At 43.3% G+C, this 72,089-nt stretch overlaps 1 protein-coding gene across 1 annotated transcript; it reads left to right on the plus strand.

The window, feature by feature from the left end:
* Window positions 1-1,836: 1,836 nt before the first annotated feature.
* LOC147611789 (nucleotide/nucleic acid binding protein) lies at window positions 1,837-55,425 on the plus strand. The gene is made up of 15 exons (XM_086783621.1): window positions 1,837-1,967; window positions 2,051-2,158; window positions 2,234-2,348; window positions 26,640-27,505; window positions 27,925-28,056; window positions 28,182-28,274; window positions 46,922-47,045; window positions 47,185-47,508; window positions 52,939-53,003; window positions 53,157-53,340; window positions 53,430-53,534; window positions 53,627-53,731; window positions 53,846-54,040; window positions 54,558-54,692; window positions 54,786-55,425. Coding segments are annotated over exons 1-15 (2,724 nt in total). The 5' UTR covers window positions 1,837-1,965; the 3' UTR covers window positions 54,957-55,425.
* Window positions 55,426-72,089: the final 16,664 nt, after the last annotated feature.

A 72,089-nucleotide genomic window follows, 5' to 3' on the forward strand; every position in this document is an offset into this window, starting at 1 on the left:
TTCTTCACGTGTTGTGGGTTCTTACTAGTAAGACCCCCCAACTCTCCCCCCCTCCCCCACACACACATACACAACTCGGGATAAAAACCTGACCGACCTCTCCCTTAAGAGGCCTACCTTTGGCTCCTTGGTCATTTAAGACCTACTAGCGACAGAGATTTCACTATACCTCCTCGGAATCTCATAGAGAGAGAGAGAGAGAGAGAGAGAGAGAGAGAGAGAGAGAGAGAGAGAGAGAGAGAGAGAGAGAGAGAGAGAGAGAGAGAGAGAGAGGCTGCCTTGCTTTTCTATCCATAGTTTAGCTTGGCCATACAATTGCCTCTCACAAATTGGATTTGCAGTCATTGTTTTTCTCTATAAATTTCTAGAAAATGATATAAAATTGTTTTGTTAGTGTTTTGAACTTTCTGTTATGTGAGTTTATGTTGGACTTTAGCTATAATGTTTATATTTAATACAAAATATTAATGGTTTTAAAGTTTACGATGTTGTAAATTTAATTTCAGCATCTTTTTAATTTGTATATATTTTTGTGGTTACATTGTTCATTAGTGTCGTATGTTTTATGGTTAAATTTCTCAATATAACTTGGGCATTCACTCAATGTTAATTTGCTCTTTAGCATTTTGATAAATGTGTGTCATACTTTACAAATTTTGATGTTGCTAAGGTTGCAGTACCTTAGTATACTACTACAAGGTTATGGCATAAATTAATTAATGCCTGTGACTTTCCTTTGCACTAAGTAATACAAGATCATTAAAGACTCCCTCGATGTGGGATCTATGATCTTCCACAATCTAGCATAGTGGGCTGCCTTCTTCTTCTTCTTTTTTCTTTTTTTTTTGGCACTGTCGGATGCAAAGAAGCTTAGTAGCATGGGTATGTTGGTCTAATGGTTAGAGCCTAGCTCTCGAAAATGGAGGTTAGGGGTTTTGAATCCCATTTTCACATGTGAAAGACCCTTTACTAGTTTTTATAGTTTACTTCCATCTCTCAAAACTTTGACTTTTTCTTCTTGTGCAAGCAAAAAGGGGAGGCATTTTACATAAGAAGGTGGGATTTGAACACATGACCTCAAACTCCAGGGACCATACCACACAAGTAGTACGCCCTGATTTTTAAATTTACAAATCCCAAAGCCCTCCCTATTCTTAGTTTACAAAATCTCTCACCCATGGTTTACCCCCCCTAGTTTAGCATCTCAGTACTAGACTACTCTAGTTTACCCTAGCTGGAAAGCATGGTGTGTCCAACCCCCCTATCCCTACTTTACCAATCTCCCTGGTTTACTTTTGCATTTGACGATGCAAAAAAAGACATCTTGTTGCACTAGATTGTAGAGTGTTGATCCCATTTGCCACCCGCATTTAAGACCTAGTGGGATTTAGTCCTATAGCGTGGGCACTAGACATTAATTAATTACTGCCCAAAATAAAAGTTGTGAATAAACACCTAAGATAAAAGAATATGCTCCCTTCTTATACTAAATTTAGGTTCATAAGAAAGGCTTGACTCCATTTGCATAGGCTTTCTTGCTTCTCTCAGTTCATTGCTTGAGGTATCACCTATGTATCAGTGTTTGGGAAACATTTTTGAGTGAACCGTATACAAATCCTTCTCACAATATGGGTTGAAAAGGAAAATGTAATTTTAAATAACAATTAAAATTACCAATAAATGGTAGATTCTCTTAGGTTATTAACTATTGAATTAATCAATGCAACCTTTGTGCACCTTAGTAAAACTCAACATTCTTTAGCACCAATTAATTAATAAATAAAAAGGGAGCATTTTGGGTACTTATTAGGTAATTTTAAATAACGATTTCTTCCGATTACTACTAATTTTTGAAAAGCTAGAAGCATAATCTTCCTGCTCCGAACTCCACTGTGTATTTTCTCACAAAAAAATTTCAGGCCCCGTTCCTCACAGCAATCTCGCTTCACCGGGCAGCTGAGCAACATGTGAGTTACTCGTAGTCACTACTTATTTTCTCGAGAGGTATGTCTTTTATTGATATGGGCGGTGTGCGTGTTTGTGTGGGCAGGTCAAGGGTCTGCGTTAAGAATCTCCCAAGCTACCTCACAGAAGAACGGCTCAGGGAGCACTTTGGTGCAAGGGGCGAAGTCACTGACGTCAAAATAATGAGAACCGGGTGAGCTGCTGCGCCCTGCTTAAAAACTACCCCCCCCCTCCCCCCCTTCTCTCTCTCAGGCTGCCTTCTTTACAGTGATGGGCGATCTCGGCGATTTGGATTTGTCGGATACCGCACAGAGGAGGAGGCCACATCTGCAATGAGCTTCTTCGATCGCTCCTTCATAGATACTTCTCGACTTACATGCGAGGTCATTCTCATATACTGTTAACTTGTGCTAATTTGTTTCATTCAGACATACATATACATTTATTACAGACACTTGTCTGTGTGTGTTTTATATATATGTAGTAATACATGCGGTATATGGCATATATCTTCCCACACAAAAAGAAAAAACGCAGCAGGCTGTAGTACATCTACAACCCAATAATTAGCCTTTTTTTTTTGGAAGAAGATCCTTCACTCAGTCGAGAAACAAATGTGTGCATGGAGCACACCACAACCCTCAAAGAGGGGGAAAAGAAAACCCACCACCTTGTGAGGAGGTCAAGATACAAAGCAAATAGGTGGGGAGGCTCCCTCCTTGGCTGGCGGCTTTTGGAGGGATGCAACATCAGGAAGGAGAGGGAGGAATGCCTCTTGTAACAGCAGGAGGTGTGTACAACAGAATTCACTTAACAGCACAGGAATTAACAATCAAATAGCAACACAAAGAGCAAGACACAACACTAGTGCGGCTGGAATAATGCTCTAGGCCTACCCTTCCCTCAAGGATTTATTAATATCAAATACAATCCAGGAGGAGTTATTCCTTCTGAGTACAGGATTCCAATTTCCCCGAGAGCATTCCAATGGTCGTTGACGCCAACGGTCTCGTGGCCGGTAGGATCCAAAAGCCGTGGCTCAACACAAGGGTCTCTTGCCTTCTCTGTGACTCACCCGAAGGCCTGTCATCAGGGATTTCGTCTATTCAATCGATCACCAGCAACTCTGTATCCTTAGACGTCTTGTTAGCAATGAGATTTCCGTGAGCGCCACTCGACATAAGTAAACCAGTGAATCAACACTCGTGTGTTAAAGTAGGCGGCGAAGGGAACATCCTTGCATGATGAACTAAGGTGGGTGTGGCCAGTATTGGTCTGGCTAGGGGGATCAGCATCATAAGATCTCTGTTCTATTGACAAAAATCCTTCATGTAGTTGGATTATAAAGACGGTATCCTTTGCTCTCATTGCTGTAGCCCACAAAAATGCATTTCATTGCTTTGTCATCTAGCTTTGTTCGGAGTTGTTCTGGCGCATGTGCATATGCCAAACACCCAAATGTACGCATATAATCCACTGTTGGCTTTCGGCTATACCAAGCCTCAAATGGTGTTATGGTTTTCAAAGCTTTTGTTGGACACCTGTTCAACACATGAGTTGCACACATTATAGCTTCCATCCAAAAATTGTGAGGCAACTTTTGTGCTTTCACCATGCATCTTGCCATCTCCATGAGAGATCTATTTTTCCTTTCAGCTACACCATTCTGCTGCGGTGTATAAGGGACAGTACATTGGTGTTTGATGCCCTTTTGAAGCATATAATCCTTGAATGCATTTGACATGTATTCTCCACCTCTATCTGAGCGGAGTGTTTGGACTTTACATCCACACATATTTTCAGCCATTGCTACAAAGTGTTGAAAGCATGTAAACACCTCTGCTTTCGCTTTCAAAGGGTAAACCCAAGCAAACGTGGAGTAGTCATCAATGAATGTGACGAAGTAAAGATGCCCCCCTATGGATGGTGTCTGCATTGGACCACATACATCACTATGTATGAGCTGTAATTTACTTTTAGCTCTAACAGCTTCATCTTTGGGGAATGGTTTTCGTTGCATCTTTCCCAAAATACACCCCTCACATACATGTCTTGTTGGAGACTCAAGAGGCGGCATATTATCAACCATATGATGCTTCTGCATAAGCATCAAACTCCAAAAATTTACGTGCCCAAAACGAGCATGCAATAGCTCTGCTATGCATGTGGGTAGCCACTGTATTTGCATCATAAGTACGCTTGTCATAGCTGTCCAGCTTATACAAGCCTTTGTATCGTGTTCCAGAAGTGACTATTTCATAACCCTTTGATGGGTCTTTTACCAAACACTTCCCATCTTCAAATTCAACCTTTAAACCTTAGTCGTTTATGGTTGAGACGGAGAGCAGATTTTTCTTTATCCGTGGAACATACAATACATTTTTCATACATATATTGGCACCATTGGTTGCAATAAGTATGACATTGCCAATTCCCTTTACTGGATATGTGGTATGATCTGCACATGATACAGTGCGGCCATTTGAAGCATAAACCAAGTGCTGAAATACATCTTTGCATGAAGTGATGTGGCTCGAAGCACCACTATCAAAATACCATGATACATCCTGTCTGTCAGATGCAATGCAAGATATATCATTGTCTGAAGCACTTGGTGTGCCACTAGTTCATGTGACCAAAAAAGTGTACTCTTCCTGGATTACATTAGCTGATTGCTGTGCTTTGTCATCAGAAGAGTCCGCTGCTGCATTGCCTGCTTCTTTCCTTTTCTCTTTTGCAATCCGCTTCCTACATTCACTGATGTAGTGTCCAGGCTTACGGCAGTAGTGACATTTGCCCTTCTTTTTGGGCTTGTTTGCATCCCCTTTGTCAGACTTTTCACCACCAGAAGAGGGCTGTCCATGACCAGCCTTGCTAGACTGTTGTCCCCCATGCTTAAAGCTCTTTGCTTTACCCTTATCCTTGGCTGTAAATGCCTTGTCTCCACCACGGTTGCTCGATAAGTTTGCTCTTGTTTGCTCTTCCTGCAAGAGTAAACCCACCAGCTCTTCAAAAGTGACGGGATCACCACCTCCTCTCATTGAGAGGTTGAGAGAGGTGTGAAAGCCCACGTAGGAAGGTGGTAAAGAATGAAGAGTGTTGGTGACCATCTGTCTGTCTGGGATAACCTCATCAATGTTGAGCAATTGTTCTTGCAAATCTTTCACTTTGGTGAGATGATCTGCCATGGAGTCACCCTCATCCATAGAAAGAAGATCCAATTGCCTCTTCAAGTAGGCAACTCTTGCCTCGTTGCGTACCTGATACATTACTTCCAATGTGTCCCATGCAAGCTTCGATGTCTTGCAAAGAACGAATGTGCGGAATAATAGTCCTTTTCACTGAAAGGGCTATCAATGACATGGCCTTGCATCCCTAGAGTCCCATCTCTTTTGCTCTTGTGTGGGAGTAGGTTCTACATCAGGAGCTCTTTGAGCACCTCCTCTTTGAGCACCTCCTCTTTGAGGCGTGGTTGGCTGTATGGTAAGTGGGCGTGTGTCATCACCACACACGATGCCCCAAAGCCCTTTGGCTACCAGCAAATTACGGATCATGAAACTCTAGAGAGAGTAGTTAGATCCATCCAACTTGTCCTCCTGGGTGATCACACCAAATACATCTGTAGCATTTTGAGCCATGTCAACAAAATATACCTGCAAGCAAACCAAACACCGATGTGCACTGCCAGGCAACCAAATGTCCTATGCAAATGTTTGCTTGCAAACTGAAGCAAGTGTAAACCTGCACCAAATTGTCCAATTACACACAATGTGTATACATATGCGACAAATCACAGCTATAATGCCCAATTACATGCTTCAATCTGAAAAGCACGAATTTTTATGCACTCCAATTGCTTCAGTGTGCAGTTAATTGGCCAATTTTCACAAAAGCCCTAAATTTTTGCAACTAAAAGAGGCTCAATTTGCTGATTTTGACCTCAATTTGGAAAACCCCCAAATTCCAAACCAAACAATATGAATGGCACCACCTGCAATTTTTCTGGCAAAGGGTAACTTTTGGCAAACCCCTAGAATTTTGTTTGAATCTGACCTGCCCTGAAATGGCTGCAAAATTTGTATTTGCATGTGAATAAAAATCTGTATAAAGAGTACATGTAGGTGAGGATAGTACGGATGGTACAGACGTGTATTGCAGGCGTCAGTCGGGGAGCACACAGACGTGGAGAAGAGTGACATAGGCGTGTAGAGGCCGGCGTTTGAGTACCAGCAGCCAGGTGCAGGTGAAGATGTCGTGACAGGCTAGTGTAGGTCGACGTGCACTGCCAATGGTGGCACGGTGGTCTGAGCGGCAGGGCAGCCGCCGGAGCTGTAGCACAGAGTCGACGGGCGGGGAGGCGGCGGCGCACAGAGTGAGGCTGGATAATAGCTAGACCTGGTTTCACCAAAGTTATAGTGTGTAGAGACTAGGGTCATAATCCAAGACATGCTCTTTACTGTATTTGTGAGAAAACCCCAATCCAAAACCCTAATCAGCTTACAAGGAATTTTGTATCAAGAATTTTGAAGTTAATAAAACTTGGACATGTTGTCTGACCTAGCATGGCAGACTTCATGATTGGACATGTGTTCTTTTCCAAGGAACCATGATTGAACATGCTTCTATTATGAAATAGGAGAGCATAATATTGCATGCATGAATGACATGCTTCCATCCCGAAGTGGGGAAGTATAATTGGACATGCTTCATAAGCATGATGGACTATGCACTCTTACCATTATGAGAGAGCGTATAGATGGATACAAGTGTATGGAACGGATGGTACTCACCTTAGACACATGCACAATAAGCTGTTTGAAGATCTTGCATTGGATGCTGATTTTGAGAATGCTTGAACATTTAGGCATTCATCTTAAAGCATCGAACTTGTGCATAATACTGGTTGCTGATCTAGCGACTTGTATTTTGCAGGAGATTAAGTATGTTTCTTACTTAAATTACTTTCAATTTTGATAGTTTTACAAGATATGTACCTTTTAAGTTGGAGGTCGATTTTGAGGCCTTTTCCTTCATCTTTTGGGAAAACAGAGGCTGGAATCAGAATCAGAGCGGTTGAAAACCTCTCCGGGTAATTTTTTTAAATTTTTTTTAACTTTTTAATTTTTGGAGGTGACGTGGCAACTCGCCCAAGCCATCTCAGCAACTGTCTCTTCAGTTGCACATGCAAATTCGTTTTAGAACTTGAGTTATAAGCATCTCTTTCTATTTTCCAAAGAGGGAAAGAGAACTAACTCTTTCTATTTGTTGACAAAGGAAAGTTTTCCATGCAAAACTAAACATGTGTAAAAGTTTCCCATGCAAACTAAAACATGTGTAAAAGTTTCCCTTGCAACCTAACATGTGTAATCTTTTTCTATTTTGAACTAAGAAAGCTTTTTAGAAAGCAATTCATCTATAAAAGGAGGTGATTCCCTTCATTTTGGAAGAGGAGAGTTCATGTAAACTTGTGCATTTTTGAGAGCAGGAAGACAAGAAGACTAGCTTCTTCTCTACCAAGTGTAGAGAACCATTTTTCAAGAGAGAAGGCTATCATGTGAAGACGGAGGTGCTACTCAAGAAGAGGCTTTGAATAGTTGAAGAAGAGCTTGCTGATTTTCTTCATCAAAGGACTTCACTCTTGTGAGCATCCTTGCCACCAGAGAAGATAACCGGTTGTGTGACCCATTGGTAGGCCATTGGGGTGGCACACAGACGGGTGAGTTTCTCCAACACTTGTTTGTGTGTGGTAGGCCACCACATACAAACTAGGAGATTCCAAAGGCTTTGTTTTCTATCTTGTTTGATGGCGGTACCATGCTGATTCAAATCAGCCCATACACTTGTAAAATTTTGGAGGAATAATTTATATTCTTGTGAAGGGGCCCGGCCGTTCCGGGTCTATGCTGTGTCGTCTCTCTCTCTCTCTCTCTCTCTCTCTCATTTATTCTTCCATCTATTTGGCTCAAGTATTGTTGGCTGAAAGTTCACAAGTTTTACTTCAATTTTCAGCCATGGTTAAAAGTGGATTAATGTGATTTAGCAGTGATAAGCTTGTTACGCAACCTCAGCGAGTTTCAGTGGTATCAAAGCGGTGTTATCTTCCCTACCTTGTTGGTGATTGAAGACAATCCTTGGGAACAAGCCTTTTGCTGCTAAAGAAGAAGATGTCAACCCACAGAGAGAGATCAAGATCGCTGGCTCATCCTAGTGAGTCAATGGAAGTCTCTTCTTCAAGAAGAAGAGGTGGTGGTGCTGACAGGGAAACAAGGCAAAGTGGTGATTCTCCACGAACTTCAAGATCCTTTGGCCAAAATGAAGAAATACGGCGTAATTCTCATGCCTATGGTGAGGAGGCGCTCCTTCGCCGAATCAAAGAAATGGAGGACCTGCTGACCGATCCAGATGTGCAAGCGGTGGTGTCAAAGAAGGCCATCAACCATTCCAAGGTATCTCATTTTGAAGATTATGATTATGTGAAGAAATGAGATTTAGGTGATCCTATGCTGCTTGCAAAGGAATATCTCTATGAGAAGGGAATCATTGGTCTCGATCCATCGGGGCAAGCTGTTTTCTTGGAGCCCTACATCATAGCTTCCTCTAATGAAGAGTAGATCCGATAGGAGGACAGCCAAGCTCCTCTAATAATCTCCGTAACCAAATCGCCTCACATGTAGCATAACAAACCGCACGGTACTCTGCCTCTGTAGAGGAAAGCGCCACAGTAGGCTGCTTTTTACTGCTCCATGAAATGGCTCCAGACCCGAGTGTAAAAACACAACCAGTGGTCGAATGCCGAGTATCTGGATCTCCAGCCCAATCTGAATCAGACCATCCAACAAGAGTGCATCCTTGACCATAGAAGATGCCAAAGTCCAGAGTGCCACACAAGTACCGAAGAACTCTGAGAGCACACTGCCAATGTTGCTGACGGGGTTTGGATGAGAAAGAGCTCAATAAACTGACGGTGAAATATATGTCCAATCGGGAGTAGGTCAACCAAACCAAACAACCGACGAGAACCCGATACTGTCCCTAATCAATCCCTGGAGAAGCATCAAGTAGAGAGAGCTTCTCACCAGTATCCATAGGAGAAGATACTGGTCTGCATCCAGTCATCTGAAATCTGTCAAGAATCTCCCGTGTGTACTTCTACTGCAAGAAGAAAATGCCCTTCGAGGTCTGCCAAATCTCAAAGCCAAGAAAATAATGCAGAAGGCCAAGATCCGTCATCTCAAACTCTGTCTCCAAAGCATCCATGATTGAACGGATCCTCACAGAATAAGAACTTGTAAAGATGAGGTCATCACCATAGACCACAATGATAACAATCAATCCCCTCTCAAGGAGGATATAAAGGTTCGACTCTGCATGAGAATGGCGTAGGCCGAGTGTCACATGCACTCTGCACTAAGTGCATGGTGACAAGATGGCTCATCATCAGAAGTGCAACATTTGTACAGTTTTAGAACCCAATAGGATGATATTTGTCGTACGCCGTGACCCCATTGTACATCCTCAGTCCAGGATAAGTCAGGCACGAGCTACGTAGGTCATTCCTCAGCCTTAGTGGGTCAGTCAGTCAATCAAGTCCCTTAACCCACTTCGAGAGAATCATTCATGCATGTAGAGTCAGTAGAAGCCTTAGGGTTTGCATCAGAAAGCACTCTGCATCCTGCATAATATGCATACATATGCCTGTGCATCATTTAGAACATCCCCAAAGCCTTAGGGAATTTACTGGGATTTATTTGGTATTTTTCCCATATTTATTAGTATTTATTTATCATTATTTGCATTATTGGGCATTTATAAATATTAACTTTATTAAATGACCAACCTCCAGTTAGTATAAATAGGCTTGCCTAGAGCCTCTTTTGCTCATTCAGTCTTCATTGTGCTAAGAGCTCTCCTCTGTCTTGCTTTCAGCCTAAGACCAATCCAGCCCTAGTGCCCATAAGCTTTCTTCTCCAGCCCCTTGAGATCCATAGCTTCAGCCCAGCCCTAGGTGCCTGTCCTCAGCCTCTTTCAGCCCTGAATTCAGCATCAGTTCATGCCCTAGATTCAGCATACTCTTCAGCTCAGTTCCACGCCTGAAAACCAGCAGTTGGCAGCCTTCATACCTGCGTTTTGGTGCAGCCGTACAGCAGTTCATCTGCGTTTTGCTCCAGCCGTACAGCAGCAGCCCTGCAATCATCTGTTGCTCATGCGTTTCAGTCCACAGCCCTCTCTAGACACCTGCGTTTCTGTCCACAGCAGAATCCAGCCCTGAAGCAACAGTCTACAGCAGTTTCCAGCCTTGAAACAGTTGTTTGCATCAGTGTTCAGCATTCTGTGCATCATCCACACATTCAGCAGTCATCTGGTGAAGGTAACTCAGCATTCATATGTGTTTTCAGCATTCTAACAGTGTGTAGAACAGTCCACCTTCTTCTTCTTTGAGCCTCAGGTGTGCAGCCCTTCCTCATGCCCTTGGGAGGAGTGCATAGGCTCGAGATCAAGTCATCGAGGTGTTTCTACAGCAGTGTACAGATCAGCCATACTCCGATCCTCCGAGATCTTGCGTTTGGCTTATCTACAGTCCAAAGTCATTCTCTCTAAAGTAATAAAGCAAATACTATCTCGTTATCGGGATAGGGGGCCCCTTCAGTGGGTAATTCGAGACCCAATCTGGTGTACAGTGTTCATATCTCTCTCTCTCATCTCTTTAAAGTTTGAAGTAAATGGAATGGATTGCTAAACTCACGAAACTCAGGATACAGAAGACGGTGTGAGCATATTGTGTGACAGGATCAACCAATACAAAGACTTCCGCTGCATATCACATTGGTATCAGATTCAGATAGTCCACACACACCGTATCCTAGCGTGGGGGCATCCTCGGATGGTTAGATTGCGTTCCGGCACGACCACCGACTTCAGCATCATGTCTACACGAGAGAGTAGTCATCAGCCGGAAGATGTCTCCCCCGAAGGAGACCTTGCTCTTCCGCCTACAGCAGACACCATAGCTCTTCTAAGAGCTTAGAACCAGCTACTCATGGAGCGTCTCCAACTCTTGGAGGCAGCAGCAGCACGTCCTTCTACACCTCCAGCAGCACCCGACTACATCTCCCTCTTCTTTCAGATGGAACAACAAAGGAGAGAGGACGAGGCCCGAAGGAGAAGAGAAAAAGAAGAAAGACGGGACTATGAGGAAGCCCAACGCAGGATCGAAGAAGACCGGCGTCAGGCTGAACTCGCCGCTCGGGAACACCAACGTGAGCTTGATCGAGAACGTATGCTACTCGAACACCAACGGGAAAAGGAGGCCATACACTTGAGGTATCAGCAGCTCTCCTCAGTCTCCCCAGTCATAGGTGTCACCAGCCAGCAGCTCGCAGCAGCAACCACCATCATTCGCAGTCAACCGAATTTCAGCAAGTATGATGGTAAGTGTGATCATTCTTCAGTTAATCAATTTGTTCATTAATTTAATGCTCATTTTCCATTAGCTAGGATCACAGACCCACAAGACAAAGTCCACTTAGCGGCTCCCCATCTCACTGGTGAGGCAGTCACTTGGTGGCAGCATTGGTCTAGTATTCATACTGACCAGGCCACAGGTGTCACAGCCTTTGACTGGGACATCTTTGTCCATGACCTGAAGACCAGATTTCTCCCGCCCCAGTATATGACCGGTCTGAAAGACGAGTTCTATGGACACATCCAACCTTGCAGCACCTCTTACCGACTTGCTCAAGGGGGTGAAGACTCGCAAGCAGAAAGTCTCAGTTACAGGTAAGGCACTTGATGCATTCCGTGCACTCCAGAAAGCTGCCTCAGAAGCACCTGTATTAAAGTTAGCATCATGGGACGAACCTTTCGAGGTCATCACCGATGCCAGCAATGTAGCCATAGGTGCAGTTCTCCAGTAGGACAATAGACCCGTGGCATATTACAGCAGAAAGTTGGATGTCGCTGAAAAGAATTATTCGGTATATGACAAAGAGCTTTTGGGTGTGATCACAGCGCTCAAACATTGGAAGCCTTTTCTTTATGGACAGGCTTTCACAGTGAAAACAGACCACCAAGCACTTAAGTGGCTTCAGACTATGCCAAGTGCCTAGTGGAGTGATCGACAGGCCAGGTGGAGTCAAATCTTCCAACAGTTTGGAGGTATGATTGAATACATCCCTGGTAAGCATAACCCAGTAGCAGATGCTCTCAGTCGAAAGTCCAGCATCCAGGCAGTTCAAGAAGCTACCATTCTCGAAATCACGGGGAAGGACTTAGATAGTATGAAAGACCAATATGTCGACTCCCCTGAGTTTGGTACTCAGTATAGTTTGGCCCTCACTTCTGAGCCTGGCCACTATTCAGTACAGAACGGTTGGTTGTTCTACAAGAACCGTCTCTGTGTTACTCGAGAAAAGCGTTCTGCTCTTCTCCATGATGCCCATGACTCCTTAGTTGGAGGACATAGGGGTATCAACAGTACCCTCGAGAAATTAGAACGGTCCTTTTATTGGCCAAAGATGAGGCGTGATGTCTATGCACATGTACAAGCCTGTAAGATTTGTCAAAAAGTCAAGGTTCCCCATTCAAAGAAGGCAGGTTTACTTCAACCTTTGCCTATCCCCGACGGACCTTTTATTGACATATCTATGGACTTTGTAGGGCCTCTACCAGCATCCACTGGATCCCGTAACACTCAGTGTTTTACCATTGTGGATCGCTTCAGTAAGTTATGCATGCTCATCCCATGCAAGCATACGGCCACAGCCGAGGACGTAGCCCGTCTGTTTCTCAAGCATTGGTATCCAATTTGTGGTTTGCCTAGCACCATAACATCAGACAGAGATTCCAAGTTTACCTCGCATTTCTGGAGGGCATTATTTGAAAACTTTGGAACTAAGTTGCAGTTGTCTAGTGCATTCCATCCCCAGACAGATGGCCAGACAGAAATTTATAATCAGTTGGCCTTTGATGTCCTCAAGTCATATTGTCATGACCAGCAGTCCAAATGGGAGCACTATCTTCCGTTGGTCCAAGCTATCTTGAACGACACTCATTCATCCAGTGTCGGACGGACTCCATATGAAGCAGCCTTTGGTCGCCGTTTTTCTTCTCTTTTGACGAGAATGGTGTCTCCATCTTTAGAGGCTAATAAAACCACGGAAGCATTTTCCGAGATCATTGAGTCAGTCAAAGACCGCTTGACCAAAGCTCAGGAAGCTTATAGCAGACAGGCAAATAAATCTAGACGAGATCTCCACTTCAAGGAAGGGGATTGGGTGTATTTGCGTATCATGAAGCAGAGATTGAAACAAGTGGGCAAACGTTGTCCCAAGCTTTCTTTCCGTAGTTTTGGCCCTTTTCCAATAGTTAAGAAGATAAGTGATGTCTCAATGAAGTTAAAGCTGCCTGCCAGTTGGACAATGCATGATGTTTTCCATGTTTCTTGGCTAAAACCATATGTTGGTCCAGAAGTGTTTGATGTTTCAGATGAACAGCAGCCAGACGTGGTAGACGAGGCAGAAGTTATTGAGCCTGAGCAGATCCTTCTTCATCGATGGAAGCATGGTTCCGGTCGACGGATTCGTCAGTTCTATACGAAATTTCGAGATCGAGGCACCCACGAAGCCGTATGGCTCGACGAGGAGTTCTTCCAGGAGTACCCCCAGTTATTGGCGGACTACTTGGAAGCCATGAACCTGCCACCAAGCTAATCAAGAGGGAATGTCACATGCACTCTGCACTAAGTGCATGGTGACAAGATGGCTCATCATCAGAAGTGCAACATTTGTACAGTTTTAGAACCCAATAGGATGATATTTGTCGTACGCCGTGACCCCATTGTACATCCTCAGTCCAGGATAAGTCAGGCACGAGCTACGTAGGTCATTCCTCAGCCTTAGTGGGTCAGTCAGTCAGTCAAGTCCCTTAACCCACTTGGAGAGAATCATTCATGCTTGTAGAGTCAGTAGAAGCCTTAGGGTTTGCATCAGAAAGCACTCTGCATCCTGCATAATATGCATACATATGCCTGTGCATCATTTAGAACATCCCCAAAGCCTTAGGGAATTTACTGGGATTTATCTGGTATTTTTCCCATATTTATTAGTATTTATTTATCATTATTTGCATTATTGGGCATTTATAAATATTAACTTTATTAAATGACCAACCTCCAGTTAGTATAAATAGGCTTGCCTAGAGCCTCTTTTGCTCATTCAGTCTTCATTGTGCTAAGAGCTCTCCTCTGTCTTGCTTTCAGCCTAAGACTAATCCAGCCCTAGTGCCCATAAGCTTTCTTCTCCAGCCCCTTGAGATCCATAGCTTCAGCCCAGCCCTAGGTGCCTGTCCTCAGCCTCTTTCAGCCCTGAATTCAGCATCAGTTCATGCCCTAGATTCAGCATACTCTTCAGCTCAGTTCCACGCCTGAAAACCAGCAGTTGGCAGCCTTCATACCTGCGTTTTGGTGCAGCCGTACAGCAGTTCATCTGCGTTTTGCTCCAGCCGTACAGCAGCAGCCCTGCAATCATCTGTTGCTCATGCGTTTCAGTCCACAGCCCTCTCTAGACACCTGCGTTTCTGTCCACAGCAGAATCCAGCCCTGAAGCAACAGTCTACAGCAGTTTCCAGCCTTGAAACAGTTGTTTGCATCAGTGTTCAGCATTCTGTGCATCATCCACACATTCAGCAGTCATCTGGTGAAGGTAACTCAGCATTCATATGTGTTTTCAGCATTCTAACAGTGTGTAGAACAGTCCACCTTCTTCTTCTTTGAGCCTCAGGTGTGCAGCCCTTCCTCATGCCCTTGGGAGGAGTGCATAGGCTCGAGATCAAGTCATCGAGGTGTTTCTACAGCAGTGTACAGATCAGCCATACTCCGATCCTCCGAGATCTTGCGTTTGGCTTATCTACAGTCCAAAGTCATTCTCTCTAAAGTAATAAAGCAAATACTATCTCGTTATCGGGATAGGGGGCCCTTCAGTGGGTAATTCGGGACCCAATCTGGTGTACAGTGTTCATATCTCTCTCTCTCATCTCTTTAAAGTTTGAAGTAAATGGAATGGATTGCTAAACTCATGAAACTCAGGATACAGAAGACGGTGTGAGCATATTGTGTGACAGGATCAACCAATACAAAGACTTCCGCTGCATATCACACCGAGCTTCTGAAAGAACTCATCAATCCGTTGGTACCAAGCCCACGGAGCTTGCTTCAGACCATATAAGGCCTTTATGCCGGTACACCTGATCCTGTTTGCCTGGAACAACAAATCCTGGCGGCTGATCAACATAAACATCCTGTGTAAGCTCTCCATTCAGGAAAGCCGACTTGACGTCCATCTGGAAAACGGGCCATCTGAGATAACCTGCAAGAGCAAGAACAGTGCGAATGGTAGTGATCCGGGCAATCGGAGCGAAGGCCTCATTGAAGTCGACTCCAGGGCGCTGAGCATAACCCTTGGAAACCAACCTCGCCTTGTGTTTGTCCAAGCTGCCATCAGCTCAGAACTTCGATTTGAAGATTCAGCGCACACCAATCACCTTATGCTGCACTGGCCTAGGCACCAAAATCCAAGTGCCATTCCGTTCAATAGCATCCAGCTCTGCTTGCATAGCACGACGCCAAGGCTCATGTGAAAGAGCATCGTCCACAGAAGTGGGATCAGAAGGACCATGAATGATAGAGGACATAAGAGCATAGTTAACAAACATGTAGCCCTCATGAATTTGTTTGCCTGTAACTCTGGAAGATCGCCGGAGAGAACCAGGCGGAGGAGCAAAAGGAAGCTGACGTAACCTAGAATCACGAACTATCTGATAGTACCATCCAGGCACAGATCTGATCGAACTTGCTGAAGGAGGAGCAGAGTCATCATCATCTGACTGAGAATCCACAGTTGGAGGTGAAACAGAAACAGAGGGAGGAGGAGGAGGCGGAGACGGAGGTGGAGGAAGAAGAAGCTCACCACCCCCCTTTGAAGATGTAGGAGTCTCGTCGAACACCACATCATGGCTCACAACAACTTTGCCGGCCTGAGAATCATAAAGACGATATGCCTTGGACACACTGCTGTATCCGAGAAAAGTCATGCGCTGAGACTTCGAGTCCAACTTGGAGCGATGCTCCTTAGGCACATGAACATACGCCGAATAACCAAATATCCGGAAATGAACAACGGAGGGCTTCTCACCATGGAAAGCCTCATATGGAGTTTATCTGGAAGAACAGTAGTAGGAGACCTATTCTGAATGTAGAAGCAGTGGAAGCCGCCTCAGCCCAGAAACGTCGAAGTAATGAAGAATGCTCAAGCATAGCACGGGCCATCTCCATAATGGTCCTATTCTTCCTCTCTGCAACTCCATTCTGTGATGGAGTATATGCTGTAGTAAGCTGTCTCCGAATGCCATGGGTCTTGCAATATTGTTGAAACTCCTGGGATGTAAACTCACCTCCTCCGTCGGTCCTGAGAGCCTTGACGGAGCGACCAGTCTCCTTTTCCACCTCAACTCTCCAATCACAAAAGTGCTGAAAAGCCTCATCCTTGGTCTTCAGAAAGAAAACCCAAGTATATCTGAAAAAGTCATCCACCATCACGAGCATGTGCGCCGCCTTACTCAAAGACGCGGTACTCACAGGACCACATAAGTCTGCATGAACAAGAGCAAGTGATGTCGAAGATCTATGTCGCCTCCTTCGGAAAGGCGGCTTGGTGTTGCTTCCCTTGTAAACAAGAGGAACAAGTAGAAGACGGAGCCTTGGTAAACCCTCAACCAACCCATCCTTTGAAGCTCGCTGTAGAAGCTGATAGCTCAAATGGCCAAACCGAGCATGCCAAAGAGCAGAAGAAGCACTAGAAGAAAGCAAAGCTGTCAACTTGTACAGACCACTATCTTGGACTTCCTGAGCCAAGATGCTACCAGTCGCCTTATCATGAATGGTAATCTCATAACGAGAAAAGATCACCTCCGCACCCTGAGCTTTAAGAGCACTCACTGACAAAAGGTTAAAAGCCAAATCTGGAATATACAGAACGTCAGAGAAGTACCTCTTGTCCTCGGAAGAGCGGAAGATGGGGATGGTGCCATGTCCATGCACCGGCACAAAAGAAGAATCACCCAAAGTGATCTCGCCTAACCTGGTAGTGAAGTCCTCGAACCAATCTCGATGGGGTGTCATGTGAGCAATAGCACCGCTATCCACAATCCACGACCGTGACTGGGAAGTCACAAGAGCAAGTATACGACGAGTACCTGCTAATAGAAGAATGCCATCATCCTTCTTGGTCTGAGACACCGCTGTAGAGGAAGAGTTCTTTGCTGCTTCATCTCGCTGCTTATTGTGACATTGGGGTGATTTATGACCCTTCTTGCCACATTAATGACACTCAATGTCTTTGTTTTTAGAAGATTTGCTGTTGTCTTTATCTTGGTCGGTATCCTTGGAGTCCTTGTCAGAACCCCCTTTCCCTTTCTTTTGTTGATTCTTCCCTTTATCTCGCGCAGCCAAAGCTCCATGAGGGCCACCAGAGGTGCCAGTCCGCTCCTCAAAGCGAGACTCAATTTGCATAACGGAGGGGAGAACTTCCTCCCAAGTAACTGGAATTGGATGAGGAGAAGAAACAAGAGACTGAAAATATGCATCAAACCTCTGGAAGCTTGGAGAGAAGCCGAATAGCCATGTCCTCTATAGAGATGGCCTTGCCACAAACAGCAAGCTTGTCCCAGAGATTTTTCATCTTCGAGATGAAAGCAGATAAAGATGGAAAGGCGGAAACTGATAAGTTCATAAGTTGCTTTTTCAACCCCAAAATCTGACCCGGAGACTTAATCTCGTAGAGATCCGCAAAAGCCTTCCAAACTTCATGTGCAGCATCTGCTGTACGCACATGAGAGAGAGCAGAATCTTGACAGTTCAACATTAGAAAGGAGAAAACGCGACGATCATTCGCCTGCCAAATATCAATCTGTGCCTGAGTCACAGCACTGGAAGCAAGGGTGGGAGGGGTGGCATTGGCTGGCCGCTGGTGTGACAAGCCAATCCCAAAGATCCACGCCACGCAAGGCTGATTTCACCTTCACCTTCCATAAGGTGTAGTTGGAACCATCCAAATTTGCAAACTCAGAGAACATATGAAGAGTAGTCGGAGCAGCCATCACAAAAGCTTGGGCTCAGTCTCAGAAATATCCTCCACAGGTACTAAGGGTGCCACCAAAGCTTGAACCACCACAATCCCCCTTTGCACAAGGGAATGTCCACCGGAGAGGAAAACGCAGCCAAAGAGGGGCTGCTGTCCTGAAAAAACAGGCCGCCTAGATCCAAACTCCAAGTGGGAATGAAACGCTGATGAAAAAGTTACCTTCTGGCTGCAAGCGATGAAGCCAAACTGAAGGAGAACCAACCAGCATAAGCTGTATAGAAAAAGCAGCAAGAAGAAGGATGCAAATCTGTGAAAAACGCAGAGGATAAGGTGCTGTAAATAGGCTAAATCTGGGGCAGCAGATATTGGGGTAAAGGCATTATGCCCACCCTTGTAGTGTGTACAAGCCCATAAGTTATAGTACATAGTACACTTAGTACTTTTAATGTACTAAGTGCACACTGTGTACTAGTGCAAATATACATGTGTGATGTCTCCCACATGAAACCCTAATTAACTCTCCCATTCAACTGGTGTCAGAGCCACGGTTGTGTCCGTGTGTGCGGGTGTACGGAGTCATCTTCATCGCGAAGAAGAAGCTCGGCTATGGAGCCTTGAGCTTGGCACGAGCAGAGGAGCTTTCTGGAGCACATGCGCTGCAAACAAACAGGCTGTCGTGTTGGGCGCTGCAAGACAGTGAGAGGCGGCTGCAAACAAACAGGTGGCTGGCTTGGGTGTTGCAGGTGTCAGCAGCTGCCATGACAGGCAGCGCAGCATAGCAACGCACACCACAGGGCAGCAGCGCTCGCAGCAGTCGCAAGCAGGTGAGCGGAAAGAGAAGGTGGCGGAAACATTGAGTCAGCAATAACAAGACCGTGGAGAGCATCCGTAGCGCGAGCACCTGCAGCGCGAAGGGGAGGCAGGTGAGCGAGGAGGAAGAGTAGTGGCGCCTCACCAGCGCGTGCAGCTGGAAGAGTTGAACGCCGTGCGGGAGAGGCTTCGATCCATTCGTCGCCGCCTCTTCCGAAGCCCTCTGTGAACGCCGTGTGGGAGAGGCTTTGATCCATTCGTCGCCTCCTCTTCCGAAGCCCTCTGAGCTTGTGTCGCCTATCCTGCCCGCTTCGTCCATATCTGTTGCGCAGGCATTTGGCAAGCAGTCCATCGACGGAGCCTTTTGATGCTGCTGGGGACCTTGTTCGCCTTCTGCAACTAGCAGCATTCCTGGAGATTGTGCATGCCTTCTTAGGCATCGTTCCCAGCAAGGAGCTCCCGCCGAAGGAACTGCCGCCTGCACTAATACAGCTGCCCTTTCAATATCTGCACATAAATTCAGAAGCAGCATCAGCACGACCCCCCCCCCCCCCCTTTCCTGCAATCAGAAATTGCCTAAGGTATTTGCTTCAAATTTTTTTTTGGGATTTGCAATTGAGCAGGTACAATTATCAATTGAGCAGGTACAGGTGCCAAATTGCTCAATTTTTGAGCAAAATTGGCAAAATTGGGTGACATTGGTCACAATCAGGATCAATTTGCAAGAAATTGGATGTCAAAATTTGGGGCTTTTGATGTAATTGTGCAATTAAGCATTCATACATGCTGTATGATGTGAGAAATCGCACATTCGGGCAAAATTGCAGCAAATTGCAGTGCAAATCAAGGGGCTTTTGTGCCGATTGGGTTGATTTGCATGCAGGCACTCGCATTTGATGTTTTGGGCAACGTATTGATGCCTGTCAAGCACTCAATGTGCCTGTAAATCAAGGGGCTTTTATGTACTGGATGTATATGTGGCCAGGGGGAAGCACTGTGAAGACTCTGGATGCCTTCATGTGCGTTAATGTACCATGTATGATCAGAAATTGATCTTAAATCAAGGGGCTTTTCAAGATTTTATGCTTGTTGAGCTTGGCAAAGCAGCAGGCAAGACTTTTATGCCTTGAATCCTTAGAAATCAGCTTGCAGTCAAGGGGCTTTTGCCCAATTTTTGTTCGGGACTGTTGTATGCAGTGTTCGGGACTGTAAAAGTCTGATTTGAGTGAGCAAAAGGCTCAATTTCAGCTGCTGTACTTGCCGGTAGAGGTTTGGTACATCATTGGTGAGCACTTAGTACTGCTGTACAGTACTTTGGAAGGGCAACAGAGCACATTTAAGGTGCTGTCCTAAATCTGCAGCAACCAGATTTTGGTGATTTCATCACATACAGTGGGAGAAAAGTTGCATTCTTGCTTCCGCAGAGTGGGAGATGAAGCTTGGGAGAACAACTGTGAGCACTTTGTGTGCTTTTGGTGCAGTGTTTGCACATTTTGCAAGGAGTCAGGCATTGACAGGTTGCATATTGCTATGGCAACCACAGGTGAGAGCTCTTTATTGCTTCACATCAAGAAGCTTGAAGGCTCACATAACTATGATATTTGGCAAACCCAGTGCTATAATGTGTTGCTCCAGAAGAAGCAGCACAAGCCTATCAAAGAAAGGGGTGTAATGCCCGCTTCTCTTACTGCTGAAGAGTGAGAAGATATGGATGAGCTGGCAAGATCTACTATCATGTTGTCTGTGTCAGACTCTTTACTTTTCAACATTCGTGAAGAGAAGACAGCTTGGGAAATGTGGCAGAGATTGCAGGACTTGTATGCCCAACAAAGTGCCTCAAGCAAAGTGTATTGGTTGAAGAAACTCATAGGTCTTCAAATGAAGGAAGGGGCGTCTATGACAGCCCATCTAAATGAGTTTAATGGTATTGTCAGCCAAGTTATAAATCAAAAGTTGGCAATGGACGATGAGTTCAAAGCCACCTTTCTCTTATGCACTTTGCCGGAGAGTTGGGACACATTCAGGACAGCCACTAGCAATTCGAATGCTATGCTGTCATATGCAGATGTGGAAGGTGCTCTTCTTCAAGAAGAGATGAACAGGAAGAACAATTCCGTTGGAAAGTCCAATGCAATGAATGCACGTGGGAGATCCCAACAAAGGGGTAAAAGCCAAGAACGGGGAAGGAGCAAGTCCCGCTTCAAAAAGGACTTGGAATGCCATTATTGTGGCAAGAAGGGACACATCAAAAAGCAATGCTACAAATGGAAAAATGATCAAAAGGAAAAGGGAAAAGGCAAAGACAAAGACAAAGATGAAGCCAAAGGGCAAAAGTGGAGTCAAGATTGAAGAAATCAATGTGTCACATGTAGGTGACAGTGAGGATGAGGTCCTATTCACGTCTTCACTTGATGCCCATTCACTACTTGCAGGAGATGGTCATGGTATGCACTCATGGATCATTGATTCAGGTTCCTCCTTTCATGTCACAGGTTGCAGAGACTTGTTTGTCAGGTATACTGCTGGCAATGAAGGAGTAGTTTATTTGGGTGACAACCATGCATGCAAGATTCTTGGCAGAGGTGATGTGAGGCTTGTGTTTTCAGATGGCTCACAGCTTATGCTCCATGATGTCAGGCATGTGCTTGAGATCAAGAAGAACCTGCTTTCTACTGGACAGCTTGATGATGCTGATTATGTTACCACATTTGGTCGTGGAAAGTGGAAGATTAGTAAGGGCTCACTGGTTGTTGCCAGAGGCTCTAAGGTGGACACTCTTTACTTCATGCATGCAGGTGTTTGTCACCATGCTAATGTAAATGCAATCGAGCTGCCGGAAATCTCTATGTGGCATAGCCGGTTGGGACACATGAGTGTCAAAGGAATGGAGCAATTGTCTCGTTTGGGTTACTTGCCTTCTCTAAAGTTTTCAAGTTTTCAGTTTTGTGAGCATTGTATATATGGCAGGCAACTCCAGTGCCCCCATAAGAAAGCTCTTGGACAGAAAGATGCTCAGTAAGAGCTTGTGCATACAGATGTATGTGAGATGCCTCAGCTTTCTTTGGGAGGGGCAAAATATCTTGTGTCATTTATTGACGATGCCACACGCAAGGTGTGGATTTATCCTCTTCGTTTGAAGAGTGATACATTCTCAGTGTTTGAGAAGTTTGTTGCTCTTGTTGAGAATCAAACTGGCAAAACACTGAAGGCTTTGCGTTCCGACAATGGTGGGGAGTATATGTCCAAACAGTTTCAGGACTTTTGTGATGCTAAAGGCATCAAGAGGAAGCTCTCTACTCCTTATGATCCTCCACAAAACGGGACAGCAGAGAGGATGAACAGGACCATTCAGGAGAAGATCCGTTCTATGGTGTCACATGCTGCGTTACCTCATGGTTTTTGGGCTGAAGCTGTTATGACAGCCGTTCATCTTATAAACAGGTCACCTAACACGAGGCTTGGTGGGAAAGTGCCAGAGGAAGTATGGACAGGGAAGCCTCCGTCATACAAGCACTTGAGAGTGTTTGGTTGCGTTGCGTACGTGCACATACGCAGGGAAATGCGCACCAAACTTGATCCTAAGTCTCACAAATGCATATTCCTAGGATATGGTGACAGAGGTGAAATGGGGTATAGACTTTGGGATCCCGTGAATAGAAAGATTATATGCAGCAATGATGTCATTTTTGATGAAACATGCATGTATAAGGAGCCTGCAAGGCAACAGGAGCCTGGCAGAGTCATCTTTGATGATGATGGACATCATGGACAACAACCAAGGGCTGTAAATCAGCCATTACAGCAGCAAAACCAGCCCTTAAATGGTGCTGAAAATGGTCCAAATGGACAGCCAGAGATGGCAGAAGATATCCCTATGGATATCCCACAGTTAGACGAGATACCGGGCATGATTTTTCAGCCTTATGGCATGGAACAGGAGCCACCAATAGGTGATATGCAGGCTGGACAGCAACCTGCAAATGATGGTCATTGGGTACGGAGGTCCACAAGACCCTCCAGAGCCCCTGACAAGTTTGTTCCAGGGGTTGACTACTTGATGCTCACTGACTGTGGGGAGCCCTCATGTTATAAGGAGGCTTTACAGAGGGCAGACAAGGCTCTTTGGGAGCGTGCCATGAAGTCAGAGATGGATTCTCTGCACAAAAATGGAACATGGAAGTTGGTGCATTTGCCTACAGGCAAGAAGGTTTTGCCTTGCAAGTGGGTTTACAGACTCAAAGTTGCACCTGATGCAAAGCCAAGATACAAAGCCAGGTTAGTGGCTAAGGGCTTCAAGCAGGAATATGGTGTGGACTTTGATGAGATCTTCTCTCCAGTGGTCAAAATGACCACACTTAGAGCTGTATTAGCTTTGGTTGCTCATGATGATCTGGATTTGATTCAGATGGATGTGAAGACTGCTTTTCTTCACGGTGATCTCCATGAGGAGATATATATGCAACAGCCAGAGGGTTATGCAGTGAATGGAAAGGAGAAGCTTGTATGCAAGCTGAAAAAGAGTCCTTATGGGCTCAAACAGGCACCAAGGGAATGGTATCATAAATTTGATACATTCATGAAATCCCAGGATTTCAGGAGAAGTGACATAGATCACTGCTTATACACCAAGAAAGCTTTGGATGGCAGTCTATTGATCCTCATCTTGTATGTTGATGATATGTTGATTGCCGGGAAATCTCGTAAAGAGATGGATGCCTTGAAGAAGAGGCTGCATCAAACCTTTGATATGAAGGAGTTGGGTGATGCAAATCACATTTTGGGTATGCGGATACTTCGAGACAGAAATCAGCATGTGTTGTATTTGTCTCAGAAGGAATACATTGGCAAAGTTTTGCAGAGGTTCAATATGGACGGGGGGAAGAAGACTAGTACTCCTTTGCCTCCATATGTGAAACTCAGTGCTATGGACAGCCCACAGTCGGATAGTGATAGGGCTGATATGGCCAAGATTCCGTATGCTTCAGCTTGTGGCAGTCTCATGTATGCCATGGTTGCTACTAGGCCGGACATTGCATTTGCAGTGGGAGTAGTTTCTAGATACATGGCCAACCCTGGCAAGAAGCATTGGGAAGCAGTGAAAGGTGTCATGAGATACTTGAAGGGCACACAGGATATGTGCATTTGTTTTGGCAAACAGGATGCATTAGTGCATGGTTACACGGATTCGGATTATGCCGGTCATCCAGATAACCGGAAGTCTACTACCGGTTATGTGTTTACATTCATAGGAGGTGCTGTGTCATGGATATCCAGGATGCAGAAGTGCACTGCCTTATCTACTACAGAGGCCGAGTATATTGCAGCCACAGAGGCTTGCAAGGAGGCATTATGGCTATCTCGGTTAGTGGTTGATTTTGGTTATACAGGGGATATTCCATTGTTGCATTGTGACAGTCAGAGTGCCATCCAGTTGGCAAAGAACCCTGTCTTTCATGCAAAGACGAAGCATGTGGATGTGAAGTATCACTTCATCAGCAGAGAGGTGATAGAGAACAAGCAAATTCAGCTTGTTAAGATTCATACGGATGACAACCCGGCTGATCTGTTGACAAAGAGTTTGCCTCCAGAGCGGTTTGCTCATTGCAGACACTTGATGGGCATTGGATGAGGCCAGTTTCAGCCTTGATATGGCCTTGTATATTATCATGTACATGCTGATTTTTTCTTTTCCTTCATTTAAGGGCACTTTGCCTTTAAGTGGGAGGTTGTTGGGGTAAAGGCATTATGCCCACCCTTGTAGTGTGTACAAGCCCATAAGTTATAGTACATAGTACACTTAGTACTTTTAATGTACTAAGTGCACTATGTGTACTAGTGCAAATATACATGTGTGATAGGGGAGTCACACACTCATACTCTTGAGTTGACTTATTCCCACATATGTCTCTCTCTCTCTCTCTCTCTCTCTCTCTCTCCCCCTTCTTATCTGTGTATGTCTCCCACATGAAACCCTAATTAACTCTCCCATTCAGCAGATGGAATCGCTGAACCGGGAGCGATGATACCATGAAAGAGTGCAAAGAGCGGAAGCAATAGGGCACTATAGTGTGCTGAATAGAGAGTGCAAGAGAGAGAGAGATATGGAGCAACTATGCTGAATATACTGAAGCAATACAATCCCAAGCAAGAGACACAAGCAGTCTCATAAGTGAGGGAGCAAAAGATAAACAAGGCAAGATGAAAAAGTGAGAGGCCAGCCCGCCTATTTATAGGTGGGGAGAGCTGGCCGACTGGAGCTACATATGCTGGCTGACTGGACATCGGTAGCTGGCCGACTGGGAAAAAACCATAGAGGCTGGGAAAAATCCGAGAAAAATATGTAAAATAGGGGTGGCCAGCCCACAATCAAGGGCCATGCATATCAAGGGCCATGCAAAAGGGACCAAAAGGACACAAGAAATGGGCAGAAACTGGGGATGAATGTGTTAACAGTGGGAAGACCACCTTTGGCACCAGTGCGTGACTTGTTGGGATGATTGCCGCAAGGCAATCTTGAAATAGTAATTTATGTGGACTATTACTGTGAGCTAAAGTGGCAATGGGAGAACTTTGTCCAAAAACAAGGTGAGTAGGTAACCGACTACTTAGCACGTTTATGGAAGCTTCTGCTCATGCTCTTGAGGATCATGGGACGGTTGGATCAAGTTGAGCCCTTTATGGATGGTTTGAAACCGTCCTTGCACATAGATGTTCACGCACCTCAGCCCCGTGATCTTTCAGGCGTAGTTCATCTTTCTACAACCTTGGAGACGTGGGAGAGTTCCAAGTCTAGAACTTTGTTGAAAGTCTAGTAGCGAAAGGGCAAGGAGATTCCTAAAGATGGAGCTGTTCAGGCATGGAGGATAGCATCAGTTCTAGCGGGGGAGAATCGAGGATATGACTCTTTCAGGAGGAGTTCTGAACCAAGCGAAGGGCCAGTCAATGTTTCAAGTGCGACTCCATTGAGGACATCACTGCTTTGTGATATTGTTCAAGAAATCACGTCATTGCCTTGTGACAACCTTGATGATTTTTCTTTTTCTATCCAATGGACGATTGAACGTTCTTTTTCAACTTGCCCCACAATCAGGGCCTGTAATCTTACTCTCCTTTGAGTGCAAGCCTTTCCCCACCACTACTTGCATCTTTGCCCTTGCCCTCGCAAACCAACCTTGCTCACTGGCGAGAAGCAAGCATATGTGATATTATCTTCCTTTGGGAGCAAGGCTTATAACAATTCTTGCTGCAGGGACTTGCAACTATGTCAAGCTTGATAACATCTTGCCCTTATTTGGTGCACAAGCCTATCTTGTTCTTCCACAAGAAGCAAGGCAAATCTTGTCCTCTTGCATAACTTGCAAGCCACTACATGTTCCAAGTTACAGGTAACTCAATAATTGTTTGATACCTATTTGTTGTTCTGAACCATTTCAAACAACAATTGAATCCCCGCCGGTCCTAGCGTGATCCTACCCTTCTTTTCCTTCTCCACCCCTCTCGGATTATTTGCTTTACTGATATGAGGACGAAGTAAAAGTTGCTAAAAGAAAATTGATTCTTTATATTTGTATAAATCCGTATTATTTCTAAATGATTAAAATTTTCAAGTCATTAAGGTAATGGTCTGCAAATAAAGATGATAAATTTTGTTTCTAGTTCTCCCTGGATGTGCTTAGGTTTTATGTTCTATTCAGTGACTGTGCTTTTGATCAATGTGGATATAATGAGCAGATAGCAAGGCCAATTGGTGAACAAAATGATTTCCGCCCCTGGAGTCGTTACTCAAAGGGGAGCTCAGCCTACAACAAAATTCACAAGGCCCCTGAGGATGAAGAACAGTCTGCCGTTGGGCACAAATCCAAAGGTCCAACCACTAAAGATGGCCAAGACCTAACTGAAGAGCCTGAGCTTATAGAGTTCTTACAAGTTATGCAGCCACGGAACAAAAGCAATCTATGGGGCAATGATGCCCTTGCTTGCAAAGAGCAAGAAGAAAAAGGTAAGAAGCATTCTAAGGCAGGCTCTCAAAAGAAGGATAAGCAGCCTAAGAGTAAGTCTGTGGTGATTAAAGAGTCAAGACAATCACCAAAGAAGGACAAGTCTGTGGACATGAAAAAGACAAGGCCATTGAATGCCAAGGGAAGTGGCGAAGGAACCTATAATTCTATGCAATTATCTTCTGATGATGGAAATGAAGAGGAAGCTGCCATTAAAGACCAACCACAGCCAAATGGTAGATTGGTGGATATAAAGATGCTGCCAGCAGAATCTAATGACTTGGTTAGGGATGAGGCAGTTTCAGATTTGGATTACCTTAAGCAAAGGACAAGGGAAAATTGGAGTGATGATGAAAAGGAGGATGTAGAACTGCCTGATACTGGCAGTGAAAGTTTATTGGATGCAGAAAACGAGAGATCACCCTCTGTTGAGGATAGCACAGACAAAGATAGGCTGGATGACACCTCTGTAGACACAGAGGATAAGGTTGGGGAACCAGATGCTCAAAGCAACCATGCTGAAGAGTTTTTGGCAGAGCAGAAAGAAAGTGTGGCAGAAACGGGGCGCCTCTTTGTGCGAAATCTCTCCTATACCACAAGGTACATGTGCACCTCCGCAAACTAGAGGCAATTCCTGCTAATGATAGGTTTAGGAGCAACACACGTGTGCGCGCACGCATGCACGTACGTGTGTGTGTGTGTGTGTGTGTGTATGTGTGTGTGTGTGTGAATATATATATATATATATATATATATATATAAGTAATATTATATTATATATATATGTGTGTGTGTGTGTGTGTGTGTACACACACACACACACATGTACACACACACACACATATATGTGTATATATGTACACATTTACACACGTGTGTATATATGTTACAACCCCCCCCCACCAACACCCCCCAAAAACCCCCTATATGTGAATATATATAAGTTGCTTTTTGCAGTTGCCCTTTAAAGCTGGTATGTCTTTTGTAGGTGACCTTTCTTGAATGCTTTTTGTATACAGTGAAAAAGACTTAGAGGGGCTGTTTAGCCAATTTGGACAGTTATCTCAAGTTCACTTGGTGCTTGATAAGGATACAAGGCGTTCTAAAGGCTTTGCTTATATATTGTACATGCTTCCAGAATCTGCCGTAAGGTTTGCCTTGTGAATTTCTCACGAGTCAGTGTGTCCTGAAGCATTAGATTTGAAAAGTTAGATTGATCTTGGATTCAGGATTATTTAGCATGAAATTAACTTGCCTAGGGACTGACTCAATGCAGGGCAATGGAGGCTTTAGATAAGTCTACGTTTCAAGGGAGACTTCTCCACATACTGCCAGCTAAAAGGCCTCCATCAATGCCCGAGAAAGATTTGTAATCTCTTCCTCTCCCTCTCCCTCTCCCTCTCCCCCTCCTCCTTTTTTGCAATCTTCTTTTCATGGGTTGATCAATAGCTACTCTTAGGGTGCTGTGGGTGAGGGAGATTAATGATCAATCACAACAAGGGCTGCTGTAAGCGGCTTAATAGCATCATTATGTTTGTGGTCATACTTTCATAAAAATTATTTACCGTCAGATTCCCTCCATCTGATCTGTTGCCCAAACATAAAGTGTTGTATATCTCGTTTCTTGTTATCTCTATTATTTGGAAGAGATGACGAGTGCCTGTGGCTATTGAGTATGGTCTCTATACTTGTTTGCTAAAGGGGCAGTAATTTGTCCATCCGGATGCTTAAAAAGAGAAGCCATCTAAGTGGTCCTATAATCCCTCATAGTTCGAATGTAGCTAGCTTATGACCTAGTTTGAGTGTAGGTCATAGTGACATGAAAGGGCTGTTTCCTAGCCGAAATTGCAGAAATTCCATTTCTCTAGGGGCCGGCCGTCGTTTGTTTCTGTTTCTCACCTAAGGAATTCCGTTACACTTTCACTTGTGAAGTTTTAGTTTTCCTTGATATCTCTATTTATCCTAGGTTTCTCCTCTATTTCTCTCAACTTTTTTCATCGTTTCTATATACATCTACTGTATAATGTTAAAGATGTGCAATTTCCTAGATGTTTCAGTTTCCTAGTTGGAGGTCTTTTCCATTGCGGAGACATCATCTATTTCCGTTGAATGGTGTAGCTAGCTGAATGGTATAATTGAAGATAGATATGATAGTAGAACAATGTCATGTGTAAGGAATGAAGAAGGTGTTAAAGTGAGGTGGTCTACTTCTTGATGTAAGGAACCAATCCTTTTAAGATAGGCGACTGTTTAGAAGATTGTGTCAACCTCAAGGGGTGAAACTCTGAGCTCTAGGAGGATGATTTCATGTGTCATTGTTGTCGAACATCTCAATTTTGCCCCAAACCTTTTGGTCAAGGTTAGGCACCTAAAACGGTGCTCCTACATAATTGTTGGACCCAGACATGGAGTCAAACAAGAAATATCACAATCTAAATGTGGTTACATGGCCCTGCATGATTAGTGGCCACCTTAATTAGCAAGTAATCATAGTAGGTGTGATTGGAGATATTCATGTGCTAACTCACCAGCTAGGTTGGTAGCTTGGGTTTAGTGATATATACTAGGCAAATCATAGTTGGCTAATCATATGTCGTTATAAGTCTCTTGGTTTGTTCTATGCCCCCCGCATGTGCGTGGGGGTGGGGGGGGGGTTGATTTTCAGCTCCATGCTTATAATGATTTGGATTGGGCTGGTGATTATGACACAAGCTAGTCCACAAATGGAAATGGGAATTGCTCTTTTCTTGGGAGCTCATGCATATCATGACTGAGCAAAAAGCAACCTACTGTGCTTACATCTTCATGTGAAGCTGAGTGAAGCTGAGTACAGGGCAGCTTTCACTACTACAGTTTAGTGTGTATGGCTAAGGAGATTGACGGCAAATCTTTGTGGGAGTCAACAGACACCCACTCGCATTGTCACTGACAGAGTGCTATGGTTGTAGCATGGGTCTAGTCTTGCATGCTCTCACCAAGCACATAAAGATACATTATCTCAATGTCAAAGAGAGGCTATATGCTGTTGGGTATTTCAGAGCTCGTATGTGTGTCTGTCTTTTGTATGTACCTGTGTTTGTGTACCCGCTTGTGTTCGTGTTTGAATTGCCCCCAAAAGGGCTATGTATATGTGTGTGTCCACCTTGTGTGTGAGACCTTGTTCATATATATGTGTGTGTGAACACTTGTCTACGTGTGAACACACTCTTATATCTGGACAATATAAGTGTGCCATGTGGCATTAGTCTATTGTAGTGTGTAATTTGATTGAGTCAAAAGATAAGGTTTACAACCTACAAAAGCATGTACTTGGTGAACATTGTACAACAATCTTTCATATCATTAATCAACCATCATCAAGTTATGCAACTTCTCTCTCCTGAGCATTGTTCTCTCTCTCATGAGGATGACGATGATGATCCATACATCTACCTAGGGATTAGTGTTAGGTCTTTTTGCTATGTTGTCTTTTTCTCCATGATGAGATTCCATGGACACATTGTACACCTTTTGTCTCATAGACGGGTCTTTTGCAAGACATTAATATATCTTTTTCTTCTTCTTCTTCTCTTCCATATCCCATGTACTCCCACATGATGATCATTGGATCAGCCTCTACTTGACGAGAGCTATGTTAGTTGTACTTGTTTTGTTTTCCTTTTCCATGATGAGACATACCATGGATAGCATTGTATCACTTTGGTCTCATAGACCCATTGGGTCTTTAGAAGATGTTTAATATAACTTTCTTTCTTTCTTTTTTTCTTTATTTCTTCTCCACAGCTATGGAGGATATCTGTCATCCTCCTTAGGGTTGTGTACTACTAACCCTAACCGTAAGGCCTGTGGTCTGATAGACACAAATTAGGGTTTGGTCCTAGTCATCGTGCTGCTACAAACACGGAGTCACGAACAAGCTGTAGGCTCGCATCCTTCAACTGTACCTGCGCTTCCTGGAGTGACGCTTGCCTTTGCGCAGCTACCCTCTTGGTCACCTCTGTCCGCTTCAGCTGCTCCTCTCGTTGCTCCTACCACCGAATGCCATCTTCGCGCGTCTCTGGTCGAATTGTCTTCTCTCCCCGTCGGATCCTTGCCGCGTGGAAGTAATTAAGGCTTAAAGCCTTACGTAATGCTTATTAAAAGCCTTATATAATGTTTTTATTAGAAAGGGAGCCGCCGACACAGTCCATGAGCAACATGTCAACTACATCAGCATATCACCCTATACTTGCAAAAATCAGGGTTTTTAGAATTTGGGGTTTTTACAAATTAAGGAAAAAGTTATTGAATTGAGGCTTTTGCAAACTTTAAAAACTAGGGCTTTTCAAAATTTGGGCAAAATGTACCTAATTGAAGCCTCCCCAAGTTTAAAAATTTGGGGCTTTTCCGACATTGGGCCAAATTTGGCAAAATTGAAGCCTCCCACGATGCATTGATGCCCCCATAGTGCCATGGGTGAAGCAGTAGCATGGAAGCGGCGCCGGAAGCAATCGAGCTTCTCTCTTACACATGCTCGGAAAGCGTCTAAACTTCCAAAAGTAATTAGTAGTTTTTTGTGTTGTGCTTCCCGCGCCTGTGTTCTTGCCTTCATTATTTTCTTTTTATTTGGCGTCATGGGTTGTGTGCTTGGGACGTCCCCCAAAACGAGATGTAATAATGTGTGTGTGTGTTTTTTCACCTTAATGTTATAAAAGGCTCTGTATTGTATCCCAGATAGGAGCCAGGGGGTGACTAAGGGCTGGCCTCATTGCCTTGGTCTTACCCCGATAGGAGAGACTATCATGGCACGGGAGTTGGAGATGGTGAGTCTAGCTCTAAGGCAGGTTGGATGGGGTAGGTGGTAGTAATCTTTGTGTGAGGGTCTCACCACCTTCGCTTCGAAGGGTGGTTTGTTGGGTAGGTATTTCATAGCTCGAATGTGCATTGTGTGTCTATCTTCTGTATGTACCCATGTTAAGGGCTTTGTATATGTGTGTATCCACCCCCTGTGTGTGTGTGTGTGTGTGTGTGTGTGTGTGTGACCTTGTTCATATGTATGTGTGTGTGAACACTTGCCTAGCTGTGTGTGACCTTGTTCATGTGTGTGTGTGTGTGTGTGTGTGTGTGACCTTGTTCATATGTATGTGTGTGTGAACACTTGCCTAGCTGTGAACACACCCTTATATCTGGATAAGATAAGTGTGCCATGTGGCATTAGTCTACTGTAGTGTGTAATTTGATTGAGTCAAAAGATAAGGTTTACAACCTACAAAAGCATGTACTTGGTGAACATTGTACAACAATCTTTCATATCATTAATCAACCATCATCGAGTTATGCAATTGTCTCTCTCTTGAGCTTTGCTCTCTCTCTCTCTCTCTCTCTCTCTCTCTCTCCCCCCCCCCCCTCTAGCGAGGCCCCTGTGGGCAAGGGCATAGTGCTTTGCAAAGCTTAGTGGCTCTGTCTAATTGTTGCTGTTGCTGGGGTTCAGGTGATAGGGTGGGGGCTGTTGTAGAGGTCTGTGCATGGGATGCAGATGGAGGGGGGACTGCTCTAAAAGTCTATGCCCTGAAGAAGTCTGTAAGTGCCCTCTCCCTCGGACCCCTCGCTGCTGTTGGCCCGTGGTGTAGTAGGGACTCTATGTGTCTGCAAAGCTCCAAGAGGAAGAGTCCTAGGCATCTCTGATCATGGTAGTCCATGACCCTAGAAAGTGGACCAAATCCATCATGGAAGAGACAATGGAATCTCCCCCTGATCTCGTAGTATACCGGGCATCTAATATGTAATACTCCTCTGTCTCAACCTTTGTGTGACATTATACATAGCTCACATATCTGATTTGCTGGTGCAATCCTCACTGGTCCATATCTGGCTGTCTATATCCGTAGCTAATGGGAGGATGTACGGATCTAGCCAATCGCACATCTCACTCCAAAAGATAGGTGTGTATGCATTTATCTCGGCCGTGTGATGAAGCCATCCTCTGTCAAGTGAAGCATGTGGTCGTGGTAGAAGCTTATCTTCATCCCGAGTGGTTGTGTGGGTGATCTCCAAGTCCTCTGAGTATGATATCCTGCCGGATCACTCTGTTTCGCTATGTGTGGCTGAGGTCATACGTGGGGGCCTGTATACCATACTTCAGGCAGATCGCGGCCATCATCTTCCATTATAGGACCTTTTCTCGCCAACTCAGTCCCACCACCCTGAGCACCATGCAGCAGCTCTTGATGAGGGATATATTAATAATTAGGATGAGGGTAGGGAGCTATACACTCTCAGTTCTACTACCAGGTTTAGCTTTTCATTTTTAGTTCCTATGGTCTCATAGGTCACTTTGGCGTGAAGATGCTAATATAGCTTTCTTTTTTTCTTTCTTTCTCTATCTCTTCTCCTCAGCCATGGAGGATATCTTGCATCCTCCTTAGGGCTATGTACTGCTAGCCCTAACCCTAAGGCCTATGGTGTAGCATGCGTTGAGCTAGGATGGTGTGAAACAATGGGGCCTTTTCTTTAAACCCGAGTTTAGTGAGTTTAGCAATCCTTTAAAACAGCATACATGAAACTGAAAATAGATGATGTAGAGTTGACACCAGATGGGGTCCCAAATTACCCACTGAAGGCCCCCCTCCTCCAAGCAAGAGTATTTGCTTTATTTCTTCTTTTGGAGAACTGTAAACAAGTTGAATTGTGTCCACAAGACTGAGCGGACAAACTGATTGACTGACTGCCAAATGCAAGGACAAAGCGACCAAACGTTGGGCAGAACTGTGCATAGGCTTTAGGCGTCTGTGAAGCTATCTTCGAGAGTAATACACCGGCCCGAGGACTGAGGGAAGGTGTGCTGCAAACTCCTGAAGAGACTGAGCTTCTATGCCTTGGGCTGAAAGCACTTGGCCGGCTGCCATTTTTTATGGTTGATTGGGCCTTGAGACCCCCAAGGGTCTGGCCGACTGGTCTAATAAGCAAACCAAGGGGTCTTGACTACCCCTTGCAAGGCTAGCCACCACATGGGCTGGCCCCCTTCTAAATGATATGCAACTACATGCTCCTAATGCAATCTACTGCTATGGCTGACCTCTACATGCTCCTGAATGATGAATGCTTGCTGAATTCTCCACAGTGGGTTAAGTGGACTGACGCGACACTCTTAAGGCCGGGCTGCTGACCTACATAGCTCTTGCCTGACATGTCTTGGACTGGGTTCACAAAGGGGTCACGACATACGACAAATAAACCCTAAAAGGTACTACTTCTGTACATGAATCTTGCACTGTTGATGAGCCACCGTGTACCACAGGGCATGGGTGCACGTGACATTCCCTACGTGTACCACAGTGTATAGGTGCACGTGACATTCCCTCTTGCTTAGCTTGGCGGCAGGTTCATAGCTTCGAGGTAATCCGCCAATAACTGTGGATACTCAAGGAAAAATTCTTCATCTAGCCAAACGGCTTCATGGTTCCCTTGATGTTTGAACTTGGTGTAAAATTGGCAAAGACATCGTCAAGAACCATGCTTCCAGCGGTGTGAAAGGATCTGCTCAAGCTCTATCACTTTTATTTCATCAATCATTTCTGGCTACTGCTCTTCTGGAACATTCTGCAATGAAGGTCCAATATAAGGCTTTAACCAAGAGACGTGGAAGACATTGTGCATCGTCCAACTGTCTGGCAATTTGAGTTGCATGGCGACGTCGCTTATCTTCTTTATGATGGGAAAAGGACCAAAAATTCCAAATGACAACTTTGACAGCGCTTGCCCACTTGCTTGAGTCTTTGCTTCATGATCCTTAAATAAACCCATTCACCTTCCTTGAAATTGACGTCTCTCTGTGACTTGTTTGCCTCTCAGGTGTAAGCCTCCTGAGCTTTCGTAAGATGCTCTTTGATGGACTCAATGATGGGCTGAAAAAGTTTATGTTGTCTTGTTGGCTTCCAAAGGAAGGAGAGATCATCCTCGTGAGAAGAGATGAAAATCTTCGACCAAAGGTTGCCTCGTACAGAGTTATGCCAACACTGGATGAGTGAGTATCATTGAGAATCGCCTGTACCAATGGGAGATGAAGCTCCCACTTCGACTGCTGATCATGCTAGTACGCTTTAAGCACATCGAAAGCCAACTAATTGTAAATCTCGGTTTGGCCATCGGTCTGGGGATGGAATGCACTGGACAATTGCAATTTAGCACCAAAGTTATCGAACAAAGCTCGCTAGAAGTGAGATGTAAACTTTGGGTTCCAATCTGAAGTAATGGTCTGTGGCAAACCACAAACTGGGTACCAATGTCGGAGAAAGAGCCGAATAATATCTTTTGCTGTGGTCGTCTGTTTGCATGGTATAAGTATACAAAATTTACTAAACTTGTCAACTATTGTCATACACTGAGTATTCCGAGATCCAGTAGATGCGGGAACGGATCCAACAAAATCCATTGAAATGTCTTGAAACGGACCCTCAAGAACAGGCAATGGCTGAAGCAACCTTGCCTGTTTGGTATGAGGTACTTTCACTTTTTGACATATGGGACACTGAGAAACATAGCACATCTCGTTCATTCACATCCCGATTCACATGCTAACACATTCATTCACGTCCCTTATCGTTCATTTACATCGTGATTCACATGACATCACATCTCATCTATTTATTCACATTTATCTGATTCGCATCACATATCATCACATCTATTTACCTTTCATTCTCATCACTTCTATTCTCATCACATCCATCCATCCATTCTTTCTTCCCATCTATCTGATTCGCATTACATCTCATCACATCTATTCACCTCACATTCTCATCACTCCTATTCTCATCGCATCCATCCATCCATTCATTCCCATCTATATGATGCGCATTTCGTACACATCCATCCCTGTGCATCTTCGGCCAATAAAACGATCTGTGTCTAACTTCTCCAAGGTATTGTTGATCCTGCGATGACCACCAACCAGTGAATCATGGGCATCATGGAGGAGTGCCGGTCTTTTCTCCCTGAGAATACATAGTCGACCCTTGTAAAAGAGCCAACCGTCTTGAATGGTGGAAGGACCCAGTTCTGAATAAAGGGCCATACTGTAAGGAGTTCCAAATTCTGGACAATCCACACACTGTATCTTCATACTATCTAAATCTTTTCCCTGTATCTCTAACACAGTGGACTCCTGAACTGCCTGAACACTACCTTTGCGACTCAGAGCGTCTGCTACGGGATTGTTCTTACCCGGTACATACTCAATCATTCCTCCAAACTGTTGGAACAACTGACTCCACCGGTGCTATGTATCGCTCCACTGGGCATTTGGCATGGTTTGTAACCACTTCAAGGCCTGGTGATTTGTCTTCATAGTAAATTCCCTTCCATAAAGGAAAGGTTTCCACTGCTTCAAGGCTGTGAAAACCCCTAGCAACTCTTTGTCATATACATAATAATTTTTTTCTACGTCATTTAACTTCTTGCTATAATATGCCACTGGTTTGCCTTCCTGTTGCAAAACTGCTCCTATGGCAAGATTACTAGCATCAGTGTTACCTCGAAAGGGTCATCCCATGATGCAAGCTTGAGAATTGGTGCTTTGGAAGCTACCTTTCGCAAAGCAAAGAAAGTCTCTAAAGCCTTATCTGTAATTGAAACTTTATGTCTTCTAGTCTGCACACCCTTGAGCAAATCTGTCAATGGCGCGGCAATGTTAGAAAACCAATCCATATGCGAGCTATATGCTTGGCACAAAAACACGAAGGAACGAATCTCTTGGGCTGTCTTTGGAACGTTCCAATCGAGGATTGCCTTTATCTTTTCAGGATCAAGGCGGATGCCATCGGAACCGATCACATAGCCCAGGTACTAAACTTCTTGAACTCCAAATATGCTCTTCTTTGCAGTAACGTAAAGTTCGTTGTCTCGCAAAAGTTGCAAGACCTTCTGCACATCCTTCACGTGCTGCTCTGCAGTGGTAGAAAAGATCAAAATGTCATCCAAAAAAATGAACAGACATATACCGATGAGTACGGTGAAGATTGTTGAATGTCACCGGTGCGTTGGTCAAACCAAAAGGCATGACCACAAACCCATAATGCTCTCGTTCTGTTCGGATTGGAATATCGGCCTCGAAAATCCTGACTTGATGATAATCACTTTTGAGGTAGATCTTTGTAAAGTACTGAGCACCGTTCAACCTTTCTAGGATGTAATCTATCCTTGGCATTGGGAACTTATTCTTGATTGTCAACTTGTTCAAGGCTTGGTAATCCACACAAAGACGTGCGGTCTTATCTTTCTTTTGCACAAACAGGATAGGTGCAGCAAATGGAGAGGAAGAAGGCATGATGAAACCAGACCTCAGCAACTGTGCTAGTTGCGTCTCCAACTCCGCTTCCAACGCCTTGGAAAGACGATATGGAAACTTACTGAGTGGCTCAGCTCTAGGTACCAATTTGATACGATGGTCTGCAGGACGAGTGGGTGGGGGTCTTGGTGGAAGATCATCCCTCAACATGATGTCCTGAAACTGTTGGAGGATGAAGGAGATAGCAGAGGTGGAAGCATAAACAGGAAACATATGAGAGAGTGCAAAGGAGATAGAGAGAGTTGGACAAGATCACCTTTTATAACACCTGTAAAGCTTTACAATGGCAATGGCCAGCAAACTGGATGTTGAACTATGTGCAAGGGAAAATGGATGAAGGAGTGAATAATGGGGAACTCCTTATATAGTGCATGAGTGAGCTGGCCGATTGCCTCTAGGGCTGGCCGATTGCTCACGGGACAAATACAATAAAATGCCAGATAAATGGTAAAAGCCCCAAAACACTGCGATGCACAATTCTAACACCTCCTTTGCAGCTCATAGTATGCAAGAGTCGAAAGAAGATAAGTCGATGAAGATGCAACCATGGACCCCCCCAGCATCGCGAATACTAGAATCACCTTGGAGAGAGCACACACCAACTTGTTTCCTCGAAACAAGATGTCACCACGAACAGCAAAGAACTTTGCTTGGCCATGAATTCCTAAACAAGTGTGTACTGAACTCCAAAATAGATGATGAGTTGCTGGACACACTGCACTCATAATCCCCAACAGTGGACGGAACACATCACGTCCCAAAAGTCTCGAACAATGAACTTGGAACAGATCCAATTCATAATCTTTGCTGTACCAAAGATAACCATGTCCTGCCAGATGTCTAATGCTTGGAACTTCGAATCACGGTCCCCATGCACCAGTAGGTGGAGCTTTAATCAGCCCCCTCTCTAGCCCACAAGCCTCTTCTGGCTGGAAGCACATGGGGGAAAACTGCATGTGTACTAGAGAAGCATACCATCTGGGATCTCCTGAGCCGGAAGCGCCCTGGGAGCCCTAGAAGTGGTACTAGAATCTGTATCACTATCTTGTGTCGTGTCTTTGTCTTTTCTCTGAGATGAAGCCTTGCCCTTGGTCTTGTCCTTCTTCTTGGACAAACAATCTTTGGACAGATGGCCTCTTTTTCCACAAGTAAAGCAGCGACTCCGATCTTTCTTCTGAACTGAGGAAAGTGCATGGTCAGAGCTGTTGACTGACACCTTCAACTTACCCTGTGAGATGAGAACGGATGACTCCTCCAAAAGTAGGGAGCTAAGATCATCAAAATCCAACTGAGTGGAAGTGACCTAGCACCGCAAAGATCGAGAAATAACATCATAGTCTGGAGGAAGCTTGGTGAGGATAAGAGCAGCCAACTGAGAAGGGACAAAGTAGCACCCATAGCGAGTAACTGATCATGGATAACCTTGGCCTTCATGAGAAAAGACTGCATGGAATTGCCTTCAAGAAATAACAAGCCGTAGAGCTGCCCCCGCAAGGTAACTGTCCTCATCAATGAATCTCGAGCAAAGAGATCCTCCAATTTTGACCATGGTGAGAGTTTGCATTGCCGAGGAGACCACCTCGGTGATGGTCCGCACAAGCACTGAATGCGCCTTTGAGTCCCGATTCTCCTAGTCTTGTAATTCCACAACAAATTCTCCCAGTCTTGTAATTCCACAACAAATTCATCCTCTTGATCCTAAGTCCACCACCTAGAGTTTTGAGGACGCTTGGGCTTCCTTTCAGTGCCCTGAACAATGTCCCACAAACCCTTGTGGATGAACCAGACCCACATCTGAAGCTTCCAATGAGCGTAGTTGGGTCCTTTCAACTTGTCATCCTCTCTAGAGGTCACACCAAAGTTCAAGGCAAGGGTCAAATATCCTTTTTGAAATGACATGGGCGAACATTTTTAAATAAAAAAGTGCAACTCGGCCAAAAAAAAACCTTAAAAAATTGAAATTTTGGTTTTCTCTCCAAAAAGGTGTTTTTACCTTAGAAAAAGGCTTCCTAATCATATTCTATGGTGGGAAACCCATTTTTCAAGCTCATTTCAACTCTCTAAGCTCTTAATCTCTCTCTAATCCTCTTCCACAAGCTTCTTTAATCTTTTATTATCGCATAATCATCTCTAAAGCTACTGTACCCTCCCTAATCTCATCTTGCTCACCCTTTGTTCGTACAGATGGGAGCCATATCCACAGCAGCAAAGAACAAATCTCAGTTCTCAAACACTTCTCTCAAGTGCTTACCAACGAAGTGAGGCACCAGGAACAAACAGCCCCCTCTCAAACCGTAGAGAGAAAGAGGCGGGACAGCAGCAAAACAGTCCAAGATCCACTGGGAACCGCCTACCGGAAGGGCAGGGACTCGTGGAGGAAGAAGACAGTGAAGAGCCACTTGTCTGGCAGCACCACGAGCAAGAAACGCACCACCAACAGATGCTGTAGTAGAAAACGCAGCCAAAACACTTCAAAATCTGCCTCTGAAGAGCAAAACACAGCCTGTAGGGCTGGCCGACAGCAACCAGAAGAGGGCTGGACCAGAAACGCAGCAAGGTACTGAAAACGCAGCTAATGTATGGACTGATCTGCAGCCGGAGAAGTGATGGAAGCAAAACACACAACAAGGTGGGCAGATTTGCAGAGTTTGGAGCAGCCTGGACCTAAGCGTATGATACCATGAAGGAGATAGCACAGGCGGAAGCATAAACAGTAAACATATGAGAGAGTGCAAAGGAGAGAGAGAGAATTGGACAAGATCACCTTTTATAATAGCAGTAAAGCTTTACAATGGCAATGGCCAGCAACTGGATGTTGAACTATGTGCAAGGGAAAATGGATGGAGTAGTGAATAATGGGGAACTCCTTATATAGTGCATGAGTGAGCTGGCCGACTGCCTCTAGGACTGGCCGACTGCTCACATGACAAATAAATAGGAGTAATACAATAAAATACTAGATAAATGGTAAAAGCCCCATAACACTGAGATGCACAATTCTAACAGATCTGGGGTTCTAATGGACTCGTGGTGGATGTCGCTATCTGCCGCCGTTGGCGGACATATATCGTTGCACACTTAGCTCCCTTTTTGATAGCTCTACTGGCTTGAAGATGTGAATACTCCGATCCCCGCGAATCATAGTAGGCTCAGGCAAAGCTTCGATGATTGTGAAGATGTCTTGCCTCCAATCAGGAATGGGCGCATACTGGCGGAACCTTTTAATCCCAAGGATCATGTCGCACCCGAGAAGGGGCGAGACAATCAAGTCTCTCTGAAACTGGGCCTTTCGAATTGTGAAGGCAAACTGTTGAGCTTTCTGAGAAATATGAGAACGTAGGCTGGGAGTGAACCCGTCGACGTCCAAATGATACGGCACAAGGGCACATTGCATCTTGGTCGCCAACTGTGGAGAGATGGCATCTTCTAAACTTCTCATGTCGAAGAGAACAGCAAACTGTTGCCCCTTCGCTATGCCATAAGCTCTGATAAGACCTTTCTTACACTCCTCAACTCCGCCTTCCTGCTTATCATTGAATACCATTGCGGGTACCGCATTCAAAGCAGGCAAAAGCTGAACATCATTGGTGGTTGAGGCCCCCTTACCTGACTGCTGGTTAGACGCTTGGTTCTGTTGGGTGGTCTGCGTTTGCTGCTGAGGTTTGGGGGTGACTGGAGCGGTCTTGGGCTTGCCTCCATTGAGTATCATCTCATGATTCTACGCAAGAGTCAAAACCCTGTCACATGTCTGAGGTTCAAAATTTCTAACGGGAACCGAATGTTTGGATCCAATCCTCGAATGAACTGCTTGAGCTTCTCCTCCTCGGACTTCCCCAAGTGTTGAGCTGATGTGATCACCTTGTTGGAGTAAGTGAGCACAGGGGAACCGTTCTGGGTGAGTTTGTAGAACTCATCTTCTAGATTTGTCATGTACTATGGAGGTAGAAACTTACACAAAAGTGTCCCAATCATAGTCCAGTAAGCCAGTGTAAGGATTTGTATGCAAACGGGACCAATGTTGCCACCAAGTGACTGCATCACCCGTGAGGTGTGGAGCCGCTAGATGGACTTTGTCCTGGGTTTCTGAGGAAAGTGGGCAACAAACTGGTGAATAAACTGAGTCACAACTGAATGGTCGCACTTGCTGTCGTACTTGGTGAAGTTCGGTGAGGCACGGATAATTGTTGTCGAGGCTAAGGCTGGGGTTGTGGAGGATTGAGTAGGGTAGAAAGAAGTTACCGAAGCGCATGTTGGAACTGTTCCTGCAAGTCTTCTCGGGCTTGTTGCTCGAGCCTCGTGGTATGCCTTCGCTTCGAGCTCTGCCCGCAATCGCTCCTCTTTGGCCTTGCATTTGGCTTTCTCAGCCAGTCTTGCTTCACGGTCTTGCTCCTCCTTTTCCGTCATCCAATGACACTTCCATTGAGGAACTTTGTTCTTTAGGTGTCTCCTGTTGGGCCAAGGTTGCCTGTAATTCTGCCAAATTTTTTTCCATCTGCACTCTTTCGAGTTGAATCTGGAGTTGCCGTATCTCCTCCTTTAGCGTGTGGGTGTCTTCGTCTTCTTTTTGCGGAAGCATTTCTTCAACTGGTGGTTCTTCTTTTGCGATGTCTTTGGAGCTTGATGCCATTGTGGTTGGGCGAGTGGTTTTTCCCAATCTCAGCTTTACCATCCAACAGATGCCCTCACCCTAGGTTGCCTGGTTGAATCACCTCCCAAGCTCTGATGCCAATGTAGCATGCATTAAGCTAGGACCGTGTGAAACAATGGGGCCTTTCCTTTAAACTTGAGTTTAGTGAGTTTAGCAATCCTTTAAAAAACAGCATACCTGAAACTGAAAATAGATGTAGTTGAGTCGACACCATATGGGGTCCCGAATTACCCATTGAAGGCCCCCCCCCCCCCCCCCCCTCCCTCCCCCCCCCTCTTGCAAGCAGGAGTATTTGCTTTAATTCTTCTTCTGGATAACTGTAAAAAACAAGCTGAACTATGTCCACAAGACTGAGCAGACATATTGACTGACTGACTGACCGCGAAATGCAAGGACAAAGCGACCAAACGCCTTGCAGAACTGTGCATAGGCTTTAGGCATTTGTGAAGCTATCTTCGAGAGTAATACACTGGCCCGAGGACTGAGCGAAGGTGTGCTGCAAACTCCTGTGAAGATACTGAGCTTCTATGCCTTGGGCTGAGAGCACGACTAGGCTGAAAGTATGCACAGGCACAGGCCTAAGCATACATACTTGAGTGCTGATGTTGATCTCTGAATTTTCTGACTGAGTATTTTGGGACTGAACTGAACTGACCCTTTTATATGGCCAAGGGAAGCCAGTCGGCTGCTTCAAATGTTGGTCGGCTGGCTTCAAATGTTCGTCGGCTGGCAGAAAATGCTCACGACTGGCATTAAATGCCAATCGGCTGTAGCAATTGAAACCCAACTAGCATAAATGCTAGTTGGCTGAGATACATGTGTTGGCTGCTGCATCTCCTGGCCAACTGCCATTTTTTATGGCTGACTAGGCCTTAAGACCCCTAAGGATCTGGCCGACTGGGCTAATAAGCAAACCAAGGGGTCTTGACTACCCTTGCAAGGCTAGCCATGACATGCGCTGCCTTGGGGCTGGCCTTAGGGCTGCTTAGGGCTGGCCCCTTCTAAATGATATGCAACTACATGCTCCTAATGCAATCTACTGCTATGGCTGACCTCTACATGCTCCTGAATGATGAATGCTTGCTGAATTCTCCACAGTGGGTTGAGTGGACTGACGCGACAGCTGGGAAGCTGACCTATGTAGCTCCTGCTTGACATGTCTAGGACTAGGCTCACAAATGGGTCACGGCATACGACAAATAAACCGTAAAAGGTACTACTTCCATGAATCTTGCAATGTTGATGAGCCAGTTTGTCACCGTGTACCACAGTGCATGAGTGCATGTGACATATGGCCTTCACATGCATGGGAGATCAGTTTGGTTTATTGTCCTCACATGAGAATATTGTAGAAGTGTTTACTAAGGCATGTCCTAGAGAGAAGTTTGAAGCTTTTGGCAAAGCTTTGACTCCCATTTGGAAAGTGATCTGCGACCTTGTACATATTCACACTATCACTAGGGAGGGGGGGGGGATTTGTGGAAAAAGTGTTAGTGGTAGAGCTAGAGCCTAAGTGTGAGCATGGGCTTATAAGGGGCAATTTACCTTTTATATTGAAGGGTTTTTTCTCCCTTTGACCCCCCCGGTGTGAAAGGACAGCTTATGGAGAACATTTTATTATTATGCCTTGCACTTGTGGTTTTACACTGAACCTTTTAATTCTAATACATTCAGCATTGTGTTGCTTTCCCATCTCCAGCGTGCTTGACGCCCTCGACCCCCCCGTCGGCCACGATCACCTCATCAGCTCCAGATCCAGGTCATGCTCCACCGCCATCAAGCTACCTTTCCACACGACATAGTTGAGGGAGACCTCTTGGCCATACTCGTCAGCCTCATGCTTGACATTTTGGAGAGTGGTATACCATCTACTCGGAGCTGATGTTGCTCCCATGTTTTTATGTTCTTAGTATTCCACGACGAGTTTCCATGGACAGTTTTGTATCACCCCAGTGAGATAGCTATATTTATGTTTTCTTTCTGTTTTATTTTCCATTCCATGATGAGATATGCCATGGACATTATTGTATCACTTTGGTCTCATAGGCCCATTGGGTCTTTAGCAGATGCTTAATATATCTTTCTTTCTTTCTCTCCTATTTTTTGCCCTCATTTCCTGGACATTAGGGTTAAGCCTAACCCAACAATCCATGTGAAAACGAATCGCCTGGGGGGCTAGGGTCTTTGACACACTTTCATATACCATCAATGCGTATTAAGCTTCAAACATGACCACAACCACTTAACCACAATCCACAAAGAACTTGCACAATGGACACAAAATGGGCCGACCCCTCTTAAAAGATTTTTTAAATTTCCAAGTATAAGCTTTGGGGGTTTTCCCAGATTCGGGCAAAACCGGATTATCCACATACAAATTTACAATACCATATCATCATAATCATATACAATGAATCCATAAATCTCGGTCTCATAAAATCTTGGTCAATATCTTGTGTGGGTTTTGATTCTTTCCCTCAATGCACATAAGCCAACATTTGCCAATAATCGTTTGTGGAAATGCCAAATAATAACCAAGATAGAAAATCCGCATAACCTCATCAATAAAGAAGACGGTACAGCTGGTACATGACTTAGGGTATCCGGTAGAGCTAGGACATTTGTTATGATGGGTACATTAAGTAACAACAGGTTGGCTTATCACATAGGGCATACGGTACAATTAGTAGTACAAGTATATGGACTCGTATAGCAAGTACAATGATTGCTATAGTAGGTATCGTGACAATTAACAAGTACATTTGTTGGCACATCAAGGATAATGATTGGTACAACAAGTACAATGATTGGTACATCAAGTACAATGGCAAGTACACTTGAAATAGCAAGAATACGGCCATAGAAGCGATAGAGAGTTAGTATCCTTTTGTTTGGTTGGCATCAATCGACGGCGAGGTTGTCTCCATAGGCTTCCCAATCCAAGAAGACAACGATGAATATCTTAAGAAAAGATTGAAAGATTCGGGACATCATCTTGCTAAAGGTAGATGGGGCATTTGTTAACCTAAATGTCACAAGACACTCAAATAATTCGAAATAAGTCCAAAAAGTTCTTTTGAATATCATTTGGATGTATGTGAATGTGATGGTATCTAGATTTCAGATCTAGCTTACTAAATCACTTTCCCCCTGCTTTGAGTTGATCCAGCAACAAGTCATCAATGTGAGGCAGTGGGGACTTGTTCTTGACGGTAAGCTTGTACAATGCTCTGTAGTCCAGACATAGACGCAAGTACTCCCATCCTTGTTCTTGACCAAGAAGACTAGAGCTCCAAAAGGCGAGGATCTTGGATGGACTGACCCTTTCTTCCATCTATTGTTTGAGCTATGTTAGTTCAATACAACTCATCCGGTACAGGACATGTCTCGCGCAGAATGCGTTGTCCTTTGTTTGCAGCCAAATCCAAATCCTCTAGATTGTTGGGAGATATCAAGGACTCCCCAACAACCTCCAAGTGTCGGTTGGAACTATCTTGGAAAGTCAGCTTGTGCTCCTTGTGGTAGACCCCACCCACATGATCATACAACCATGGGTGGCCTAGACTGATCCAAAGGTGCCACCTTGAACAAATGACATTCGAAAAATTCCCCAAAAACCAAGGGTGCATCCTCGAAAGTCTTAGCAAGACGAAATTGGTTTGACTTCTTTCGCTTGCCTCTCATGGTGGTGGGTAAAACTATTTCACTAGTGTCCATTGTCAGCTTCAGCCGCTCAACCATGGTCCCAGATGATGTCCTTTGAGGCTCCTCCATCAAATAGTATGGACATCGGATGTCCATGAATCGTCCCTCGCCAGATCACCGTATCATGCTAGCCTTTGACTTTGAGGTCTTGAAAGACCGGGTCAAGTGAAGAGCAATTGTGGACTGGTGGGAGCAGGGTGGGGGGGTAGATGCTACCGGTGTCGTCGTTACTGCTAGGGAAGAGGAATTGGCCTTCTCCTTGTTCTTGTCCTTGCCCTTGCCATTTTCTTCTTCGTGTTCTTTATACAATCCTTCCTAATATGCTCGGTGGAGTCACAATAAAAGCATTGCCCGGAAACCATCTTGGCGCTACGCTCTTCAAGGGTGAGGTGAGGCACCGAGGCTCCCCCACTTACTATCCTTGGCCTTGGATTGGATACCCTTGTCTTTGCCTTTCATTGCCCCTATTGCGTAGTCCCAGACTTTGAACTCTCGTGTGTCTTGGCAAGACGGGCTGATGTGCATGAACATCTACGTGCAAGGACGGTTTCAAACCATCCACAAAACGTTCAACTTGTGCGGACCGCTGGACGGTCCTTGGGCTAATGAACTAATAGTGCCCCATCATCAAGCCGTTGAAGGAAATGAAAACTATCCGGAGAGTCCACTAGAGAGGAACTCTGGAAAGGAGACAATTGATGGCATGAACGTATTGTCTCTTTATTACTCGCAGGCTCAGAACGACGACTGCCAGATTGGGAGGGAAGCTCATTGGGATCATCTATACTTGCATCCAAGGGAGTAAAAAAACTCTACCCCGCGATGTTGTGCTACTTCATCCTCGTATGAGCTTGGGTAGATGTGAAATATTGGACGGCAAGTTTTGGGAGTGCCATCTCTAGCCTGTGGAGACGGCTAGACAATGCCTCCGTATGAGTCACCTTCATGCTAAGGAGCAAATCAATGAGTTGTGAATCAATCCATGAAGAGGTGCTAGGAATTGGCGAGAAGAGAACCCAAATAGATACTTTCCCCAAACCACCGTAGAAAAAATTGCATGTAGCGTCAGCTGATTATGTTTTTTGAGGTAGCTTTTGGGAGGACATCAAAGCATATCACACCTCAAGATCAATTCCTTGCAAGTGCCTACCTGGCGGTAGGTCTACACTCATGAAAATCAATGCAAACTTAGGGTTACTGTTATGCGTACGTAATTATCTTGGCTCTTGTATTTTCAGGTTTTTTTGCTGATAAAATGTTTAGGATAGGAAGTTAAAAGCTTCAGAAAGAGGTTAGCAGCTATGGCTTGAGGACACTAATGTATTTTCCTAATGGGCAGGAAAAGTAACTTGAGTACTTCAGGAATGAATCAATTCAAGCAAGATAGAGAAGCCCAAAGAAGAGATGTGGAAGCAGGTGGAAACACACGAGCTTGGAATTCTTTATTCATGCGCTCAGACACGGTATTCTTTTAAACCACATTAACTTGGGAAAATTTTAATGGAGTCAAAATTTAAAAACTATAGAAATTAGTTTCCATTCTAGATTGCAGCCAGGAAAAGAATTATGTTCTACGTATTGATAATTTTATTGTGTATGCAGGTTGCAGAGAATGTTGCTAGGAGGTATGGCTTGTCCAAGAGTGATCTTCTAAATCCGGAGGCTGAGGATTTAGCTGTACGTATGGCTTTGGGAGAGACTCATATTATTGCTGAGACGAAGAAAGCCCTTAGTGATGAGGGCATCAACACCAAAGTGCTCGAGGACCTTGCATCTGGGAAGCTAGACAAGATCAAAAGGAGCAACCGTGTGATCCTCGTGAAGAATCTGCCATTTGTGACTATGGAGACAGATTTGGTGATGATGTTTGGCAAGTTTGGTAGCTTAGAGAGAGTAGTTCTTCCGCCAACAAAAACTCTTGCCATGGTAATTGATATAACTGCTGGGTATCCTTTTGCACCTTTACATCTTAGGGCAGACTTGTGCTGATGTGAGAATTATAGTTTTCTCTTTGCGAGTATCAACATTTATCCATAATTTTTATTGCCTGAGCAACACTCTGGCTATTGTACTGCTTTTCTGCTCCACTGCTTAGGCCTTCTCCATCGATTGAGTACTTTCTTCCTGTGTGATTCAGAGGCAGATAACTAAGGTTGCGGACCAAGCACTGACATCTAGATAGAGACAGGCTGTTGAGATAATTGGGCTGTACACTCCAGTTGTAGAAACTTGCACATCAAACAAAAGGATAGCCAGGCCATTAAACCTGTTTGACATATTTCTTTGATGCAATTTTTTTTTTCAATCAAGATTACTCAGAAAACCACACAGGAAGCAGCCATGGACCAGCAGGGGAGAGCTGGAAGTCTTACTATCCAATGTGACCTCCATTGGAGGGTGCTCGAGTTTGAGGCTGGACCAACATCATACCTTCTTTCATTGCGCGGACCACCATTGCACACCGATCTAGGTATGGGTCATGGTCCGGAAGAAGTTTCATTTAAGGAGCCTAGAAGCAAATTCTTACACAGACTCACTTATATAAGCTTTAGTTGAGGGAGTCTTTAAAGATTTTCACTAGCTCAAAAATTGAAAATTCTCAAGACACGTGGCCCTAAGTGTTATTATCAAGGGCCACCCTCTTCTTTTTTCCCCCTTAAAGAGATCCTTATAGCTGCAATTCAGTACCTGATGGTGAGAGCTGAAGAAAAACGCTGAAGTGCTCTATGTAGCAGAGGGGGCTGCTGTCCCATGAGCTGTGGAGAAAACGCTGATATGCTGATGTAAGCATTGACGATCTGCTAGAGCCCCAAGGACACCAAAGAAGAGCCAGCAGCAGGGGATGATGATCTCTAACACAGCCTTCTCTGAATGGCGTGTATGCAGTCTTCTGCGACTGTACTTGCCGGTACAGGCAGCACAGCACCATCGACAAGAAAAGCACAAACATATAATGAAAACCTTAACATGTGTTCTCCTTGTGAAGGTAGTCTATCAATCCCATGAATGAAAGAAAATTTGTTGCTGGTCTGTCACACCGCCTGGAAGCGGCTTGGTCTTCCCGCTTGAAGACGTTACAATGTGTGGTTTCACCAATGGGGGCATTGTTGGGATATATCGGAGCCTGTATGTGTGTGAGCAACCCCTATAATGGCTGTAAGAATATTCGTGTGTGAACCACCTCTTATAGGTGGATAAGCTCGCATTTAATAAGGGTCAAATGGCTTGGTATACTGAAAGGGCTGTATATGCAAAGGCCTTGTACTTCATTTTACATCATGGCTGCAGTCGGGTACTTTCACCCGCCATAGCTGTTGCTGGAAAACCCTAGCTCTGACTATTCCTTCATTTGGTATTAGAGCCAGGTTTGCTGGTATCGTTTGCCCCAATATCTGTGCGCCTGGGTGAGAGATACTTTGCGTTGCTAAAGGTCTTTGCTATCATCTCGATTGCCTTCAGCTGTGCAGTCACTCTCTTCATCTCCGTCGATGCGTTGCTGCCACGCTCTTCATCTCCCTGCTCTTCTCGCTATTCGACCAGCTTCCACGACTGTAAGTGCCTGTGAACCCGTCATCGTTTTTTAAAGCCCGCTAGCGTGGAGGCCTTATTAAGGCTTAAAGCTTTAAGCCTTATCATTAAGGCTTATTAAAGCCACGTCAACCTGCTGCGCTTCGCTGGGCAGTGCCATACAGCTGAGTGGAACTACAGGGCAAGACAACGGGCGGCACGATACAGGGGTGCACCACCAGCTCTGTTGAGCAGATCCATGGACTTCTACTTTTGGTCATTCTAGTAGACACTTCTGTACCTGCACGTCAGCATCGGCGAGTTTGGGATATTTCAGAAATCTAGTAAAAAATCGTGTAATTGGAGTTCTTGCATTGAAAAAAAAAATAGGGTTTCTCATAAAATCAGTGAAGCACTTTATAAAAATTGGGGATTTTTTAAGGGTCTGTAGCATGGAAGAGACACCGGAAAAGGCGACATCACCGGCATCGAGGGGACATTAATCTCCTAAAATTATTTTCCTGTTTTTATGTATGTTAAGAGTCATGGGTCCTCTGCCCAAGATGTCCCCGGAAATTGATTTGTAATAAATGTTCGTCGTGCGTGTCATTGTTTGTCTGTGTTTTGTACCGCCTTATTTTATAAAAGACTTCGTATCTCCAGTTTATCTGAGTTAGGAGCCAAGGGGGTGACTCAAGTACTGGCCTTACTACCTCGGTTGCATTATGTGATTGGAGAACTATCATGCCACAAGAGGTGTGCATGATGGTCAGCTCTGACACATGTGATGGGGTTAGGTAGTATCTTTATTTTGCGTTTGGGTCTCACCACCTTCGCTCCAAAGGGGGGGGTTGTTGGGATATATCGGAGCTTGTATGTGTGTGAACAATCCCTTTAATGGCTGTAAGTGTGCTTTAGAGTATTCGTGTGTGAACCACCTCTTACAGGTGGATAAGCTCGCATTTAATAAGAGTCAAAGGGCTTGGTATACTGAAAGGGCTATATATCAATCAAATCAGTCAATCTTTGAGTTGTGCAATTTAGCTCCCACGTGTACTTTCATCTCTCTCCATTGGGCCATAGGGCACTGACCACGCTCCCAGGGAGTCACCATTGATAGAGCAGTCATCTTATGTCGTGCTCGTCGGCCACGCCCACCAGGATCCCGACCACGGCATCCTCACCATCGCCAGATCAGAGCCATTATTGCTTGGCATTGGAGGCGCCTACCTCGCTTCTACGACCTCTCCATTCTAGACAGCCCCATGGCGGAGATACTTGATCTAAGGAGAGGGCAACACTTCAACTGATCAGCATACATGGATCTCTTGATATACATTTTCTAGTATTTTCTACTCAGGATCATCTCGGACTCTTACAAGTCTGTTTTTTTTATAACTGTAAGACAATCAGTTTATTGTACTTTTTAGTCTCATTTAGTTGTTCTCTTTGATGAGACACCAACTTCAGATGTACTCTCAGTTTTGGTCGCATAGGCCATTATGGCCTCTTAGAGACGTTAATATATCATATCATATCATATCATTTCATTTCATTTCTCTCTCTCTCTCTCTCTCTCTCTCTCCATCATGGCTACAGTCATGTACTTTCACCCGTCGTAGCTGTTGCTGGAAAACCCTAGCTTTGGCTGCTCCTTCAGGCATGTGGAGATTTGAACTCGGGACCCCTCCCTAAGTCATAAGCCCTCACTGTTGGGCTATGCACTCGTTGGCCCCTCATGAATTAGTCAGACCCCATCACTAATGAGAATAAATTATAGAAATCCCAGTTACACAAAGTTAGAGATTTGACAAAGTTTCATCTAAAGAGTAATCCTACTCAAGATGGTGTCTTCACTTGATAAGCATTTTCAAAACATGCCTCTTTCAAAGAGCTCTTTCACATTAATCCAAAAATGTTTGTAGTTGGTGAGGTTAGATCCTTTCTCTTATCTAACGTCTTTTTTGTCTCTTGACATGAAGCTTACAGGCCACACCATTAATATTTGTATAACATCAGCTGTCTAAACATGAAGAAAGCTTTTATTGCTCTTCAGGTCTTTAGTACTAAGAGGAAAGTCTCCAACTGTCCTCACACCTGTAGTACTATGACTCCTTTGGAATTCTAAGATATACCAATTGACTAACCTTTGACTTGAACACACAGTAGTAGTCAAAAGAAATCCTACTCTCCACTGAGCCTCTTACACCAGCAAGATAGAGCTCAGCAGAGTGCACTCTTTACTACAGAAGGGCTCAAGGGAGCTTCACATCGCTTGTGTAAATGCCTAAGGGTGCCCATAAGGGACACTTGGGGCCAAATGTGTTGAGATTTAGTAATTTTGACACAGACTTAAGCTTAAGGACACAATCGATTTAAGGTGAATAAGATCATCTTACAGAGTTCAATATCATATCTCTGGTCTCCCTAGGAGCCCGTGTGAATCATGGTATCCATCCCAAAGGAGGACCATATAGCAAGAAAAAAACATAAGGGACATGTTTATATGTAAAGTCACTGTGATCATCTGTATGGAAGTGCTCAGCCTCGTTATAATGCGAGCAAGTTATGCCATTATGTCATGGCATCATTCCTCTGTTTAACTATCTTACACCAGGACAGCTTGAGAAAGAAATTCAAGAATTTGTTTTTTAAGATATTCGATGCTCTTTCAAGGGGTCTTTATTCAATCTGTTGTTCTGGAGGAGGACTTGATTGCTCCTAAGAATCTTCTCCATCTCTATCCAAGCCTCTGGTTCTTGTGAAAGTGTAACTACACTTACCTGCAGTTATGGTTGTGGATTGGGAAGCAAAGGCTTTTGCAGATTAAGATAGAGGAGTGTTTTTGGAAGAGGATGATTGTAGACTTAACAGCGGACGGAAGAGGATGATTGTAGACTTACAGAGGACGGAATAATGGGAGAGGATGATTGAGAATTACAGTGGACTGCCAATGAGGTGATAGCTCAAGTGGTGAAGTTGTTTGCCTAGGACCAAGAGGACCCCCCTTGATGCTTCCTCGGCGCATCACCTACAGACGGTGAAAAATCAGTAACTACAGGAGGATCTTGCGCCTAAGGCCATTTAAAAAAGGAAAAAAAAAAGGAAAAAAGAAAAAAAGAATTACAGCGGACGGAATAATGGAAGAGGATAGAGGATGATAGTAGACATACAGCTAGACATTCAACGGATGGAATAATGGGTTGATAGGATTGGACTAGAAACAAGAAGAGGACTAATTTGATACACCTTGCCCCAAAAAATGTTCAGATAAAACAGGTTATGGGTGTTTGGCCATGTGCCAGCTACCCAAACACCAATCGCCTTGACATATGGTCGTGGTAGCCCAGACCAGGTCTGGGCAGGATGCAGGCCAAGCAGCAGTTGTGTTTGGGTAATTGGTAAATGATACACCTATTAAGACAAAGGTCAAATTCGTGGGGTTTTCCATGTCCTGGCAATGCATGTAAAACCACTCCTGCTGCCCTTGCTACTTTTGTGTCATGGGAGTTACATAGTGGATAACAGTAACAGAGGCCCTCTTAAGGCCACTAGTTCGACCTCCCCTGCAAATATCAAGAAATTGAGTTGGTCAGCTTGTTCTCCTCTCCTCCAATCCTCGGATAAATTTGGTACTCCTGGGTACTGACCTTTGATTTTGGTATCGCAGGCAGTTATTAAGCTTTTCTTTGTGTTTTGTCAAATTTATGATTTGTTTCCACATGAGTGATTAGTGATAAATTGACTAAGTGTACTGGCTGAGTTTGTTGGAATGAAATAAACGTTGACAAAATAATGGCTCCATTTGTCCACACTCATGCTGTTTTTTCTTTGTTGGAACTTTGCTAGGTGGTATACCTTGAAGCTTCTGAAGCACGTGCAGCATTCAAGGGTTTAGCTTATAAGCGCTTTAAGTAAGGATCGATGCTCATATTGCCATGTCTTTTATTGGGTCTCATTCTGACTCCCAAGTTTTGCAATTATTGTTACTCGAAGACAATAAGCAAGCCTGAGTCATGTGTGTTTTGTGTATATTAATTTGATTTTAAAATAGTTCTTATCTTCAGGCATGTCCCCTTGTATTTGGAATGGGCCCCAGAGAATATACTGAGTGGGAAATCAAATAGCGAGGTGTACGGGGTGGACAAAAGATCGACAGTAGCGATTGGAGGAGATCAAGTCAAGCGAGTGGTTTTGGAGCAGCAGCTTACAGCCCCAACAAATGCAGATACTGATTTTGACTCGACCGAGGTAGCAAATTGATGGGGGGCTAGGTTGCGAATCTGCTGCTTTGATTGTTGTCATGCTCTGCCTAATGCTGTAGAACTTTTGCATTGCAGTCAAGGTCAGTGTTCATAAAAAATCTCAATTTTTCGACATTGGAAACTGGGTTGAAGCAGCACTTGCAGAAGAATATGAAAGAAGGTTCCCTTCGAAGTGTTATAGTAAGAACACATTTTTGCCAATGCCATATTTCGTTGCATACGCTTTGTAGTTCACTTCTGGTGCTCTAACATGCTCCATAATCACATTTTAGATCAAAATGAAGCGGCAGAAGTCTGGAAAGCTGCTATCGATGGGATTTGGATTTGCTGAATTTGACAAGCCAGAGACGGCAAGAGCTGTCTGCAAACAGTTGCAGGTACTTGTGTCTTAACTTCTAGAGTAACAGAAAGGGTCATATTGTCAAGGAGTGCAGGAAGCATGTAGATGCCAATAATGTGCTCTTTATCCGGAACTTCATATGTAAACTCAGGGAACCGTTTTGGACGGGCATGCACTCATTATGCAATTGAGTCATGTGAAAGACACAACAACAGCTAAGATGCTGCCTTCTTCTGTCGGAAAGCCTGCTGGTAGCAATGAGAGCTCCACGAAGCTGATTGTGCGAAATGTGGCATTCGAAGCAACCAAAAAAGATCTTCAACAGCTGTTCAGTCCCTTTGGCCAGGTTGGTTGATATGCTTACTTACATTACACACCTTTGCATGAACAATAAAGGGTACTTGAAATTATCAAGTCTTGTCTTTCCTGTGTATGTAATCACAAAAACGGAAAGTTAGAATTGGTGTCTTATGGGGTACTGGTTGTTAGTTGTCCTTTTTTGGAAATTTGTAATTTTGGAACCATCATTAGTTGTAAGTTGTTTCAGCCGAGGCTTGGGGCATGTGCATTGGTAAGGTCTGAAGGACTCTATTTGTTGAGCCGAATAACATGTGGCTAATGCAGTCCGTGGCATGTTACAAGTTGGTAATGATTGAAATCTTGAGTGGGGGGTCTAGGGTTTAATTCCCACTTGCCACAGTTGATGGACACCCAGTCATATTTTGCCTGGGGGGGCTCTGGACTCTTCGCTGCTCCCTATGGGTTGAGCTTGGAGAGGAGCAGCATTGTTGACTGATTAGCAGGATCTCTACTTGGAAATTAAAGAATATGGCTAATGCAGCTGCTTTTGCATGGTGTTACAGATTAAAAGTTTACGGTTGCCAAAGAAATTCGATGGGAATCATAGGGGTTTTGCATTTTTGGAATTCCTCACCAGGCAGGAAGCATTAAATGCATACAACGCACTTGCAAGCACTCATTTATACGGGCGCCACTTGGTACACATCTTGTCTATTTGTTTTTCAGGTATGAATGTAGAGTTCTTAGTTTGAGGGAATGAAATGCTCTTGTCTATGTATAATGCATTGCAGGTAATAGAAAAGGCAAAAGAAGGTGAAAGCTTAGAAGAATTGCGAGCTCGGACAGCGACTCAGTTCTCGGAAGAGGCAGACCAGCTACATGGCAATGCAAGGCCGTCAAAGAAACAAAAGAAGAATCTACTTGATGATGGTGGCACCCGCTTTGGGAAAATCACCCAATGAGCACTTTTTTACATGTTAATGCAAACAAAATTTACGTCACCGGCTGCAGCATTTGCTTGTAAAATATCTGAGTTGCATTGCATACAAACATGACCTTGTGTATTTTTTGAGCCTTAGAGTTTCAAAGTCTAGGGGCGTGGCAAATGAAGCCCCAGCTTCTGTTTAGGACTTTCCTCCTTAATGTCTTGAAAAGGGGTAAAGGCGCGCGCAACTTAAAATCTAACCTCCCAATTGTGAAGCTTGGTGGTTATGTTGAGTTGTAACCAAGGTCCAGATTGTGCTGCGCATTTTGTTGAGGTTGCATCATCTGATTGGTAGATCCATTGCCCTTAACTGGTACATCAGGAAGTCTGTAGCAGGATCTGGTTTTTGGGCATAAATGCTTAAGGCCCATAAGATGATACTTGCACTTTTTTGTGTCCACTACTCCGAGATGGCGCAATGGAATGGTTAGCATTTTAGGTTGCAAGTTTCACACTTTAATTTTTCTTAGATTGTAAGGGAGGAATGTACTTTCAAAATTGAGCACTAGGGCACCTCCTCATTAATGACTGTGTTTTGATGGCCTTGTCTTTTCCACGACACCATCATGCCAGAAACCACTGTGTTTGGCATCACCATGCCACTGTTGTTACCTTGATCTTTTGAAAGCTCTGTATTGTTTAGACCACATAGCACCATTCTCCACAAGTGAAGTGGAATCCCGGATTTAGGACTGGATAAGTGCAAGGATTCAATTCAAGCGTACAAATGGGGTAAATATAGCGTCCTTTTGTAATATATGATCATGTTTTAAAAAATACAAATAAAAATATGAATTAGTGGGAAAAATGTGCCAGTAGGCCACAGCGTTAGTAGTAGGGAGAGTGTTCTATTAATGCCTACAAAAGGCCAAAGGGTCTATGAGATAAGCAGGGTTACAATGAGAGAGAGAGAGAGAGAGAGATGGAAATGTGTGCAAGCATTGTCCTTGTTGAAGATTATTGCATTCTAGGGGGGGTTTCACAAGCATTGGCAGTCACACACCATCCTTGCCGTCATGGAGAAAGGTGTTTATATAATGTGGTGCTTGGGGCTGGCCACCCTTAGTGAAGCCACCCATGATCTGCAAACATACCCACCATAGCCACCATTTATGTCTAGTCAGGGACTCCAAATGACAAAACAATTATTGAGCAGGGTATCTTGTGGGTCGTGATAGGTTTCAAACTAGTAGCTTATGAAAACACAAAAGCCTTAAGCACATGCCCACTACACTTGGACACCTTGACAACCTGATAGCAAAGAGATGTGAAGGAAGAGGTTCACATGATAGAGGCCTCCATTCTAAGAACAAAAAAGATATCATCATAATTGAAACTTAAAAAAACAAGTGATAGAAGCTACTATCAAACTTGAAGTGAGTACATAGGGTTGGAGAAAATGCAAATAAGCTAACGAAGGGCACCTTGAAAATATTGCAAGTAGCTACAAATCAGGCACTAAATAAGCAATTGAACATAAGTTGTTATAACCATAGTGACTATTGTAATTTATATCAAACACTTTCTTACGGTTTTTGGACAATGCGTACATTAATTAATTTAGAAGTAATGAAAGAACACCAATTAAAGGGAGTACCTACCAATGGTTGTGCATACCTTAGTGGGTTAATGCAGTCTTTTTTCCCTTGAAATCATGTGTTACTAGGTTTTTTGAAGATTTGCAAGTATGTGACTCATTTTATTTTCATGTATGTATGTACATGCATGTGGATGTAAACATATGTATATGTGTGATGTGTGCGCACTCGTGCGCTTGCACACATATTTCTTGCAGAGTTGAATCCAGAATTAAATCTACATAAATTCATTGTTCTCAATGGGCATGTACCTCGTGCAATAGAGACTTATGGGGGAAATGAAAAATAAAGAAGGAGGTCTTGCCTGTTCTTGCAAGGAGTTGATATTGGAATTAGTGTTGATTTTTGAAACAAGCACTTCTTCACATACACTACTAATACGTGTGTGCAAACATACATGTTTTAAGAATGCAATTTATGGTCTCTTGTATTTGAATGGGACAAATTCTAGCAAGACCTCCTTTTTCATTTTTCATTTCCCCATTAAGGTCTCTATTGCACGAGGTACATGCCCCTTTGAACAATAAATGGTTGAATCAAAACTTTATGCAGATTTAATTATGGATTCAACTCTGCAAGAAATATTTTAAATTGCTACTTTCCCTCTACATAAAGTACATCGATCTACAAATTATTATATAGCACAGATCATGCCAGGTAGTTGTGCCACACATTGTTTTATAACCCACAATACTATATATTAGTATACTCAAACTGCTATATATGCGATTGTCTCACACTGCAATTGCTACTATTGCACATTGGTGACTACTAAGTTTAATATATGGTGAGTGGAATCTTATAGCACTTACTACCATGTTAAGTTGTTATATAGCAACTATTATTCAATAATATGAGTGCTATCTAATTTATATAGCACAATATGTGCTGCACAATACACACTTTTATATATGGATTAGCTTTTGAGATACTTATTGTTATAATAGAGTATGCTAATATGCTGTGTCATACAACATGGAATGCTATATAGTACACACTACACTATGCAGCTCCAATAGTGACTGTTATATACATCATTATTCTCACTTAATTAGGTACATATAAAAACTCATTATGTTGTACAAGTCTAACATGATACATACGAATATGTAGCACTTGCCACTGCATCGAGATGGCTATGTAGTCGTTGCTATTCAAAAATAGGCATTTGCTATGTGTGCATTGCTATAACCCTATCTGGCCTTCGGTTAAATAGCCTTATATGCTTTGATTAAAAGTAAGGTTGACACCTAGTCTGGTGTGAGTTAGGAGGATAATTGAAAGATAAGTGTATGCACAAGTGATTTAACTTTGCTAAGCTACAATAAATAATAATTGGCCTGAAAGTAGTTAATGATATAATTGACTTGAATGAGTATTTTTTTTTAACGTTTAGGATTTTCGATCTCGAGCAGTTGATATTGGATTTAGTGTTGATTTTTGAAACAAGCACTTCGCATACATGTTTTAAAATTGCAATTTATGGTCTCCTGTATTTGAACGGGAGAGATGATAATGTCAAATAGAGCATCCATCATTGACGATTAAAATGATAGGAATCTTATGAACGTAAGTTACTTCGTCAATGGAGAAGCCATATAAGAATGACTACATATCATTTACAAATGCACATATAGCAATGCCTATTTTTGAATAGCAACTCTACTAAATAGCCAACTCAATGTAGTAGCAAGTGCTACATATTAGTACATATCATGTTAGACTTGTACAACATAATGAGTCTTTAAGAATAATGATGTATAACAATCATTATTGGTGCTATATAGTGCAGTGTGTGCTATATAGCACTCCAATGTTGTATGACACAACATATTAGCATACTCTCTAATAATAACAAGTATCCCAAAGGCTAATCCATGTTATATAAAAGTGTGTACTGTGCAGCACATATTGTGCAACATAAATTAGATAGCACTCATACTACTGAATAATAGGTGCTATATAACAACTTAACATGGTGTAAGTGCTATAAGATTCCACTATAAAGTAGTAACAATTGGAGTGTGAGATAGTGGCATATATAGCAATTTGAGTATAGTGATATATAGTATTTTTCACAACTACCTAGAATGATCTATGATATATAATAATTTGTAGACCATAGTTTGTGCTATAGATCTTGCTACACTATTTATCAGTGTGTTATATACAATATGATGTAGTGATATATAGCACCATCTATGCTTCATATCAACCTCTGTTATGTACTAGTCTATTCTATATTCTAGTTTGTGCTATGTATCAATGTGTGCAATACATGAGTGCAGGTGTTAAGATTTTGTGCTATACTATATGCCTGTTTATGCTATATGTTATGCATGAGTCTGTGCTATATAAAAATATGTGCTATGTTGTAGTGTGTAACACGAATTTATGCTATATAGGAATTTGTGCTATATCTATGCTATATGATATGTAGCAACATGTACAATATAAGAGCTTATCCTATATAGCATTGATGCTATATGATAGTTTTGTAGCATTGATTGTCTATGCTATATGCTATGCACTAGTGTGTTCTATCTAGCAACATATATGATATATGATTTTGTGCTACGTTTGTGTGCTGTAACATGCTAGTCTATGCTACATAGCAATGTACTAGTATGTGCTAGTTACAACATATAAGATACATGATTTTGTACTACAATTGATTATCTATTTTATATGCTATGTAGGTTTGTGCTATCTAGCAACATATATGATATGCAATTTTTTGCTATGTAGTAGCACAGTCTATGTATGATGCTATATAGTAGTTTTTACTATGTAGTAGTATATGAAATTCAGGAGTTTGTGCCATGTAGCAATGACTTCCATACATAAATGACTTCTCTCCGTGCCACAAAACTTTATTCATAGAAATTCAAACCTCCATATAAAGTGTTCTTTTAGCAAATCAACCCTTTTTTAGAGGCCAAAATCGACTAATGTTCTTTTGAAAAGTTGAAACCATTCTTTATATCAAGTTGAAGAATAGAAACATATTATTACATTATTCTTATTTACATAAATCATCATGCTATTATCTTTGTGGCATCTATTCTTTTAACGAAGGATTGGGTGAAAGTGTATCCCATGACCATGATTATATTTGGGTGAACATAATTGTGGAAATCTTATATGTATCTACTAAGATTGGATGGATAACACTCTCCATTAGTTCAAGTGTCTCTTTATAAATGCATAATTGTACTGTAAAAAAAATAAAGTTCGCACATGAGAGAAGACATAGAGACAAATAAAAGGATTACAATAAAGCTATTTGAGGATATTGGAAATGGTGTCAATAACAAAGGAAATAAGAAAACCCCAAGAAAGGTAAATCTATAAAGAATATGGAAGCTAAATGATAGGAAAACCTAAGAATGGATACTTAAAAAGAGATTATGAAGCATAATTTGAAGCTAATAGCATTAAAACCATTTTTAATCATATGTAGGTATAAGAGGGATTTTGGGGAGGTTATGCTCTCTTTTTGGAGGGAAATGTTAAAAAAAATGGTCACTTCTTTGGCCAAGCTACTAGAGTGAGGCGCCCACCATCGACATGTTGTACGAGTAGGGGGAGGGAATGTAGGTTGGTGAGGGGGATTGAGGGGGGTAGGTAGACATGGGGGGGTGTAAGGGGACAAGCCTAAACATTTACCAATGAACTTTGAGACCACTTTTCAACTTGTGGATAGAAAAATGTGCACTCCACCTCCCCTCCCATTGGTCAACCTCAAGAAATCCTTTTCCATTAGGAGATGGTTTAAGAAATAATCAAAGACACCCGTTTTTTAATCCATTTCACTCTTAATGAGTGACATACCTAGGACTCATGCATATTGACATGCCTCACTCTCTCTAAGCTCCAGTTTCCATCTACAAAAGTTTCCATCTACACCACACCACAAAAACTTTGCATGTTAATTGCACCATCTACCTTATTACCTTTCATGCATGGGTATGAATATATATATATATATATATATATATATATATATATATATATATATATATATATATATATATATATATATATAGAGAGAGAGAGAGAGAGAGAGAGAGAGAGAGACTATCTAGGATGTTTTTATCAACAAAATTCATGGGCCAACACACCCTTGTGTGATACTGCAATGAGTCTTCATGTTTGGCATCGTCTTAAATCCTCTAAGACTTCAATAAGACAAGGATCCATGGACAACCCATTAGAAAGAGGCTCATCTAGAGAATTACATTGCTTTTCATCTATCCTATGTTATGTCTTGGGTCTATTTAGACAAGCCCATGAAAATAAAGACGAGGCGGCTTAAGCTATCGATAGTGAAGCAACTAGTGTGGGACCAACAAGTGTTGATCCTACTTGAAACATGGAAATGGTAATGAATGTAGAGGCACACCCTCTAGTGTGGGAGCAACAAGCATTGGTCTTTTTGAAACATGGAAATGGTAGTTAATGTAGGTAGACCCTCTAATCTACTCTACAACTTGCTTTTGGATGGTACAATTCTCCACCACTATGACTACTCCTACCCCACTAAAAGGTAGCCAAATCTTGATAGTTAGACCTTGCATGAGTAAAGTTGTTGAGTAATGCAACACTACTATCAGAAATGTACGGAATTTACATCATCTACTCATGTAGATGAACTCCTTGAACTCCTTGAACCATATGGTAGGGCAAACTCTCACCCTTATCCCATTGTAGACCAAGCACAGCTAGCTCGACCTGATTTACACACCATTCAAGAAGGAGGTTGAGATGGAAGATCAAACTTTAGGGAAGAACTTGAAGAAGAAGCCATAAAGAAACCCCTAGTTAGGGAAACAACAAGAAAAGCCTAAAGCAATAGACCATCATGTCTATTTGAGGCAAGAACTTGAGGACTAAGATATGAAATAGGAATCATGCAAGCTCAATGCACTCAAGTGCACAAATGGCTACTAGAAACATAGTGCACAAAATAGTAGAGTTGTGCACTTGACCACAAGGTCTTATCTACATTGGAATGCATGAATGGATGCTAGAGACCCAGTACACAAAATGGCAAGCCTTGCACTATACCATAAGGTCGTACCCTTAACAAAAAATACCTTGATCCATAAGCTGGTAGGCTCATGTAGGTCTAGTGAGCTTTCCTCATTGCTAAGCAACCCCGTGGCTTAATGCAGAAAATTAGGGTTTCCCCTTCTATAAACCTACAAATATAATATCCTAGACCTAATACAATAAGATTTAAAACAAGATTAAAAACAACAAAATCAACACGTCCAAGTCAAAACCAAATGTTTTTTGGAGTGACATCATAGTCAGCACTAGGTGATGTTAGGTAAATTGAATAGCTTAGAGTGGATGGAAATTAGAGAGAGAACCCCTTAGGTTGCTCCTTGAGGATGACACTAATTATGTTCAAGTTTAGCTTTCCAAAATAAAGTGTCCAAGTGCAAGTTTGAGAGATAATATAAGTGAATGGCATCAACCTCCTACAATAATATTCCATCTGGGATCAAGTTGTAGACATTTTTACCAAGCCATTGAGTGAAGACAAATTTACAACACTCAATCATCAAAGTTAAGTAAAGAATCGGTCATTAACTGAGTTAGATTCATGCTAAGGTGGATTTTTATGGCATTGCATATTTAGTTGGCCCAAATAACATCCTTTTCTTAAAGAGTTTTTTTTCCAAATTCCCCACCATTTGTGAGATATTCATTGTTCTTTGGTGATCGATGTGTCAAATGTTATAAAACACTCCCAATTGCTTGAATGTTGTAATTCTATCTCCACTCAATCTTGTGAAAATGTCTACATCTTGACCAATGTATTTGTGAAAATGTCTACATATTATTAGTGGAGCAATCCTAAAGGTAAATTTTACATGTATTGTCTCTCTCAGATGCGTTTGTACACTTCTTTTGTAAAGTCAAACTTTAGAGTTCTTAGTCATCGATGGCTATGTTTAGACTTGAATAGCCGTTGACTAGTGAGTAGATTTATTAGTGTCTAACAAAACTTGTGTTTATGGGATATTAATGGAATATAGGAAAAACATAAAACTATCCAATACATAGTGTATGAAAATGACTAAGAAAATGATCAATTGTCACATGCTACAGAACTTGAAGATGAAAGTCTTCTCATTTTGCTACTACCATATACTTGCATGTGTTAACTTGAAAGAGATCATTACCTATTATCGTACATGGAACACGTTTTGGAAAGTGTGGCAAGCGTAGAAGCCTACAACTTTTTGGATGGATTCTCAGGATATAACAGAGTATTCATTGCATCAGAGGACCAACGTAAAACTGCTTGCACCGGAGGACCAACATAAAACTGCTTGCACCGAAGGACCAACATAAAACTTCTTTCACCTCTAACATAAACTACTTTCACCACCACACATGGGGAACCTTTATGTATAAGGTCATGCCATTTAGATTTACAAATTCTCTTGTAACCTTCCAAATATTACAGAGAACAACATTCAAGGATCACCAAAAATGCTTGGAGGTGTTCATTTACGATCTTTGTGTACATTCACAATGGTTAAAACATCTAGGTTGCCTAAAAAAGGTGTTTGAAGGTGTCAACTGTATTGTATATCCTTAAACCCTTTGAAATACCAATTTTGGGTAAAGCATAGAGTGATATTGGGGCATATAGTGTCCAAAAACGAGATTTCCACAAATGATAGCAAGGTAAACCTCGTACTAGAGTGACAATAGTTTTCGGGACATGTAGGCTATTACCACAGGTTCATCATATTCCATGCTGATATTGCCAAGCCATTATATAAGCTTTTGATTATCTTTAAATGGAATGAGGAGTGTTGGCAAGCTTACGATGAATTAAAGAGGGCATTAGCCAGTGCGTCTACCTTAAGACCATGAAATTGGGATCTCATGTTCCATGTGTATATTGATGCATTAAACTTTGCATAATTGGGTGTGTTATGGCACAGCTAGGAAAGCATAAATTGGATTACCCAATGTGCTTTGCGAGTTGACAACCCAATGAAGTTGATATGAATTACACCACAGCCGAGAGGGAAGGACTAGCCATGGTGTATGCAGTGAAAAATTATAAATACTACTTGTTGGCTAATAAGTTTGTCTTCTTTGTGGATCATCAAGATTTGTTGCATCTCAACATACCTTACATGACTGGGTGAATTACTCGTTGGTTGTTTGCTATTGATGGAGTTTGACTTTACTGTCACAAATAAGGAAAGGATTACATGTACTACATGTCGACAATACCTAATGGAGAACCTGCCCCTTTGTGTGACGTGCACTATGTATTTATTATCCACAAAATGAACAAAAAAGCTTGCCTGTTTAATCACCAAACCAAAATGAGGTTTTTCTTAATACTAGGTACATATAAAATATCCTTGAGAGTTATGGTATCTCCATTTTCTACAGTAAACAGAATTTGACCAATGTCTTTTTGATGCCATATGAAGCAATGTTGGCACACATGGGAGTATCCCCTTTAGGTGCATCCCATAAAGAGACAAACAACCCTCCGTGCACATGAGGTAATGTGCACAGAAGAACCATTGTCAAAGTACCAAAGTATGTTTGGATTCTTCCCAGTAACATGCATTCCGTGTGCTTTGAAGGATCATAAGAACATGTGGCCACAAATGCCCGAGCAAATTGAGCTATGTTCATTGACTCTGATCCTTTGCAACACGGGGCAGCACTTGACGTCTTATCTATGACATGTTGTTTTGCTTCTTTTTCTTTTCACTTTCAATGTGTTTTTAGCATTCTTCAATGAGGTGTTTGAGCTTCTGACAATAGTTACACTACTTCTTCTTCTTCTTCTTGACAATGTCCTTCTCCTTGGTTAAGGCTAGTGGATGAAGTACAGATGGGATACTATATCCTCCTGGCCTAGCTCCCCTGCTCCCATCATACCCCAGCGTGCACCAAAACTGACACCAGAAATGTTGAGGATAGCCATGGAAATAGGGAGGGGGTGGCAAATTACACCACCAGCACCACACAACAGGCTTAACTAGTGCAAGGGCCAAGACAAGAGAGAAATAATCCTACCCACATTTCTAAACTAATTACTAACTTTGATGGGACTGGAGATCCCATACCCCATTTGGAAATGTTCAACTAGATTTGTGAGACATTTGGCCATGTAGACGATCAAATTAAGGTGAGTGCCTTTCGCCTCACCCTAAATGGAAAATCAGGTCAATGGCTCACTAAAGGTGGAAGACAAGGCCACCTTTGATGCCCTGCAAAAAGAGGCTTTCAAAGTAGGATATTCACGACAAGGAACTCGACAAGGAACTCGATGGAGTCCAATCGAGAAATTACACAACGTGAGACAGAAGGATGGAGAATCCATTCGGGATTATATCAACTGGGTGAGATATCTCCATTCTCGCTCTAATGATAGAGACAAGTTCTCTAATGAAAGGTTGATTGGGAAATTCCTAGAGGACCTTGAAGATGTAGCCTTGCACAACTCCTTGTATGCTCTAGCCCCCCACACTTACTTTGAGCAATGCTACATGAGTGCCATGGATTTCAAGGGATCTCATTCCTGAGAATTGCATGAGGGAACGTCTGAAGCATCCTTCAAAACTACTAGCACGAAATCTGAAGGAAAAGGAAGAGAATCCTCTTTAGGACAACAAGTGGAGTAGTTAACCACTGCATTAATGTAGAAAATGACCTAAGACTGGAACAGGCCAAAGCCATTAACCAAGTTGGGCAACCCCATTTCTACCCAAAAAGAGAGCCGGAATGGTGCCTGATTTATGGAGCTAACCACACCAGTATGGAGTGTCCACATCTGATACCCTGACCTACTCTCTATTGTGCTTACTACCAAAGGTGGGGTAATCATAAGACCTCCAATTGTTAGCACCAAAGGGTTGCTCAAGCCCAAGCTCAACCCCATGCCTTGCCTCCAAATCCTAGAAAACCGTTGGCTTTACCAACCCCAACACAACATAATGCACCTCAACCAGGCCATGAGGTGGCTCCAAGAGGGATCCTACGGGTGCCCGAGGTACCCTTACCACCCCCAGTCCTACCACTGTAGCAACCTCCATTACCTTGAATTACCCCTGTTTACCGGTTGACCTTGACAAAGATCTTTGAAGAAGGTGAGGAGGGAGAAGCCATCAACAATACCACTTATAAACCCATTGAGTCAGGTAGTCCGCCCTCGCAGATCCTAAGCCAGTATATGTGATGGAGGGTGAACACATGTACTCAGTATACCTAGCAGCCCCAACACCACGGGGACGAGACTTGAATAATATGGCTAAATGACCACCCTCCATCACATATAGTGGCTTAGGACATATACTCGGTATACCTAGCAGGCTCAACACCGTAGGGATGAGACTTGAATAATATGGCTAATAAACGACCACCTATGCAATGCTATCATTGTGTGGGACCTCACCGAATATCTGAGTGTCCTATCAAGAAAGGGATGGCTAGTACTACTGTGAGTACTTCTTCCTTAACTGCTTTATGCATAGGATGTGGGATAGATCATATATACAAGGATTTTCCATTGAGAATGAGTACAGTTAGGAAAGGAAATGAAGCTAAACCTACCACCAGCCTTAACTTGCTGAGTGTACCAAACAACTTCATTCACACGGTGCCTCTAAATGCGGTCACCACAATGCAAAGCAGAAGAATAGTTGTAGCTCATGTTGCCCCCCTGAAGCATCTACATCACAAAATCGGTGCCTATAAATGCGGTCACTAGAATGCAAAGTAGAAGAATAGTCGTTGCTCATGCTGCCCCCTGAAGCATCTACATCGCAAAATCGGTAAAACCTAGGACATGCAAGGATCTTATCCCCTAAAGAATCCCTAAAAAAGCATGCACAACTAGGCGCTTGTGGAAGAAAAAGACCACAAATATCGGCAAGGGGATAGTTGTGTGGTCATAAAGAGCGGGTTCGACGAGGGGACAACACCAATGTGCCATCCTCATTTGATAAGGAGAAGATGCTACCCTCCAGCCCCTCAAGCGAAAGGGAAAATTGACCCCAATCGTCTACCCCAAAAGTTAGCCTAATATCCAAACCCCATCGAAGAGAAGGAAAGGCTAAAGGCTACTCAATGGTGGTTAAGGAATGTCAAGCCCAATTGGAGGAGGAACCCCAAGTGGTACATATGGCTGAAGGTCCCCCTGCGTTGAAATTTCAATCTCAACTTAGGAAACTCGAAAGCTTGATAGAGGTCCCGACAACCAAGCACTCCCTGAGCCACTCCCTCAAGATATAGAACCAAAAGCCATGATAAATCTACACTAGGTAGATCCTGTTATGGAGTATCTCAAAAACCTAAGGACAAAAAGAACGGACACAGAAGCTCATATTCCAATACCCTACACTCAAAAAATCCTAATCATCACGAATAGGGATAATTCAACTCAAGAACCCACATCCATTCCAAGAGATATTAAAGGCCTTTCCTCCTTCCTTTCTTCATAAATCCAAATTCCTATTGGTACCTTACTTCAACGAAACCCGAGTTTATGGAAAGATTTGAAAGATTGAATGGAAGGATGGCTCGGGGAAAAAATGGAAGAACCGGCAGAGCTAGGGAGCTCCAACGAGACCGATGAGGACAGATTCATAGAACCAAATGGAATCACTTGTGTTCCCACGGTCCGAGTAAACAAGTAAGGGAAAGAAATACTTTGAAGGAGATGAACTTAATGTAGCTTTTCCCTTGACGTTTGATAACCTTCAAGTCACCACCATCCTAGATGGTGGGACAGGAGTGAGCATTATTACCAAGCAATGCTGGGAGAAGTGGGGCCTTCCATGGCTGACATAGCATTACTTGTGAAACTTGCTAATGGAGTCACTGTAAAACCCATAGGACTTTTACAGAATTGGAAGATAAAGATTCTTGGAACCAACTTTCAACACACCTTTGTGGTGAGATGAACTTTGCCAGCAACATGTTTCTTATGATTGCATCCTAGGGCGTCCCTTTATGAGGGAAACCAAAATGACCCATGACTGGGACATGGATCATATCTATATTTGAATGAAAGGCCAAATGTTAACGATCAACCTGTGCACTTGGAAGGTTTATCCTATGAGTGGGAGTCCCTTTGCAGAGGACTCGGTCGACGACCAGATCCCCACCGCATTCCATTTGTGTCAAAACATGCCATAAAACGTTGGATGAAGAACATGATAGTGTGTGGAATTTTCACCCCTCTGAGAGTTGGAAGACTCTAAGAACTGGATGCACATCCTTGCCACCCTAGACATGCTTCCAAAATGCACGGATACCAAATTTTCTTCGATTGATGGGGCAAGAAATCGCATCCCTCTATATGCTCAGTGTCACATGCATGCTTGTTGAGGCTACAAGCCAAGAACTTGTGAGAAACATATATGAAATCCACCCCTTGAAAAACACATAAATCCAATGGCTTCCCAAGAAAAGAAGCACATGTCTGGCCGAGGTGCATCGAAGCTGGCAACAGACATTCCTACTTCTGCCAAGTTTACCAAAAGGAGCTCGACGAGTTCCCCATTCTAGTTAACACAGCAACCACCAAACTGGAAAGAACAACGAATCCCCAGCTCGAACCAAAATCTTTGCCACTCTGCATGCAAAACATAAAATAAAAACTAGCACTAAGGTGAAAAAGAAGCCAAAAGGCTAGTGGTGGAAGAAAGTGCTAAGGTTGAAGAGAATAAACAAGTCCCCCAACACTTCAGGGCCTATAAGGTTGGATACCATTTCATGCAATACGACAAGGCCCAAATAACCCACAATGGGAATCCAAGAACATCTTATGATGGTCCAGCCAAGGTCAAGGAAATTAACCTGGCAAGCCCAGGGGAAGATCCTAAACCTATCCACATAGGGGAAGACCTCTCTGTAGAAGAAGAAAAAGATCTTATCTCTCTCCTTAGAGAATTCCAAGATTGCTTTGCATGGAAGTATATGGATATAAAGGGTGTGCCTCCCAAAGTGGTCGAACACACCATTCCCATAGTCGAGGGAGCAAGACTAGTAAAGCAGAGATCCTACCCTATGAATCCCAAATACTCCAAAATGGTCCAGGAAAAATCAAGCAACTCATAGATGCCGGATTCATCTATGAAATAGAGCACACATTCACCCATAGTGATAGTACCCAAAAATAATAGTAAGAGTGTAGACCTTAAAAAGGTCAATGCCACCGCCACGATACGGGACCACTATCCATTGTCCTTCACAAAACATGTGCTTGAAAACGAGTAGAAGGAAAAGAAGCCTACAGTTTCCTTGACGGATTTTCCGGATATAACCAAGTGTTGATCGACTCAAAAGATCAACATAAAACAGCTTTTGCCATAGAATAGGACACCTATGCATATTGAGTCATGCCTTTTAGACTAACCAATATCCCAGGAACCTTCCAACGCCTAATGTGCATAGCCTATAAGGAATATCTCTGGAAATTCCTTGAAGTTTTCATGGATGACCTTTGGGTCAACTCTACTTGGAAAGTGCATTTGGGGTGTCTAAGGAAAGTGCTAGAGAGATGCCGGCTTTACACGCTCTCTCTCAGCCCTCTAAAATGCCAATTCCAGGTTAGGCATGGAGTGATATTGGGACATATTATCTCAGAGCATGGAATCTCCACAGACGAGCTACCACCCCCTATCAACTTCAAAGAAGTCGATTGATTCATGGGGAAAGTTGGTTATTACCAGCGCTTTATCTTCATGTATGCCGACATTGCTCATTACCTTTATGGACTCCTAGTGATTTTTGAATAGACAAAGGAGCGCTAATGAGCATACGACACCCTAAAAAAGGCATTGGCAGGTGCTCCTATCTTGAGATCCCCTAATTAGGAGATCATATTCCATGTCCACATAGACGCCTCTGCCTTTGCAATTGGTTGTGTATTGGCTCAACCCGAAGAATACAATAGTGATTTCCCTATTAGCTTTTCTAGTCACCAATTAAACGATGCAGAGCGGAACTATACAACCACATAAAGAGAAGGGTTGGCCATGGTCTACACTATTAAAAAGTTTCTCCATTACCTTTTGGGAACCAAGTTCATTTTCTTTGTCAGCTTCCATCAGTCTCTTCTCTACTTGGTAAATAAACCCTATACCACTAGAAAAATCACCAGATAGCTTTTAATTCTACCAAAATTTGACTTTACTGTCACGATACAAAAAGGTTCACAACATGTATTGACCAACCATATGTTGCGTACTCCTAATGGAGAGCCACTGGTGGGTGTCAATGATGATTTGCCAGATACTTGCTCTAAGGTCAGATGGAGGGGGAGAGTACTTCTCCAATGAGTTCTCTGATTTTTTGAAGAAAAATGGTATTCGGAGACAGTTTACATGCAGATACACTCCGTAGCAAAATGGAGTTGCTGAGCAAAAAAACAGGCACATTGCTGAGATTGCATGAGCATTGATGGAAGAGAAGAATATGCCGCATAGCTATTGGACTGAGGCTATTTCTACAGCAGTTTACATCATGAACATGACTCTAACTGCAGCCATATATGATGTAACTCCAGAGGAGAGTTTACTGGGGCAGAAAACCTGATTTGTCTCATCTAAAAGTTTTTGGATGCATTGTATATGTGCATGTGCCAGATGAGCTGAGAACTAAGCTGGATCCAAAATCTGAAAAATGTGTGTTTATTGGATATTCCCTTGAGCAAAAGGGATACAGGTGTTATAACCCTGCTACACGTGAGTTGAGGGTAAGTAGGGATGTTGTTTTTGATGAGATGAGCAGTTGGTATGCTGGTGAAAAAGAAGCTGTTGGGACTGATGTGAGTGGAAATGTGGTTGCACAAAATGCAAGTCAGCAATCACAGTCTTTGAGTGGACCAGGAGAGTCCTCATCTAGTGGTTCAATTGATAGACCATGGAGTGGCAGGTTGTGTCATAATACCAGTCCTACAAATATGATTAGTACATCACATAAAGGCAAAGAGAAAGTGGTTGAGCCCCTTAGTATGCTTAACATTTCTGTAGGGCATTCTCATGTTGATGGAGAGTCTAGTGGCTCAGAGATGAGCCTTGATGAGGAGCTTGGGATACCAGCTATGAGAACACCTGGTGTAAAGAAGGCTATGGAAGCCATGAATGCAAAGCTGCGGCGAAGATCTGGGAGAGTGAAGAATCATGTGCAGAGGTTTACCTATGATGGTTATGTGGCACATCACTATGCATACATGGCAAAGGTTGTGCAGGTTGTAGAGCCCAAATGCATTGATGAGGCTGTTGGAAATGTGTGTTGGGTGAAAGCTATGGATGAGGAGATGGATGCACTATATGGAAATGAGACTTAGGATTTAGTGCAATTGCCTAAAGGCAAGAAAGCCATTGGGATACAAGTGGGTGTACAAAGTAAAACATAATAGTGATGGAAGCATAAGCAGGTACAAGGCTAGATTGGTAGCCAAAGGATATGCAAGAAAGCCATTGGATGCAAGTGGGTTTACAAAGTAAAACATAACAGTGATGGAAGCATAAGCAGGTACAAGGCTAGATTGGTAGCCAAAGGATATGCGAGACATATGGCATTGATTATGAGGAAACTTTCAGCCTAGTTGCCAAGATGGCAATAGTGAGAGTTGTGATAGTAGTTGGCTACGTCAAAGAAATGGTCTTTACATCAGATGGATGTAAAGAATGCATTCTTGCATGGGGATTTGCAGGAAGAGGTGTATATGTTGCAGCCACCTGGTTATGAGGATGTGAGTCACCCCGAGCATGTGTGCAGGTTGAAGAAAGCCTTGTATGGCTTAAAACAAGCACCAAGAGCATGGTTTGACAAGATTTTTGAATATCTTATCACTATTGGCTTTCATGTAGCCAATGCAGATTTCTCGCTGTATGTGAGACACAGTGATAGAGGGGTTGTGCTTGTTGTCATCTATGTAGATGACTTGATCATTACGGGGGACCATGATGCAGAGATCTTTGATGTAAAGATCTTGCTTAGACAGAAGTTTGAGATGAAGGATCTGGGGGAGCTCAGATATTTCTTGGGCATTGAGGTGATTAGGTCACCACATGGTATTGGATTACCATAGAGACAGTATGGCTTGGACATGTTGTCCAAGTATGGTATGACAGGCTGTAAGCCTATCTCAGTGCCATTGGATCAGAATGGCAAGTTGAGTGCAGATTCAGGAGAGATTTTGGAGGATCCTACTATGTATAGGTGCATAGTAGGAAGCTTGATCTACATGATGATCACCAGGCCAGATTTGAGCTATGCTGTTGGGTTGGTGAGTCAATTTATGCAGGTTCCTCGGAAGCCGCATTTGGATGCATTGAGACGCATACTGAGGTATGTGAGGTCTACTTTGTATTGTGGACTATTTTATGAAATTGGGATAGAGATATGTGTACATGGATACACAGATGCTGATTGGGCTGGTAGTATCTTAGATAGAAGATCTACTAGTGGCTTCATGTTTTCTTTGGGGAGTGCTACTATGA

Source organism: Cibotium barometz, chromosome 46 (assembly GCF_041138505.1).
Source record: "Cibotium barometz isolate CiBa-2024 chromosome 46, ASM4113850v1, whole genome shotgun sequence".
In the NCBI taxonomy this organism is placed as follows: domain Eukaryota; kingdom Viridiplantae; phylum Streptophyta; class Polypodiopsida; order Cyatheales; family Cibotiaceae; genus Cibotium; species Cibotium barometz.

Coding starts and splice junctions, on each gene's coding strand:
- LOC147611789 (XM_086783621.1), top strand. Junction 28,057..28,181: donor CTTCCAGAATCTGCCGTAAG/GTTTGCCTTGTG, acceptor GACTCAATGCAG/GGCAATGGAGGCTTTAGATA. Junction 53,004..53,156: donor TTAGCTTATAAGCGCTTTAA/GTAAGGATCGAT, acceptor TCTTATCTTCAG/GCATGTCCCCTTGTATTTGG.